The sequence below is a fragment of the Bubalus bubalis genome, chromosome 22 (genome assembly GCF_019923935.1).
Source record: "Bubalus bubalis isolate 160015118507 breed Murrah chromosome 22, NDDB_SH_1, whole genome shotgun sequence".
Lineage (NCBI taxonomy): Eukaryota > Metazoa > Chordata > Mammalia > Artiodactyla > Bovidae > Bubalus > Bubalus bubalis.
In genome coordinates this window covers 34,356,687-34,428,775 of record NC_059178.1, presented here as the reverse complement: position 1 = coordinate 34,428,775, position 72,089 = coordinate 34,356,687, and positions in this window count along the sequence as shown.

The window sequence follows — 72,089 nt, the reverse complement described above, 5'->3', positions numbered from 1 at the left end:
TGTAGGTCAAGAAGCAACAGTTAGAACTGGACATGGAACAGCAGACTGGTTCTAAATTGGGAAAGGAGTACATCAAAGCTATATATTGTCACCCTGCTTATTTAACTTCTATGCAGAGTACATCATGAGAAATGCCGGTCTGGATGAAACACATGCTGAAATCAAGATTGCTGGGAGAAATATCAATAACCTCAGATACGCAGATGATAGCACCCTCATGGCACAAAGTGAAGAGGAACTCAAAAGCCTCTTGATGAAAGTGAAAGAGGAGAGTAAAAAGTTGGCTTACAGCTCAACATTCAGAAAACTAAGATCGTAGCATCCAGTCACATCACTTCATGGCAAATAGACTGGGAAACAATGGAAACAGTGAGAGAATTTATTTTCTTGGTCTCCAAAATCACTGCAGATGGTTGCTGAAGCCATGAAATTAAAAGACACTTGCTCCTTGGAAGAAAAGCTATGACCTACCTAGACAGCACTAAAAAGCAGACATAACTTTGTGGACAAAAGTCTGTCTAGTCAAAGCTATGGTTTTTCCAGTAGTCATGTATGGATGTGAGAGTTGGACTATAAAGAAAGCTGAGTGCTGAAGAATCGATGCTTTTGAACTGTGTTGTTGGAGAAGACTCTTGAGAGTCTCTTGGACTACAAGGAGATCAAGCCAGTTCATCCTAAAGGAAATCAGTCCTGAATATTCATTGGAAGGACTGATGCTGGAGCTGAAATGCCAATACTTTGGCCTCCTGATGGGAAGAATTGACTCATTGGAAAAGACCATGATGCTGGGCAATATTGAAGGCAGGAGAAGAAGGGGACGACAGAGGATGAGATGGTTGGATGGCATCACTGGCTCAATGGACATGAGTTTGAGCAAGCTCCAGGAACTGGTGATGGACAGGGAAGCCTGGTGTGCTGCAGTCCATGGGGTTACAGAGAGTCAATCACAACTGAGTGACTGAACTGAACTTAACTGAATGTTCTCTTTCTGGATCTAGTGGTATTTACTTGGGTTTCTCTTTTGTCATAAATCATTGAGTTCTATATTTATGTTTTATGTACTTGTGTGTATGTGTGTGTGATATTTCTTTTTGGAAAATGGGGAAGGTTACAATGATATGATATACTCTAGAGTAAAAAAAGATTTACTTTTTCCATTAATTCATTGCAAAATAATGCATATTTTGACAGGTGCAGTTTCATCACAGTTCACCAGAAGTGATTATTTTACTTCTCACTCTCAAAAATATATAAACATCTAACACTGAACCAACTGAGTAAATAATGCTGCAAATAACTTGCAAATAATTATTAATATAATTATAATAATGACAGAATGGCTTTTACTATCCATAGAATAGATACTCATACCAATGAAGTTACCTATTGAATCATTTTAACTTAAAAAGCAGTGATAGTTCACTTGAATTAGCACTTGTTCTATACATCTTAAGATGGTTAAGAGGTAAACTCAACTTCTTATCTGTTAAAGAAGGAGGAGACATCTTCCTTTTACAGAATCTCAAATGAATTATTAATAAGTAGGTAGATACATTAAAAGCTGTAAAAGAGAAGCAAGAACAAGGACTACTTCTGCCTAAAGAAAATACTCCTAAATACAAAAATAAGTAGAAAAAAACATAATGGACACAATTCCAATGGTAGTGAACTACTTTAGTGTTGATATCAAACAATGACTTCTAGAACATGTTTGCCTTGGCAATCAGGCACATGTCCTTTAAGAAGAAAGACGGGAGCCATCTAAAAACAAGTCTATTGAATTTCAAGTAATGTGTTTGGCAGAATAACAGGGATTCAAGAACTCCCAAGGAATTAAACAAGCAAACAATGCAGGAAAGGCCTGGTCAAACCAACCCACTCTTCATAAATGGAGGAAATGGATATATTTAGCAATAAGCAGGATGTAGAAAACAAGTGAATTATTTAATTGGTACTTTGAAGAGATAGAGCTATACTTACAGAAGGAGAGCCAAATACCAGAGGGTCCAGTTGGAGCTAATAAAAGGGAATCAAAGCAATTTCTACAAGGAGATCCACAGGAAATAATGTCATGTGAGACAGGTAGTAAAAACATGTAGGACAAAGTGGGAAATACCAGGCACAGTTCAGAGATATTGTTATCAAAATAGAAATATAATGGGATATAACTTGCACTATCATTTACAGAAACGAAAATTCTAGTTTGCTGCCTGATAGCCTTGTGTGAATATTATTTTTAGAGTCCCCTTATTTTCCCTGAGAGAAAAATAAGTACAAACGGTGTGAATTTTCACTATAACCTTCAATCTATGGTCAGAACAAACAGTCACACATAGAGATCATACGTGACAGCTGGGCAGCAACATAATGAAGCTTCTCAATAAGCATGAGGTTATTTTTCTTATGACCCTTTAGAGTACCCACATAAGTGTATCATTTATTTGATATTGTAAAATCAAATTAACATAATTTGAATTTTGTGAATATTAATTTGAAGAGAAACTAAAAAGCCTCTTGATGAAAGTGAAGGAGGAGAGTGAAAAAGTTGGCTTAAAGCTCAACATTCAGAAAACTAAGATAATGGCATCCGGTCCTATCACTTCACGGGAAATAGATGGGGAAACAGTGGAAACAGTGTCAGACTTTATTTTTTGGGCTCCAAAATAACTGCAGATGGTGACTGCAGCCATGAAATTAAAAGACACTTACTCCTTGGAAGGAAAGTTACGACCAACCTAGATAGCATATTTAAAAGCAGATTCATTCATTTTGATATTTGGCAAAACTAATACAGTTATGTAAAGTTTAAAAATAAAATAAAATAAAAAAAAATAAATAAAAGCAGAGACATTACTTTGCCAACAAAGGTCCGTCTAGTCAAGGCTATGTTTTTTCCAGTGGTCATGTATGGATGTGAGAGTTGGACTGTGAAGAAAGCTGAGCACCGAAGAATTGATGCTTTTGAACTGTGGTGTTGGAGAAGACTCTTGACAGTCCCTTGGACTGCAAGGAGATCCAACCAGTCCATCCTAAAGGAGATCAGTCCAGGGTGTTCACTGGAAGGACTGATGTTGAAGCTGAAACTCCAATACTTTGGCTACCTCATGAGAAGAGTTGACTCATTGGAAAAGACCCTAATGCTGGGAGGGATTTGGGGCAGGAGGGGAAGGGGACGACAGAGGATGAGATGGCTGGATGGCATCACCAACTCGATGGACATGGATTTGGGTAGACTCCTTGAGTTGGTGATGGACAGGGAGGCTTGGCGTGCTGCGATTCATGGGATCGCAAAGAGTCGGACATGACTTAACAACTGAACTGAGCGACTGAACTGAGTATTAATTTGCCACTCTTCCTAGAATTTCAATGTTGTAGTCCAAAAACAAGCACAAAATAGGAGAATTAGAGTAGGGGAATGGAAATGATTCTCGGAATGTGTAATATGTATAAAGAACAAGGCTTATGTTAGATTGAATTAGAAAAAGTCATGTCAGTTCTTCCTTCCTGCCTAAAAGTCCAGTTTCTTCCCTCTGAGTCACACAGCACTTTATTTCTGACACTTCTGGTTACCAGATGTGTGGAGAAGGTTCCCCCCCACAACAGGCAATTCTCAATGATGCTAGCTCAATGTCCTTCAGTTTAGCTCAATCCTGACTCTGTCTCCTGGAGACAGTTTTACATCACACAGGTGAAGGGCTCACACCACAGAACTGCCCTTTCCACTTCAGATGCCAGTCATAAGACCCCTCATTACCTGTGCTTCAGACCAGCGCCCAATGACTTCATGATGATTAGAAGTTAAAAGAGTGGATGCAGTGACAGATTGTATTTTCATGGGCTCCAAAATCACTGCAGACATTGACTGCAGCCATAAAATTAAGACTTTTGCTCTTTGGAAGGAAAGCTATGACAAACCTAGACAATGTATTAAAAAGCAGAGACATCACTTTGTAGATAATTGTCTGTATAGTCAAAGCTGTGGTTTTTCCAGTAGTCCTGTATGGATGTGAGAGCTGGACAGTAAAGAAGGCTGAGCACCAAAGAATTGATGCTTTCTAACTGTGGTGCTGGAGAAGACTCAAGAGGGTCCCTTGGACTTCTAGAAAATCAAACCAGTCAATCCTAAAGGAAATCAACTCTGAATATTCACTGGAAGGACTGAAGCTTAAGCTGAAGCTCCAGGACTTTGGCCACCTGATGTACAGAGCTGATCCATTGAAAAAGACCCTGATGCTGGGAAAAGATTGAGTGCAAAATGAGAAGAGGGTGGCAGACGATGAGATGGTTAGATAGCATCACTGACTCAGTAGACGTGGATTTGAGTAAATGCTGGGAGATAGTGAAGGACAGAGAAGTGTGGTGTATTAACAGTCCATGAGGTTGCAAAGAGTCAGGCAGGACTTAGTGATTGAACAATGACAACAATAACCTTGACCTTGGGCTCTATTAACTTGCTATAGCGGCTTCCAGAGCTGAAGTAAACACTTAGTTATTGCCCATGCATTAAAGGCTATGCTGAAGCTTACTCAGGAGCAGCCAGATAAAGAGATACATAGGCCAAGGTCTGGATGGGGGGGGTCCTAAGTGCAGAAGCTCTGTTTCATCACCCTCCTAGTATGGGTGTGTTTTTCAATTTGGAAGCTTCCTGAACCCCTATTACTGGGATTTTATGGAGGTTTCCTGATATAAGCATGATTAGTTCTTAACTCCACTTTCCGCTTTTCTCCCCTCTCTGGAGGATAAGGGTGGGACTGAAACTTCCAAGCTTCTAATCAGGCTTCGGCTTTCTGGTGGCCAGCCCCCGTCTGGAAGCCCACCCATAGTTGCCTCAATAGAACAAAGGATAGATACTCAGTGCTCTTAGCCCTCTGGAATTTAGCCCTGCGTCAGGATGGGGTCAAAGACCGATATTAGAGTAAGAAAGGCCCCTAGTGTTCTTATATACACATTCCTATTATTTCAAATATGTATAAGATTTATTTCCTATGAGTGCTTAGTATTTTACCTACAGTTTACATGCTTTCAGACTACGACCCACAAAGACTAGGTAAATTGCTAGAAGTCAGTTAATGTTAAGTGCTGAGTAAAAAGTTGAAAACATACGTGCCTGAGAGATATCTTTTACCTTCGACTACTTGGTAGCACTTCCTTTGAACCCGAGGAATGAGCGAGCCTGCTAGGCTTCTCATGGTTGACCTTATTGTAAGGGTCAAGAAGGCAGTCGCTTATGAAACACAAAATATTCTTTCAATGGCTCTGACATTTTCTGACATTCCTACTCTTCTCATCTGTATTTAGAATTGAGAGCTTCAGTTACAGTGCAAATATTTTCAAATGAGATAGCCATCACAGTAATCCCTCAGGAACTGAGTGCCTTAGAAACCCAGGTAACCTGAGGGAATAGCTAGACCTGAGGGCTGTTTCATCTGTTTCCACTGATTCTTGGAGGAAGTTGTTCAGTTGCTACAGCTATAGCTTTTATAAAGTGTAAACATTATCATGTGCATATGCTTCTTGCTATGCTATGCTATGCTATGCTAAGTCATTTCAGTCGTGTCTGACTCTGTGTGACCCCATAGACAGCAGCCCACCAGGCTCCCCCGTCCCTGGGATTCTCCAGGCAAGAACACTGGAGTGGATTGCCATTTCCTTCTCCGATGCATGAAAGTGAAAAGTGAAAGTGAAGTCGCCTAGTCTTGTCTGACTCTTAGCGACTGCAGCCCACCAGGTTCCTCTGTCCATGGGATTTTCCAGGCAAGAGTACTGGAGTGGGGTGCCATTGCCTTCTCCGGCATATGCTTCTTAGTGGCTCTAAAAAAAAAAAAAAGACAAAATGTTTTTGAGAAATTTCATGATTTGCTACATTAAATCATCAGTTCAAGCCACTATCAATTATGGGTAATTTCAACTTGTTACTATGTATATTAGTTTATTCAACAAATATTCATTCATTAAGGTCCTACTCTATATCAGGCATTTTGGCATGTTCTGGGGCCACACAAATGAAAATAATTTTGTCTCTGGAGCCTGAACTTAAAAATCTTAAGTCAGCTGAGGATATATACTATTTTTATACTCCCTTCCTGCCCTTTTATCCCTTAGGCAGCCACTCCTTAAAGCCATACTCCCTCACGAACAGCATGTGCTTGTCTCCCTACTCCCACTTCCTCTCCCACAAGTAATATCTTGAAATTGTATCTAAAATATCACTTTCTAAGAGAAGCCTTTCTTTATTTTCTGGTCTAGGTCATATTGCTATTTAGTTGCTAAGCGATGTTCCACTCAGTGATCCATGGATCCTCTCTCCATGAGGTTTCCCAGGCAAGAACACTGTAGTGGGTTGCTATTTCCTACCCCAGAGGATCTTCCCACCCTAGAGATTGAACCCTTATCTCCTGCATTGAGAGGCAGGTTCCTTACCACTGAGCCACTTGGGAAGACCTTTAGGAAGGAAAAAATGTTTGCTAATTACTTGAGTGATTAATTGAAATAACAAACAAAGATGAGGAGAATTGAAAATGTTTTGACAAAGAAAAGACTTTAGAATGGGAACTCTCATTACATTCATTGGGATCTGCATATCTCCGATGTACACATGAAAGCTCTTTGTTTTGCGAGTTTATCTAAGCAACAGGTAGAATAATGTTAGTGACTTCTAACCTCATACCTCACAGTCATCATCTTTGAATCTTTTATCAAAATACAAATGTTTAAGCCTCGCCATCAGAAATAGTGATTCTAAAACTCACTTCCTGTGTCATCTCTTTATGAAGACTTCCTTGACCTCGCCAATCCCTGTCATTGAAAATATATCTCATGACCTCAGAAATCTACAGATTCCGAGATATGGTGAATCCTGATGCACTTAAATCATTTATAAGCATAATATTTTCCTAATATTAATCACAATTTTTATTAGTAAGTATGATTCTACAATTGTGGACAATTAAAATACTATTAAAACTGCAAAAACAAAAGCAAAACCAAAAAAAAAAAAAATCACATAATGGATGTTAACTATATTTCAAGAGAAAAATATTATTAAAAAATCTATTTTGAGATTAACAAATACACCAGAAAATATATAAAACATTTTCTAAATATAAACAAACAGTTGAAGTTTCTAAGACTAAATCTTCCCCTTGGCCTTTTATTTTTGCAAAGTAACTCAATCCAGAAGAGGTTATTTGGTAGTATCTATTATAACTTAACTTTGACACTCAGAATTTCCACTCCTGAGCTTATGCTTAGGAGATATTCATTCCCATGTTCCCTGAAAGACATTTTTTGTACTAGAATGGTAAGATGAGCACTATTCCTAAGAGCCTAAAACTTAAAACCATCCCCATATCCATCGATTGAAGAATGGATTACAGTTCGAGATATAGTTAAACAATGGAAAACCATTAAGACAATGAGAATAAACAAGCTACAACAACCCACATGAATGAATCTTAAAAACATTTATTGAGTGAAAGAAGCCAGGCAAAACAGAGTACATATTGAATGATTCCATTTATATAACATTTACATATTGGTAAAGGTGATCTATCACAAGGGAGGCTGGTGACTGGAATAATGTACAAGAAGTTTCCAGGCTACTGACTGGCAACATTCGTTATCTTCATCTGGGTGCTATTTACTGTGTGTTCACTTTGTGAAGACTGATTAAGCTGTACACTTACAGTCTATTTTTGTGTATGTAACACTTTAAAAGTTTCCATTAAAATGGTATGTCTTGAAAACTATGAAAAAGATAATTATGTTGGCAAGTCTGTCAGGAAGGATTCCAGTTCCAACCTAAATATTATCTGCCTCTTTGCTACACTGCGACCAAAACTTCACCATCAGGGTGGGGTGGGAGGAGTAAATTCCACAATAATCAATTCACCATTTGTATGCCTAATTTCAGGGGATTTTCTAAATCGGTGTATGTGTATAACCACAGTCAATGTCTATTAATACAGATACTTAGGAAGAGGCAAGTTTAGGTATTTTGATGAACAGATTGTGAATCCAGATGAGACTCATTGAATATTTATTCACAGTTCCCCAGAAGCAGATGAAAACAAAGTTTTTTTGAAGTTCTCAGGATAAGATAGACTTAATTTTATTTACTCTTCCATTTTTCTCAGCACAGCATTGTTCTAATAGACATCAAGTTTAAATTTACCAAGTTAAATTTTGTATGAGTTATCTTCTGCTAGAGGACTAGAATAACATTTCACTTAGGGGGAAAAAAAGGACCATAAAATTATGCCTGTAGTAAATAAAATAGTATCATGTTTTAAAAAATGTGACAGCAAACTATAAACTGAAAAACCAACAGGCTTGCCTGGTAGGAGGTGCCATATGGAAAGAATGAGTCAGTCAATGTGTCAACAAATATTTGTTGAGCATCTACTTGGAGCCATTCTAGCCTTGAGAATGTAGTAGCAAACGAAACAAATGTGACACCTGCCCCCATGCGGCTGGCAGTAGAAGGACCATGGTCAGCTAATAAAAAATAATGGCTGAAATGAAGAATCGTTAAAGCAATACAGACAAGAATCTAAGCTTTTAAAAAAAATTATGCTTTATACATATTAAAGAAAAACATAGTTTAACAACTCATGCATGGAACATTAAAATCTTTGATTATATATCCTTATATCAGAATTCTGCTTTTTATCATTATTTTTTCATGAACTACAACCATAAGCTCATTCTATGAGAGCCAGGTTCATTTTCTTTAAGTAGAACAAGAACTCTACACTTGCAAAGTAGTCTTCATACAAAAGCCCCCTAGCTTTTGCTCATTTTTTTTTCTCAGTCTTCAGTTGTTTTAACTATATCTAATTCAAAAGAAAAATGTTAGTGTCTTTCCTTTATGAATCTTTTTCAAAGTATTTAGCCTAATTTTCATAGAAACAACTCTATTTCTTTTCACATAAATATTTCATTGATTTATAAATGAATAAATAATTATTAGAGTGAAATATATAACCTAAATAAACAGGTCTGCGAAAAACACAGTGAATTCTTCATAAAGATTTAATCTAATTGGTGGAAGCAGGTGTTCACAAAGGTCTAAGAACATTGCCTCCATGTGCCAGCAATCAGAATCCTATAAGCACATTTTAGTTAATGAAAAAGAACAGAAAATAGTGGTTCATCAAGTAGGTTGTTTAAATTCATATATGTTAGAGAACACCTAATACTGTGCTATCCAATAAAGGAACCACCACCAGTGTCTGGCCGTTGAACTTTTGAAACATGGCTTGTCCCAGCTGAGATGTGCAGTAAATGTAAAATATACAATAGGGTTGGTTTTTTTTTTAGTTTTGTACATGAAAATATAAAATACTTTGTTTTATGCTTTTATACAGAAACCATATTGAGATACTATTTTTAATATATTGGGTTGAGTAGACATATTTTTAAATTTTTTTTATTGTTTGGTTGCTCGGTCGTGTCTGACTCTTTGCAACCCCATGGACTTCAACATGTCAGGCTTCCCTGTCCTTTGCTATCTTCCGGAGTTTGCTCAAACTTATGTCTATTGAGTTGATGATGTCATTCAGCCATCTCATCCTCTGTCGCCCCCTTCTCCTTTTGCCCTCAATCTCTCCCAGCATGAAGGTCTTTTCCAATGAGTTGTCAGTTCATATCAAGTGGCCAAAGTATCGGAGCTTCAGCTTTAGTATCAGTCCTTCCAATGAATATTCAGGGTCAATTTCGTTTAGGATTGACTGGTGTGATCTCCTTGCAGTCCAAGGGACTCCCAGGAGTCTTCTCCAGCCCATTTCTTTTATTCTTTTTGAAGTGATTGCTTAAAGTATTAAAGTACACATAACTCATGTTTATAGATGTCAGTGTATTTTATTTCTATTGTTCAGTGCTACTCTAAAGCATCTGTGTGTATAAAAGTACATACACATATACATATATGTATATATATTTTACTTCTGAATAAAAAAAGCCTGAAGAACAAATGTATTTTAAAAATGTGCTCAATGTCACACACAGCAGGAAGCGGAGAGCCATGCCAGAAATGAGGCTGCTGTTCTCAGCATCACCCATGCTGCCTCCAATTAACACATTCTTGACATTAGTAAAACAGTTTTTTATATGTTCCTCCAATAAAATGACAATTCTGCAGAGACATGTTCAAATGGATCCCTTGAACAGACATAAACAAACGACAGAGCTTAAGAAAGTAAGGAAAAATGTTAATACACTTAGATTAGCCACATCAGGGAGCCGAACTCCCCCTAGTGTGGAAAGGGCAGAATAGTTTCCAGAACCCAGAGACGTTACCCAGAAGGCTGAGGCTGCTTTCATGTGTGTGCTCAGTCTCTCGGCCCTGTCCTGCTCTCTGCAGCCCCATGGACTATAGCCCGCCAGGCTCCTCTGCCTATGGAATTTTCCAGGCCAGAATACTGGAGTGGGTTGCCATGCCCTCCTTTAGGGGATCTTCTGGACCCCGGTCAAATCTGCTTCTCTTGTGTCTCCTGCATTGGCAGGCATATTCTTTACCACTAGTGCTACCTTGGCTTCCCTGGTGGCTAAGCTGGTAAAGAGTGGGTCTGCAATACGGGAGACCTGGGTTTGATGCCTGGGCTGGGTTCCCTTCTCCTTCACCTACCCACTCCAGTATTCTGGCCTGGAGAATTCCATGGACTACAATCCATGGAGCTGCAAAGAGTCAACATGACTAAGAGATTTTCACAATCAGAATCAGAGTGCTACCTGTGAAGCCCCAAGTTCCTTAGAAAAAAAGGGTTCCAGGAGAATATAAATTCAGGCTTCATTCTCCTCCTGTCCTCTGATGCACTGCCATCTTCCATTGATAAAACCACAACAGGAAGCCAGAGGACAAGGGCACCATTAAGCAAGCTGTGTAGACCAGTTCACAGACCACAGAGGAGAGTGAAAAGAGAGTGATCCATACACGATTTATGAACTTACTTCTAATCATAAACTCCTAGGTTAAATGGATGAACTTTCAATGCAGCAGAAGACAATCAGAAATAATATTGCACCTACATTTTGCACACACTCAAATGGAACCATTATTTTTAAAAGAAGAGGCAAGAAATATAATGTGACAAGAGTTTAAAGCATGAGGCTGAAAAATAATATATACATTTTGAACTCAGATCCATAGTTCAATAAAATATGTTTTGGCAAGTATTAAAGATTAATTTTATAAGGTAACAAAACTATTGCCCGAACTATATAACAGGATTGTAACCAAAATCAATGTTTTGCTACTCTAAAGGTATAAAACTAAGAAGTACAGTACAGTGTAAGACAAATATGATTTGGGGGTAGTAGTCCTTAAGATTAGAAAGAAAATAGCCTAGTGCTTGATCTCAACCCTGAAAATTACAAAGCTCTCCCTCAGGTTGCTGAAAATATACAGAGGGCTATATTCTCATAACCACATCCCTGCCCCATATCAAGATCCACTTTCTCTGTCTTATAATGTGAATGAAAATACATTTCTCTATTTTCATTAAAAAAATAAAATCCCACTGAAAAGAGATATGTGAGTGAAATAGTCTTGACTTTCAAATTGAGGAATAAATTTAGCCTAGCAACACAAGTGGGCTTCCCTGGTAGCTTGGCTGGTAAAGAATCTGCCTGGAATGCAAGAGACTCCAGTTTGATTTCTGGGTTGGGAAGATCCCCTGGAAAAGGGATAGGCTACCTACTCCAGTATTGTTGGACTTTCCTGGTGGCTTAGATGGTAAAGAATTCACCTTCAATGCAGGAGATGTGGGTTGGATCCCTTAGTTAGGAAGATCCCCTGGAGGACGGCAGGGCAACCCACTCCAATATTCTTGCCTGGAGAATCTCAATGGACAGAGGTGCCTGGCAGGCTACAGTCCATGGGGTTCCAAAGAGTTGGACATAACTGAGTGACTAAGTACAGCACAGCAACACAAATATGGTACATTGTTATTATACAATACTGTGTAACTTTAGGCATGTCATCAACATACTTTCAATGATTTCATCTATAAAAATGAGCTGGTGAAAAGATCATTATAATTTTTGAGAGTAGTCCCGAAAAAGGATAATATAATAATATAAAAGTAACAATGTAACAATATAAACATTAGTTTGGTCAAAAATATTCATTTCCTAGGGGTTATGTTAGTGTTATATAGTCACAGTTGTAAATTTGCTCAATAATGAAATTATTTTATGATTGTTAAAGAGGTAAATTGAGAATACTTCCAAACCATTTTCCATACTAAATCCAGGTTTTTCTTCTAGATCCCAAATAGGATCATGTTAGTAGTTTCCAACTATAAAATGCCTCAACAGCTCTTTCATGTTCAAAATAAAATTCAAACTCTCTTACGTGATACTTTTGCTTATGTTTTCAGCTCTGTCTAATACCTTCTGCCAACATCCTCGTTGTTCAGATTCTTGTCATATGAAACCTATTTGAGACATGTTTTTTCCCACAAACTCACATGACTCTACTTCTACTCTCATTATCAAGGCTGGATAGGAATTATTTGTCCATCACATGCTTTTCTATAGTCAGTGTAAAATAACTCTATAAAACTACTATCTATTTTCTTACCTTTCTCCTCATTAGACTTTATGACATTTTAAGACAGAAATTGTCTTAAACACCTTTATACCTTATATACTTGACAAATAAATGAAAGATGCTAACAGGAAAAATTAGGCATTGACAAGAAAAGTAAAATTGTTGGTAGTAAATATGAAAACTGGCCAGATAAAGTAAACAACCAAAGAAGAATGTCCAGGATAAAAGCTAAAGGAAAAGTTAAATAGAAGCCAAGCTAAGAGCTATTTCTTAGACACAGAGATGTGTTAGTACAATTCAAATTGTTTAAATTTAGGATGACATTTGAGAAGCAAATTATAATACATTCTGAATAAATGAACCTATGAATGAAAAATATAATCTAACTAAGTATAAATTAATATTTATGTCAAACTCTTCTCTTTTATTAGAGAAAATAATATGTATGCCCAAGTAGTCAATGACTGTTGTGTTTATGAGCATGCACATCAAATCAGTTATTACATATCAGTTTAAAATGGATTCTTTGTGCCCACTTATTTAAGCTACCCCAAGGGCTATCCATAAATTTCTAATTGTTCTCAGAGGAGGTCTTACACCTAATCCAAGAATCAATAGAGTTAAATTGTAGATTGCATTGTAAGATAATTCTTAAATATCTCTGTCAGAGAAAAATTGCAGTAGGGAGAGTTAAATAGCCAAGGAAAGCTTTATTCAGGACTATTACAATGAGGGGGAGAGAGATTAAATCCAACTCCCTGGAAACAAAAGACATGAGAGTTCCTAAACTAAGGTGAGCTGTTGGAAAATTAATGGAAGTCATTAGGGGAGGGGTTGGTACCTGTTATTAGACCATCTGTGTTTGCTAATTGGCACTTATCAAAGTTAAGCTTCTGTCCTCCTACAAAGATGGTAGATAGGGTTTCTATCTTTCTTGATTACATTTCAAAGGGATGGCTTCCTGGTCCTTGAGAAAGACATTGTTGTGTATTAAAACTGGCAGGAGGCTGAGAGATTTATATCTCAAAAGGGCAAAGGAAAAAAAATTACAATTGCAACTTTCCTAAAGTAATTAAACAAAGAGAGGTCAGGAGTCTATAGTCAAAAAGAAATCTGTCTAAAATGTAGTGAAGCTGAGAGAGTTTTTAGAGCTGTCTTGGTCACCTCAAGATTACGGTTTCTACTTGTGGGGATCTCTCCCAAGAGATGAAGTATTAATATATGAGCTACCTCACTCTGTCAGCCTCTTTGTCTAGTTCCTTTGTTGATGTTATTCAGTCGCCAAGTCATGTCCAATTCTGTGACCCCATGGACTGCAGCATAGCAGGCTTCCCTGTCCCTCACCATCTCCTGGAGTTTGCCCAAGTTCATGTCCATTGAATCAGTGATGCTGTTTAACCATCTCAACCTCTGTCGCCCTCTTCTCCTTCTTCACCTTCAATCTTTCCCAGGGTCTTTTCCAGTGAGTCAGCTGTTCACATCAGGTGGCCAAAGTACTGTATTTGCTCCATTATCTCTCCCATATCTTCTGGAGTAGATAATGGAGAAATATCACCAGATATGCATCTTCAATATCTCTATAGCTCAGTCAGTAAAGAATCTGCTGGCAATGCAAGAGACCTGGGTTTGATTCGTGGGACAGGAATATACCCTGGAGAAGGGATAGGCTACCCACTCCAGTATTCTTGGACTTCCCTTGTGGCTCAGCTGGTAAAAAATCTGCCTGCAATGAGGGAGACCTGGGTTAGATCCCTGGGTTGGGAAGATCCCCTGGAGAAGGGAAAGGCTTCCCACACCAGTATTCTGGCCTAGAGAATTCCATGGACTATATATTCCATGGGGTCACAAAGAGTTGGACATGACTGAGTGACTTTCACTTTCACTTTCAACCTCCTTTCAAATAGAGTATGGTTTCACCCAATTCACAGGTCAAATAGGTATTTGCTAGAAAACAATTTTCTCTCTCTTATCAAACATGTACACAAATAATCAGAATCACTGGAATAGGAAATGGCAATCCACTCTAGTATTCTTGCCTGGAGACTCCCAAAACAGAGGAGCCTGGAGGGTTCCAGTTCATGGGGTTACAAAGAGTTGGACACAACTGAGAGACTAAACAACAATCAGAGTAACATTTACTAAGTGCATCCCCCAATTTAGTCCTTTGCTTAGAATAATTCTAATTCTTAAAATATCCTGGAAATATATTATTATATCCACCTTACATTTGAGGACACTGAGTTTTAGAAAGTGCTCAGTCACAGTATATAATAGGTGCAGATGGTATCAATCACATTATACATTATCAGACACCCAATGCAGAAAGTGAAGAGGAACTAAAAAGCCTCTTGATGAAAGTGAAAGAGGAGAGTGAAAAAGTTGGCTTAAAGTTCAACATTCAGAAAACGAAGATCATGGCATCTGGTCCCATCACTTCATGGGAAATAGATGGGGAAACAGTGGAAACAGTGGCAGACTTTATTTTTTTGGGCTCCAAATCATTGCAGATGGTGATTGCAGCCATGAAATTGAAAGACGCTTACTCCTTGGAAGAAAAGTTGTGACCAACCTAGATAGCATATTCAAAAGCAGAGACATTACTTTGCCAACAAAGGACCATCTAGTTAAGGCTATGGTTTTTCCTGTGGTCATGTATAGATGTGAGAGTTGGACTGTGAAGAAAGCTGAGTGCTGAAGAATTGATGCTTTTGAACTGTGGTGTTGGAGGAGACTCTTGAGAGTCCCTTGGACTGCAAGGAGATCCAACCAGTCCATTCTAAAGGAGATCAGTCCTGGGTGTTCATTGGAAGAACTGATGCTAAAGCTGAAACTCCAATACTTTGGCCACCTCATGCGAAGAGTCGACACATTGTAAAAGACTCTGATGCTGGGAGGGATTAGGGGCAGGAGGGGAAGGGGACGACAGAGGATGAGATGGCTGGATGGCATCACTGACTCAATGGACGTGAGTCTGAGTGAACTCCAGGAGTTGGTGATGGACAGGGAGGCCTGGCATGCCTCAATTCATGGGGTCGCCTAGAGTCGGACATGACTGAGTGACTGAACTGAACTGAATGCATTATGATCTTTGAGGAAACTTGTTTTCTAAGTGCGGGCTTTCCTGATGGCTCAGTGGTAAAGAACCCATCTGCCAATGCAGAGGACATGGGTTCAATACTGAATTGGGAAGATCCCCTAGAAAAAGAATTGGCAACTGACTCCAGTTTTATGTCCTGGGAAATACCATGGACAGAGGAGCAGGATGGGCTACAGTCTCATAGGATCGCAAAAAAGTCAGACACTACTTAGCAACTGAACAACAGTGTTTTTTAAAAAGTAGAACTGTTCCTTTATTTTTTCCATACAGAGCCTAGTTTGGTACAAATATAGTTCTATTTACAAAAAGACTTAATTGGGGTTAAAAAAAAAGAATATAGTTAATTTCTTCATATGCTACTTGTAGGTAGATAATCATCATGTGTTTATTTAAAAGATGTATTTGAAATAGCAACAACAAAAAAGGATAAATACTTCAGAATAAGTTTAACAAAAAATGAGCATAATTTTTATAAAGAAAACTTTAAGATGCTCCTGAAAGATATAAAAGTAGATTTAAGTAAATAAAAGGGCATGGTTTGTGTTTGGTTGGGATAACTCAATATGGTTAAGATCTTAGCTCTCCCTAAGTTAATATATAATTGTGAAACTATTCCAGTTAATACACCAAGGAGCCTTTTTTTTAGGATGTGAAACAGTTGACCTACAATAATTGCTAAGAAAACAGTGGAAAAGAAAAGCTATATAGAGAGGTGGGAATTAGTTTGACAAGAAACAAAAACAAATTATAGACATGTTATAATTAATAGAGTGTGTACTGGCAGATGAAAAGAGAGATCAACCAATGAAACAGATTGGAAACTCCAGAATAGGCAAAACTATTCAAGAAATCAAATATATGAGAAGTGTGAAATCAAGAATTGTTTGAGCAAAGCTTTTTGTTTGTGTGTTTGTTTTTAATAGATAATGTTAGTTCAACATTTTGACTACTTTGAAAAAGATAACGAACCCTTACAATAAACTCAAAACAGATCAGATACCTAATATGTGTGTGTGTGTGTGTGTGTGTGTGTGTATAAAGAGAAATATGTATTTTTAATATGGGGCTTCCCAGGTGAATCAGTGATAAAGAATCTGCCTGCCACTGCAGGAGATGCAGGAGACACAGGTTCAATCCCTGTGTCCAGAAGATATCCTGGAGTAGGAAATGCCAACTCACTCCAATATTCTTGCCTGGAGAATTCCATGGACAGAGGAACCTGGCAGGCTACAGTTCGTGGGTTCACAAAAGAGTCATACATGACTTAAGAACTGAACAACACCACCAAGCAAAGGTGTATACACACAATGTCACACTATGCTGCTGTTAAAAAAAAAAAAAAAAGAAAGAAAGAAAAAGAAGGGAACAATCTCTATGCATTGATATGGAGTTATTTCTAGGTGATATTAACTGTCAAAAGCAAAGTACAAGGAAAATAATTCATGTTTTGCCTTTTATGTAGGAAGGAAAATATGTATCAACTTATGTTTATAAAAAGAAATTGCCAAAATATCAGTAAATAACAAAATCTGGTACTTCAATAGCTGGAGTGAGGGTGATGAAGTAGAAGGGATGTGAGAGGAAAGGATTTGTCTTTATTATTTTTTTCTATTGTTTTGACTTTGAGAAACATGTTAGCATTGTACCTACTCAAAAAAATAGAATTATGACCTTTTAAAAACTCAGTTAGAGTACTGGCAACACTTTTCAGCAACACCTGTTGGCTAAGTGGCAACACCTCTTGATAACACATTTTTATACTTGAGAGGTCAGTTCTGGGTCTTACTATGTCCTCCAAGTATCTCTAAATCAGTGACAAAAATGTCATGTTTATTTTTCCCATAGCCAAGATTTAAGGTCTGAAAAACAAGGGGTGGAAGTGAGTGTATCTTTTCTCACTACGTATCCACCGCAGAAAGTTTGGCTTCCCATTGGGTAACTTTAGGTTCTGTTCATCTTGAAGTCTTGATTCTTAAAAAAAAGATGCCTTGCTAGGGGACCCACCAATTGAGCCGTAAGACTGGAATCTGAGACTGCCACATGACCACTTTGAGGTCCATATGCTAGTGAAAAATCCCCTGTAGGAAGTACTGGCAAACCACTCCAGTACACAGAGAAGGGCTTGGGGTTGCAAAAAGACATGACTGAGTGACTAACAGTCTTTCCTGCTAGAAAAAGAACAGATCAAGAAGGAGATTGTGCATTCTTGCTAGAGGAGTTGAGCCTGAGTATTAAATGGAAACTGGATTAATTTTATCCCATGGGATAAGGAGGTATATATCTGGAATGCAGGTGACTCCTGCAGTCACTTACTATTTCTGTGTGCTATGATTAAAGTCAGTAGAAGAATAGAAAAGCCCCATATCAATAGGACTGTTAACACTTCCAATTTTTTAGGAATGAAGATTTGGCTAACCCTCAGCAATCAAAAACTGTGACCTGCAATGTAAGCTTGCTGAGTACAAAGAGAATATGGAATGGGTTGTGAAAAAAGATATAAATACCAGCTACCACTACCTGACCAGCTGCCTACAAGGACTGTAATAATTATGAGTATTTATTCCATACTTTGATACATTTGGGCATACATTAATTTCTTTTCTCTTCTCTCCTTTATCTACCATCTAACATTCTATGTATTAAAAGCAGTTCACCTAATATCTTTATTAAAGTCCCAGGATATGAAAGGAGAATGTGTCTCGTCTAAAAAGGAAATGAAAATAACTCAAAAATGGAGAAACCTTATTTTGTGGAGAGGACTAAAATAGTTTTGCTGTACAAAGGATAATAGCATAAGAAAAATTAGAGAGCAACGTTTTTTTTGGAAGATCAGTAAGGCTAAAATAGATAAATGTAGATGCCAACTCAAGGGATGGATTGTGGCGATTTATACTGTGTCAGTTTGCTCCTTGGAAGGAAAGCTATGACAAAGCTAGATAGCATATTAAAAAGCAGAGGCATCACTTTGCTAACAAAAGTCTTTATAGTCAAAGCTATGTTTTTTTTCCAGTAGCCATGCATGTATGGATGTGATAGTTGGACCATAAAGAAGGCTGAGCATTAAAGAATTAATGCAGTTGAATTTTGGTGCTGGAGAAGACTCTTGAAGTCCCTTGGACTGCAGTGAGATCAAACCAGTCAATCCTAAAGGAAATCAACCCTGAATATTCATTTTAAGAACTGATGCTGAAGCTCTAATACTTTAGCCACTGGATACAAAGAGCCAACTCATTGGAAAAGACCTTGATGCTGGGTAAGAGTGAAGGCAAAAAAGAGAAGAGGGAAACAGGATGAGATGGTTAGATAACATCACCAACTCAATGGACACAAATCTGAGCAAACTCTGGAAGATAGTGTAAAACAGAGGAGCCTGGTGTGCTGCACTGCAAGGGGTCACTAAGAGTCAGACACGATTTAGGGACTGAACAGCAGCAACAAATATTGCATCAGTTTAGCTAAGCTGGAACCACATTTCTCAGAATTCCCTTCCACAATTAAATCTGAATTAACATAGGTTGTAAGGGACTTTTCCCACCAGACTGGCAAGGCAGAAGTAAAGGTGTGGCCATGTTCTTTTCATGTTTAGGAGGTCCTGGGCTTCCCAGGTGGTGCTAGTGGTAAAGAACTTGCCTGCCAATGCAGAAGATGCAAGAGATGTGGGTTCAATCCCTAGGTTAGCAAGATCCTCTGCATAAGGGCATGGCAACCCACTCCAGAATTCTTGCCTGGGAAATCCCATGGACAGAAGACCCTGGCTGGCTGCAGTGCATGGAGTTGCAAAGGGTCAGACACGACTGAGCACACACATAGGTGCATATTGCACATCATGCATGTTGTCACTTAACTGCCTCTCTGGATTGACTTGGGAACCACAACTAGCCTAACAAAACTCTTACTTCCTGAAGCTCTTCTGCTGTAGCTTCTCCAACTTCTGATCCTGCCTGAGCTCAGCTCTGTGCTGAGGACAACAACACAAGGCACTCCCATAATTGAAGTCTGAGATTTGGAGGCAGTGGGAGAGATCATATGGGTTCTCTTTTACCCACGTGGATTCCACCCCAGCCTTATATATTTTATGTTTTCCTTGCTTCCTTGTTTTTGCCTTTATTACATCCCACCCTGTGGATGTCAATCTGGAGCGTTAGTCAGAAATAGGCTACTAGAGACTGCTTAACCAGATCTTAAAATTACATAAGCTCCAATCCCTAAAGAACACCAGCACTACTTATCTGATTAAATATACTGGCAGAGTTACATGGATGAGATTTCAGTGAATTGGGTGGAAAGGATTTAGAGGACTGACACATCTCACAGTGCATCATTTTGTACAGTTTTCTTATGGAAGCTTGTTGATATTACATGTATTTGAAAAATTAAATCAGTAAGACTGTGAAGAGAGGAAGTAAGACTAAAATTGAAAGCAACCTGAAGCAAAAATAGCCAATTGTATTTCAAATTAAAATTATAATTAAACTGACAGGGAAGAAAAGTAAAGCAATAATGAAAATGACTTATGAACACAGAATTTGTACATTCTCAGTCTTTGGTTGCATAGGAGAGAACTCTTTTAGTAAATTTGCTTTTGAAGAGGAAATGTGGACAAATCAATTATGAATATATTTTAGATGTTATATAGTATTTGACAAATGCTAGGTGTTGAAATTTTCACATGGAAGGAGAGACATAAAAATACAGAAAGGAGGAAGGCAAGAAAAAACTGTTGAAATATATTTAAGTTGAAGATATTGGGCATAAACTTGTGATTTATAAAGCATGTACTTGTGTGTATGTATATGCTCATATATATTAATGCTTAGGTATCTTTTTCTGGTGGCTCAGATGGTGAAGAATCCGCCTTCATTGCAGGAGACCTGGGTTCAATTCTTTGATCAGGAAAATACCCCTGGAGAAGGAAATGGCAACCCACTCCAGTATTCTTGCCTGGGAAATTCCATGGAGAGAGGAACCTGGTGGTCTACAGTCCATAGCATTGCAAAGACTGGGACATGACTAAAGTGACTTCATATGTTTATGTATGTCTTAGGTATACATGTGTGTGTACATGTATGTACATCTCTTAGGTTATATATGTATGTACATGTGTTAGACATACATAGTTACATGTATATATGTGTGTGTGTGTGTGTATGTGTGTGTTTATTTACAGGTATGTATGTATGTATGAATATATATTGGAGAAGGAAATGGCAACCCACTCCAGTGTTCTTGCCTGGAGAATCCCAGGGACGGGGGACCCTGGTGGGCTGTGGTCTACGGGGTCACACAGAGTCGGACATGACTGAAGCGACTTACCAGCAGCAGCATGAATATATATATGTGTGTGTTTGTGTGTGTGTGGCCATGTCTTGCTGCTGCTGCTGCTGTTAAGTTGCTTCAGTCATGTCTGACTCTGTGCGACCCCATAGACGGCAGCTCACCAGGCTCCACTGTTTCTGGGATTTTCCAGGCAAGAGTACTGGAGTGGGTTGCCATTGCCTTCTCTGGTGTCCATGTCTTAGGTATATATATATATATGTGTGTGTGTGTGTGTATACATACATATACATATATATATATATATATATACACATATATCAGTCAGTCAGTTCAGTCATTCAGTTGTGTCCGACTCTTTGTGATCCCATGAACTATAGCACGCCAGGCCTCCCTGTCCATCACCAACTCCCAGAGTTTACCCAAACTCATGTCCATTGAGTCGGTGATGCCATCCAACCATCTCATCCTCTGTTGTCCCCTTCTCCTATATATATATATAAATGTACGTGTCTGCTTGAAAGGCCTTGGGGGGAAAAAGTCTAAATGAACACACCTAGAGCCTAGATCTTAGTCTTCAGTACCATTGCTCACCAAATGAAATCAGTACCACTTAGATAAATAATTAGTTGATTCCAGTGCTGGGGAAGAACAGGTACAGAAAGAACCTGTAATATGTTGCTATGCCAGAAAACAAGCAAGGCATGTCACAAAGATTCAAGAGCCAACTTGTACAGTGATTTGAATACCAAAATAATTAAGTTTTATGATGCATTTTTAACCATGGGGGGGGGGGATAGCCACATGTCCATACTGATAATAAGTAGGCAAATAAATGGGAGAGAACAAAGAGTTTTTGCTTACAATTGAGTGTCAAGTGGTGAATGTTGTGCGAGTTTTGGAAGAGAGAAAAAACCAGCATTTTACGACCATCATAGTGGACTGATTCGAGCAAGAATCAATTGTTTATGCCTTTTGATGAGGAGTAGGATAATTGCGTTGCCTTAAAGTGTCAATATAAGACCATTTGCTAATTGCAAGAAAAAATAAATGTAACTCTTAGTGGAGAATTCAACAACCATTTGACAATATGATGCAAGTTACAATCACCATTGAGGGGCATACGAATATCTACTGTCTCTGGATGTGATCGTCTAAACAGGACACAATCCCATAGTATTGTGTCGGGGAATATGTAACCTGAATCAAAAATCAATATACAACAAACAGATTCAAAAGAAGCTTTTCATTTTTAAAAAAATATTCTTTAAAATGTCAATACCAAAAGACAAGGAAAGACTGACTGAAAATGTTCCAGATAAATAGAGACCCAGGAGACTAACTCTGACAACTAAATACAGCATTTGATCCTAGATGAGATCTTATACTGGAAGGTGGGGAGGAACAAGGGAGGGACTGCCGTTCGGGGCATTGGGTCAGTTGGCAAAATGGGACTAGGAGTAGTAGATTAGCTAAAAGTGCTATTTCAATTTTAAATCCAGAGAATTTTATAATTATAATTGCATATGAGAATATTTCTATTTAAAAAAATAAATAGTAGAAAGCGGCATGAGGAATGCAATGTCCTCTCTTAAGACATCACAAAAATATTATATGTGCGTTTGTGTATGTGGATACATAAACAGAGAAAGGGAGAAGTAGAACAAAGGAGGAAGCAGATGGCCAAAATGTTAACACTAATTAAACCTGGTACTATTTGTTACTCTTACAAATTTTTATAACTTTAAAGTTCAGTTCAGTTCAGTTCAGTCACTCAGTCGTGTCCAACTCTTTGAGACCCCATGAATCGCAGCACACCAGGCCTCCCTGTCCATCACCAACTCCCAGAGTTCACTCAAACTCATGGCCTCAAGTCAGTGATGCCATCCAGCATCTCATCCTCTGTTGTCCCCTTCTCCTCCTGCCCCCAATCCCTCCCAGCATCAGAGTCTTTTTCAATGAGTCAACTCTTCACATGAGGTGGCCAAAGTACTGGAGTTTCAGCTTTAGCATCATTCCTTCCAAAGAACACCCAGGACTGATCTCCTTCAGAATGGACTGGTTGGATCTCCTTGCAGTCCAAGGGACTCTCAAAAGTCTTTTCCAGCACCACAGTTCAAAAGCATCAATTCAGTGCTCAGCTTTCTTCACAGTCCAACTCTCACATCCACACATGACCACAGGAAAAATCATAGCCTTGACTAGACGGACCTTTGTTGGCAAAGTAATGTCTCTGCTTTTAAATATGCTATCTAGGTTGGTCATAACTTTCCTTCCAAGGAGTAAGTGTCTTTTAATTTTGTGGCTGCAATCACCATCTGCAGTGAATTTGGAGCCCCCAAAAATAAAGTCTGCCACTGTTTCCACTGTTTCCCCATCTATTTCCCATGAAGTGATGGGACCAGATGCCATGATCTTTGTTTTCTGAATGTTGACCTTTAAGCCAACTTTTTTACTCTCCTCTTTAAAGTTACTTCTAAATAAAAGCTTTTATTAAATGTACTTGAAATCATGCAATGGTAGCTGTCTAAAAATATGTCTAAACAAAATCTTAAATGTCCTTATTTCAATGACATGAATCTTATCCTACCACTTGAATATAAAAGCAGCATGCCTAACCTAACTAATAAGAAAAGGGGAACTGTGAGGTTTATACAGAATAGAAGCTACGTAAATGGTTTTCTGTACGTAATCATTGATGCTTTTATTGGAACAGTTTTCTTTTTCCATCTCTTCCTTCCTTCCTTCTTTTCCTTTCCTTCCTTTCTTTTTCTTAAGAACTTTTAGCTTGAAATACACAGGAGGAAATGAATAGTTTGTATAGAAATGTTGATTTATTTTTCACTTTTTTACTAGAATTCAGGCAAGTGCCAAGAATAGATTCCCATTCAATTTCTTGCAAAGAAGGTCTTCAAAGAGTCACTGCTGAGCCAGGGTCTATGATGATCTCAGTATTCTTTTTGCTGCATTCCTGATGCTAATACATTAAATCCTACTTGGAGTCATTTCCTAGTGTTCATAGTTGACTTTGAATCAAACTAAGTTGTCTGCAGATAAATGGGTGCTCAGTCAAGGCAATGAATTAATGCTGAAAATGGCTTGCCAACTGCTGATTCACATTGACTAAAATGAATTAAGAGTAAGATATTGCCAACATAAGTTGCATGTTTGATGGAAAACAGCTGAACTTTTCACTTTGCTGTGTTGGTATCTTTCTGAATGTGAGTTAAACTATGAGACATTTTCCCTAATATCCACAAAAGTGAAAAAGAAGTCTTACATGTTTTTTTGAAAGTCAATTTTTGATCAAAGACATTACTTTGCCAACAAATGTCTGTCTAGTCAAAGCTATGGTTTTTCCAGTAGTCATATATGGATGTGAGAGTTGGACTATAAAGAAAGCTGAGCACTGAAGAATTGATGCTTTTGAACTGTGGTGTCGGAGAAGACTCTTGAGAATCCGTTGGACTGCAAGGAGATCCAAACAGTCTATCCTAAAGGAAATCAGCCCTGAACATTCATTGGAAGGACTGATGCTGAAGCTGAAACTCCAATACTTTGGCCACCTGATGCAAAGAGCTGACTCATTTGAGAAGACCCTGATGCTGGGAAAGATAGATGTCAGGAGGAGAAGCGGACAACAGAGGATGAGATGGTTGGATGGAGTCAGCGACTCAATGGATGTGAGTCTGAGTAAACTCTGGAAGTTGGTGATGGACAGGGGTCCCGGCGTGCTGCAGTCCACGGGGTTGCAAAGAGTTGGACTCGAATGAGCGACTGAACTGAACTGATTTCACTTCAGCTGTGAAACTATGGTTTATAATCTAGCACATGCCTCTCTTGTTCTTTTCTTGGGCCAGTCCAGGAATCCTGATAAGAAACATGGGAAGGAAGCATTACTCTCCCCTTCTCAGTGACTCAGTGAATATGCAGGCCCCAAGACAAGCTCATCATTAAGCAATGGTACATGGCTCCTCCACAATAGATAAGTGGGTCTCTCTAGATAACCTGGAAGAACCATATTGTCTTGATAATAAAAATAGTGGTGTTCTATTGACAGGCAATGTTTTTTGTCCAAAAAACCTGTGAAAATCCAATTTTTATCTACAGCCTATCATTATTTTTTTACAATGTTCCCTAGGGATATGTACATATAAGCAAAATGTAACAGAAGAGCATTTTAAACTTTGCTTTGGACATAAACTCTGATGTGGAATTTCAAGAAGCTTAAGGTTAAAGCATATGAAAGATTCCTTTAAGTTAGCATGATATTTACAATCATAAAAGTATAAGATCTGTTTTCTGATCCCTAGAGCCAAATTTCAGTTTGTGAACTTACCCCTTTATGGGACAGATATTTGAGGGACTGCAACTCCCAAGTCCAAAAGTGAAACTGAAAGTGTTAGTCAGTCATGTCTGACTCTTTGTGACCATATGGACTGGAGCCTGCCAGCCCCTTTGTCCATGATAATCTCCAGGCATGAATACTGGAGTTGGTAGCCATTCTCTTCTCCAGTGGATCTTCCTGACCCAGGGATCAAATCTGGTCTCCTGCATTGTAGGCAGATTCTTCATAGTCTGAGCCACCAAGGAGTCAAAAAATGTGCTGCTGTATGTGTAGATATACTTACTTATACCATCTATAAAATATAATCTGAAAAGTTGCCTTAAATCTAACCAATGTAAGTTTTCCTTGTCTTTGGGCATGGAATAAAATGTGATTGGAAAGGACTTCCTTCTTCTGGAACTAAGCAAATGGCACAGGAAAAGATATTTGTTTCTGTACATGAATTTAGAGACATAGGAGTCTTCAGACTGGCACAAACCTATGTTCTAGAGCATTAGAGTCTGTTGGAACTCTAATAGCTTTGGGAAGAGGTCTAGATTCAAATTTTGGCTCTATTGGTTACTGCCTGAATAAATCTGAACAACTGTTCTAAACCTAATTCTCGTGACAAAAATAGGTGACCAATAATAGTATGTATTTCAAAAGCTCAAATTCCTAGTAGCAGACATGTATTACATACTAGGAACTATTCAAAGCATTGCAGATTCAGAGATAAATAAGATATAAGCCCTTTCATTGAGACATTGCTTGTAGGGGTAAACATTCATGTGAAATATAGATGATTTATACACAATGTGATAAGCATTATCATACTGATATTCATAGAGCAATGAGGGTATAGAAGAGAGACATTTAGCCCAGTTTTGATACTCAACAAACACCAATTAAAAAGAAGATGGTTATCCTTAACTTTACCAGATTTATAGGAACTATCCAGGAGGAGAAAGTGAAATATGCTTTCAGGGTATTAAGCAGAAAGACAGCATAATGTATTTAGACAACAATAGGAATTTTATATTTACTAGAACAAAAACTGAAGGGCAAAGAATTGGAAGTTAAAACTTAAGAAGTTTAAAAAAGAGTCAAATCATGAAAGATTATTACATAGGCTTAAGAAGCTTATAGACAATGGTAACTTTTCAAAACATACACACTCATGCATACACACAAATCAAATGAATACAAGAAAACTTTGAAAGCCTTAAACTCTCTTGTTATTTCAATGTTTGCCTATTCCAGGAAGCTTTTTGGAGAGGCCAAAATTTAATCACTCTGATTCGGTAGCAATGAGGTTCATGGTAGATTTGGCTGAAGAGAGAACTGGAATTATTATTTTATACACCGAACCAGCCTCAACATTGCTCTTTTGGTGCTCTCCCTGAGGAGTTGCACTTCCGGTGGCCAGCTACTGATGTATGCTAGACACTACGTAATATGCAGGAAGCATCAGAGACTTTGAGAGAGGTAGAATATTCACAATTTAATACATGGTATCAAATGCAAATAAACATGCAGTTTCTGACCTTTTTTATCTTAAGAGCTGGTGCCAAGTTATTTCTGTTGTCACAATATTATGTACAGTATGTCAAGTGACAGCTAAAGGCAGACTGGGGTCATGGTCACTACCAGTCAAAGAAGCTGTATGCTATACTGTACCTGCCATAGTATTTTAGAAACCTTGTTACCAAGAGCTGAAAGAAAAGTGAACATGTTAGTCACTCAGTCACATGGGACTCTTTGCAATGCCATGGCCTGTATCCCACCATGCTCCTCTGTCCATGGAACTCTTCAGGCAAGAATACTGGAGTAGGTTGCCATTCCCTTCTCCATGGGATCTTCCCAACCCATGGATTGAACTCACCTGGGTCTTCTGCATTGCAGACAGATTCTTTACCATCTAAGCCACTAGGGAGACCCTACCAAGGGCTGAACCATGCTGAAAAGCTAAAGCAAAGAGGAGTGAGACTCTAGTGACAGGTAGTTGAAACTGCTGAAACTCAGCAGTGGGGAGAAAATACTTGCAAGGGTGAAATCTCATAGTGAAAATAAATAGCTGCAAATGTATCTCTGCTGAACAGCTTTAATATAGAAGCAATTATACATTTCACTCGGAAAAGAACATAGAACTGTCATCATGGTCAAAAAGGTAAAGAAAGACAAAGGATGGTTATAGGCACTGCAATCAGGTGGGCTGGCTGAGGTCAGGTCAGGGAAAATCGAGATTAGAGAGATGGAGCTGTTCCCTTCTAGAAATCAAAGGGGATAACATCAGTCAAGATGGCAGCCTCCTGTGAATGTCTGTACACACATGTGCTCCCCATGCAGTATGGTCTGCTTGTTTCCAGAGAAAATCCTTGCGGACTCTAACAATATATATGATATTTAAATCTTTGTGAACCCAGTGTAACTTTTCTGTCCTCATGACGCCTGAAGATGAAGGGGATTGTGTTTTCTAGCATACGGGGATTAGATCTGTCTCTTTACCAAATCAGTCTTTACCAAATGTGTGTTGAGGATTTTACAACACATACCACCTGCCACAGTAGAAGCTTAATACAGGCTTATATCAATGACCCCCAGTCCAAGTTGCTTAGGATCTAGTGTAGAAGAGAAATAGAAACAGTGCATGCACACACACACACAAAAATGTAAATAACAAATGCAAATTACTTTATAAAAAATATAGTACTACTATTCATAATATCCTTTGTTGAAGAAATAATCTAAAACCATATTCCTTTTCTGTTCAAATTAAATTACTTATATTTTGTGAAATTTAGTACAAAGTCATTAAATATAGAACTAAGCTAAATATCAAGGTCTTCATGCTTGGTTTATTTCTAAGCAATAGGTTACAATTTTACACTAATATTTAAATATGGAGGAGATGGAGGAGTAGTTCAGGAAGACCCCAATATTTACAGTTACAAAATAACAATACAATTAGATGTTTAAAAAAAAACCTTTTTTGCTAGAAGTTCAGATTTTGACTGGATGGAAGTATCTTATTTCTACAGTGTCCAAACAAATAACAGACACAAAGTGCTTTTATAACCTGAAGGAAAAGTCATTCCAGCTGGTATATAGGTCATCAGTTGTTTTCAGCTTCTGTTTTTTTCCAAACAAATACTTCTTTTCACTCATCATTGGCCATTAAAGCCCACTACCATCCTTGAAGCGTTATTTCTTAAATTGTTTTCCATCAGTGAAATCTTAAAAATCGTGCAATACAGAGTTTAAAGTGGGCTTCAGCTGAATAAAGACAACTCTAATGGCAAGTACGAGGGGTTTGACAGAAGGGAGGGTGGCGTAGGGGTGACATGGTGTCACAACTGCTCACCAGCACAGATGGAGGAGGCAGCTCTATTCCACAGTCTCTAAGCTCTTTCTGTCATTAACATTTCCTGCCTTAATCTGTTTTGAGTCCTTCTTCCCCACTTACTTGGCCTGAACATTTTTATTTTTAGATTCTTAGTGATTAAGAAAATACAGGCAGAATAATCTCTTTATATGACAGCTTGGTGCAGCAGTAAGAACAAAAATAATTTCTGCAATAAAGCTACTCTTTGAAGCTTGACTCAATTCCTAAAATTTAACCTCTCTGTACCTCATTTTCCCAAAATGAAAAGAGGGAGAGAGAGAAAGAGAAAGGGACAGAGATTATTCTTTACTTCTAAGTTAAAGGATTGCTTTGAGGATCAAATATAATCAATACTAAACACTGATATGGTTTACAAGCCTAATAACTTTGCATGAAAATTAAGCCACTTTAAAAATACATATTTCATCTGATAGAAAAGTATGGGGCCCTCTAGCCTTATTCTGCTCTACAAGTTATTCGTTCAACTTTGTCACCATCTCAAAGAAGGAAGTTTCAAGACAAGTAAATCTATGACTACAAACCAGGAAAGGCGTTTTCATACCCCACCCCTGGGGCTATGAGTAGCCAGTAGACTGGCTGATGGGAAGGATAAGAGCCCACTTCCTTTGCTTCCAGGTCAGTAAGCTTGGAGTTGAAATTTACATTCTAGAGCTCTTTGTGGGAACTACAGGTGTGCAGACTTCACCTGAAATCCCATCCTTGCTTGGCTCCTTCCTGTCCTGCTCTACCCCCTGGAACCCCTTTAGTACTTTCCATGAGACTATGTCCTTAAGAAATCACTGCACCTCAATCCTTGGCTTAGGGTCTGCTTCTGAACGAAGCCAATGTAAGAACCTAAGAAATCAGTTTTTCATTAATTCAACAAACATTTATTTAACATCTGCTAACTGCCTAACATTAGGCAGAGGTGAACAAAACAAACTTCTTCTCTCTGAAACTTATATTTTATTAGAAATAGTATGAAAATAAATAAGTGAACAGGTTATTAATACAATTTGGCTTAAAATCGTGGTAAAAGCGCTATGACAAAAATAACCAGAGTAATTTAGGTAGGGAATAGTGAAGGACAGAAAGTACTGTATTAGATAAACAGGTCAGATAAAGCTTGTCTAAAAAATGACTACTGAATATGAACAAAAAGAGTCCTTCCCCCAAGTATTATCTGTTCTTATAGTTCAATATTGAGAATCAGATTAGTTTAAGCCTCTGTAAGAACTTAGCGTGTTTGGGGTACTAAAACACTTTAGTGGGAAGACACTTACAGAAGAATAAGAGAAACACAAGAGTGCATGGGGGCTGAGGTTGGGTTTAGACATCCTGTGGCAGGGAGGGGGTGGGGGGGTGGTTGGGGGGGTTTCCTTGGTAGCACAGTGGTAAAGAATTCTGCAGTGCAGGAGACACAGGTTCCATCTCTAGGTCAGGGAGATACCTTGGAGGAGGAAATAACAACTTTCCCCAGTATTCTTGCCTGGGAAGTCCCATGGACAGAGAAGCCTGGTGGGCTGCAGTCCATGGAGTCACAAAAGAGTCAGACATGACTAAGTGACGAAACAACAAATATCAAAGGGTGTGTGGGAGGCGATATATCCATTTTCTGCCTTAGCATCCTTGCATCACAGGACAGAGACGGGAGAAAAGGCAGAGATGCCAAGGTTGTTTTGAAGGTTACACAAAGGGATTTCAGACCTCTTAGAACCTAAGAGAAGAGTTTATTCTATTGCTTCTTGCTCTTCTTTTAGGGAAAAAAAGTATTCTTATCTCTATATGCTCCATAGTGGTGCTTTTCTGTACACAATAGGTATTCCTTAAATGTCAGTTAATTAGAAGTGTGTGTGTGTGTGTGTGTATGCGTGCATAAGCCTTAATCATTATTTTCCACATGGAGGAGTTAGCGGGATTCCTTCTCTTTAAAGTAATGATTAGATATTTCCAAATCATTATTTCAACTGAGTAGTGTGAATGTAGGCATAGAAATATACTATTAAAATACACATACCTACATGGAAAATATTGTATGTAATTACTCCAGGTCCACTTTTGTGTATATGAATTTGTCTTTTCTTATAACTCTTATTCTACCAGTTTAATCTTTTTTCTCCAAAGCATTTGACTCTTCCAGAGATTACAATAAGAGCATGCTAAAACAGAGCTAATATATAATGTATCCTAGTCTCCTATCTTTTTCAATCCCTGGAGACAAATCAAAACTGAAACATAACCCATGATTCATTCTGTAAAATTCAAGTTTCCCGTAATCTTAATAAAATCTCCTCAAACTAAGCATCCGAAAAGGGCTATTCAATAATCAAGTAGGCTGGCTTTGTTTCCTGGGAGGAAAGGCCAAATGGAATATTTTAAGCAAATCATAAATGCAAATGTGAAACTTTGCTTCAAGAATTTCTGTGCCTGATTTCAAGAACAGCAGTACACTGGGCTGCACCAGGATCTAGTCTAAGATGAATGAACCCTTTGGACTTAAAGTTGATCTGGATGGCAGCGGTTCACCACAAGTTATTTCCATCCTGTGAGATTGCATTCCTCTTTTTCTTTTCTGCAAAGCAAGAGAAAATAAATAGGCTTAGCAATGCAATTCCTTATTATATTGATCAGAATTTTGGCATTAAAAATGTCTGCCCTTTAACCTTTTCCCTTTCAGAAATCTTTCAATGACTCCAATGTGCATGACATCAATATGTACCCCAGGAGACATTATAAGCAATATTTTTTTTTTCGATTACTGACAGTGTAAAAAATGTATGCTACCAACTACTTAAAAACACAAGACATGATTGATCACCAGATGGAGCAGTAAAAATGAAAACTGGGAGATAAAGATGGAATACAAATATTTAATCATAAATGGAAAAACAATGAAAATCTGAGGATAACTGTATTCTGTTTGCAGATAATAGCCTTTCATGGGAGAATGAGTCACTTACGGTGTCAGGCATAGGACCATAAATCCAGTTGTAATATAAATACAAAATTTTTGCTTGCAACACTCTTGCTTATGACTGAAACATTTTGTTTAAGCTATTCTAATGTAGAAAAGTCTGATATGTTAGAATTTTTACATGACATAAGTCAAGAAAAATTACTTTTCTTACCAAGTAAAAAAGTCATTTTCTTCTGTAACTTAAAATATGACAGTGTTTTAAAGCATATTGAAAGCTTTCTGACAAAAGATTTTGATCCATAATAGTAGATGCCTTATGTAAGACTTTTGTGAGATGGAGATTTTACTTCAGCTCTGGTATGTTCCAGAATGTTGATAAAATGGAAATTTATTTAAAAATATTTTGCAGATGGTATTGCATTTTTGCCTTATGTGATTGAAGTATTTAAAAATCACTAGATACAAATATGATATGTTAGACCATAACTTGAATCATTTTATCAAAAATTAATGACCAGGCTTCCCTTGTGGCTGAGTGGTAAATAATCTGCCTGCCAAAGCAGGAGATATAGGTTCATCCCTGGTCTGGGAAAATCCCATTTGCCACATAGCAACTAAGCCCATGAACCCACGTGCTGCAGCTCCTGAAGTCCCACATGCCCTAGAACATGCCCGTGCTCTGCAACAAGAAAAGCTACTACAATGAGAAGCCTGAGCACCACAGCTAGAGAGTAGCCTCCAATCTCCACAATTAGAGAAAACTCACTAAGCAATGAAGACCCAGCACAGCCAAAAATAAATTAAAAAATAATTTAAAAAAATTAATGACCTACATCACCCTTTGTTTTAAACTTAATATTAAGACACTAACATTGAAATTCATTACACGGCGATAAATGGGTAAGTGTAGGAATTTTCTGTCGCCATGTAAATTACAACCAAAAACCCCACTAAACTATAAAAGACAAGTTACATTATAAATTTTCTGGCACTTAACACAAGCACTAAAATGTAGTATTGACTAAAGAAAATATATGTTAAATTTGTGACATCACAGCATCTTGTGTCAGCTACCTGCTTTCACTAACTTCTCCCCTCTTGTGGTATCCAGTAGAGAGCTCTACCTACTATACACATCCATTCACTAACTTCTCCCCTCTTGTGGTACCCAATACAGAACTCTACCCACTATCACATTCATTCACCATCTCAACTCCATATTGTGAAAAGCCAAGCCTTTCGAAGTTTATAATTTGGCATCTGTCCACATATACTTAGTAAATCAAAACATCCATAAGATGTATGGCAGCTTAGGGATATCTTATAGCATTGTATCAAATATGACTTTTATATTTGTTTCTACACTTCTTGATTGCAGGTTGTCATTGAAGTTTCACATTTTTTTTTTCATTTGTTTTGGATGGTTTTAACTTTTTTTAATTTAATTTTTAATTGGAGGATACCTGCTTCAAAATGTTGTGTTGGTTTCTGCCATACAACAATGCTAATCAATCATAATCATAATACTCTCCATCTTAAACCTCCCTCCTACCCCGCATCCCCCATATAGCCCAGAACCAGGCTGCGCTACCTGTGTTATATAGCAGTTTTCCACTAGCTATCTATTTTACATACTGTAGTTTATATATGTCAATGCTTCTCTCTCGAGTCGTTCCACCCTCTGACCTAATTTTTGAAGTCTACAATATTATGTATTTAGTTCACACTTCTCTTTTATTGGCAGTGAAGAGGCAGGGAAGACATAGGAGCAACTTCTTCTATGGCACCCAGTCCAGGAGGACACAATTTTCTTTCATAAGCATTAGTATTTGAGGCACAAAAGGCTTGAATTTCAAGAGTACGTGCATGTGTCTGCGAGTGCACGCTCAATCGTGTCCAGCTGTTTGCAACCCCATGGACTGTAGCCCTCCAGGCTCCTCTGTCCATGAGATTTTCCTGGCAAGAATACCGGAGGGGGTTGCCATGTCCTTTTTCACAGGACCTTCTGAACCCAGGGATTGAACCCACGTCTCTTGTGTCTCCTGCATTGGCAAGAGAGTTCTTTACTAGCTGAGGTACCAGGGGAGCCCTGAATTTAAATGTAAAGGAAGCTAATACTGGTCTTACTTTCTACTTTCCCATGGCCTGTCCAAGAACTGGCCAGGCAAACACATTAATGAGAATTCAACTGACAAAAGTAAAATAAGGCATTTTCTCCCATTTTTGCCTTCTTAAATAGGGAGCTGACCTAAGACAGTTAAAAACCCTTTGGCCTTATTCAATATATGTTATTCTATTCAAAAGAATTTCCAGGTCAATGTAAAACGTTTTCTCCAACATCATCTGTTTGTGACTTTGCCTGGTACTTTCATTCTTTTAGTTTTGAATTGTCTCGTTGTCTAATATTGATCGCATTATCTACCAGTGCGCTGTATTTACTGTATATGTGTGTTTAGTCGTTCAGTCGTGTCTGACTCTTTGCTACCCCATGGACTGTAGCCTGCCAGCCTTCTCTGTCCATTGAATTTTCCAAGCAAGAATACTGGAGTGGGTTGCCATTCCCTTCTCCAGAGGATCTTCCCATCCCAAGGATTGGACTCAGGTCTCCTGCATTGCAGGCAGATTCTTTACCGTCTGAGCCATCAGGAAAGCCCTTACTATATAAGGGTAAGGTAATAAATAACTTTAAAGGACCACAGCAATTTCACCTGTTGTGCTTTATTTTTTTATTATGTGCAAATCAAGGCCAATTCAGCTCTGTTGAGGCCTTAGCACAAGATGCACAGACCTTTCTTTTTGTTTGTTTTTGTTTCTCATTTTCTAGCTAGTGATTTCATATGCACCTGCCAGTATTCCACTGTTTTTGGAACATCTAAATTGTAGCTCAGAGCTTTGGAATTCAGACTGTTCAGTAAGGGCCCTAGTAGTTCACTCAAGAATGAAGTTCATTCACAGAGAGTAGTTAGCAAATTATATAGTAACCCATAGCAATCTTCCCTAGGATTCTTACCTGTTACTCTGGGGTAATATCAATGTGAGTAAATAATACTTGCCTAGAGGGGACTATTTACTGTATTCAATTTCTTGTGCACACGTGTTAAGCCCCTTCAGTCATGTCTGACTCTTTGTGACCCTATGGGCTGTAGCCCACCAGGTTGTTCTGTCCATGGGATTCTCCAAGCAAGAATACTGGAGTGGGTTGCCATGCCCTCCTCCAGAGGATCTTCCTGACCCAAAGATCAAACTCATGTCTCTTATGTCTCCTGCATTGGCAGGTGGGTTCTTTACCACTAATGCCACCTGGGAAGCCCTGCTCCTAATACCCTGTGATATCTTGCTAGGACTATTGGCCTTCTGGGAAAAAGTAAGTGAGCATCAGCTGTGTCAAATCCAACTGACTGCCACCTAGATGATGACTCAATAGGAAATCCAGTGTCTGCCCTGTTCATTACTATTCTCCTGAAATGAGTACAACATGCTGGGGACATAAGTGGTAGCTGAATTAATAAAATGATACCATTTGATTAGGAAAGAAAACATGGATTACATCTTTAATAGATACAATAGTCAATATTAAGAAGCTTAAAATCAGTTTGTTTATCTAGTTTCCTGGGTGTCTATGTAGTTCTTTAAAGGTTTGCACCCTAGAGAAAGAATTTTGCTCTCAGATAAAAATAGAGTCTAATTGCAAAATGGTTTGATAATACCTATTAAAGTTATGAATATTAAATGGAATAATACATGCAAGGGGCTGAGACATGATGTCTAATACAATTAGAAGTGTTCAACAAATGTTCATTTTCATTATTATGATTACTCATTGAGGTGAGTTTGCTCATAATGCTTCCAAGGATAAAAATCAAAATATTCTGTTCCGTTTGCAATCGCAGTAGTTAGAGTCGGTCCTGAAGAAAATAAAAACGGAAGAGAAATCGCATATCCTTGCTAATTCTAGATAATAGCATAAAGTAGGTGTTAGACATTACTACCTTTATCTTAGAAAATTGGCCCCCCAAATTGAAAAATTGTGTTGAAATTTGTGCTGACATCCAGAATCATCATGTGGCAGCCTGGCTACCCAAAACCCTGAACTACGACCCCCACCTGAATATGTGTCTCCTCTCTCTCGTTGTACTTTGCATGTTTCAGTTCTTCCATCTCAAGTTTTTAGTTCTAGGTGTTAGAGTTTTGACAGGAGTTTTTGTATCAAGATTATCTGATGTTATCTAAGAGGAAGTGCTGATGAATAAAAAGTTATTGCTGACTTAGTCTTAAGAGAGAACACATTTGCATTCTACTAACATGTTGGCTTGAGGCACTGGAGGGCATGACTCAAGATCCGGGATTCTCCATTCCCACCCTGGCTTCTCTGGCTTATTTTTTCCCAAAATGAGTGAAATTTGATGATGCGTGAAATTGTGTTCTAGGTGCCACTTCTCCTGGGCTTCTTAGTCACTGTTTACCCACTCTATCGTAAGGTCATCTTATAGGCACACTATACGGCTTCCTAGGTGGCACAACTGATAAAATATCCACCTGCTAATGCAGGAGATGCAAGAGAAGTGGGTTTGATCCCCAGGTTAGGAAGATCCCCTGAAGTAGGATATGGCAACCCACTCTAGGATTCTTGCTTGGAAAATTCCATGGACATAGGACCCTGGCAAGCTACAGTCCATTGGATCACAAAGAGTCCTACACAACTGAGCATGCATCACACAATACAAAAAGAAAAAAAAAAAGGAAAGCTATATACTATAGGAGTCAGCAATGAGGTTCCAGATAAAAGAAAGATAATTGGGATTGAGAATCGGAACAGAGTAGAAGTCTGGTTCCAGTTTAAGGCTAAGCTGTATGTTCCAATCCACTGTTTATCAGCTTTTACAAATGAATATTTTTGGTTCTCTGATGCCTGTGCTTACTTCTCAATTACTTCTGGACATGAAAAAGGAAAAGATAAGATTATCACCCCAATGGTTGGTATTGATTTCCTAAGCAATCTATTTATTTCATTTTATAATAGACCATTCTGTGGTTCTCTGGGCACAAGATCATCTAGGAAAGAAAACAAAAATGAAACAAAAACTTAAATGTTGAAAGATGACTATATCATGATAGAAGAGTTGATGACAATTCAAACATAGAAAAAGTATATCTGATAAAAATGATAAATCAGAAGTTGGGCATCCACCATCCTTCCAATAATATCTGCTGAGTTTCTGACTCTCAGGGTGAAAATCAGCCAGAGATGGTAGGGTTTTATTTCACCAATAATTTCAGCTTTGAAGGTTGCTACTTTTTTTCTTCTATTCACCGTTGCCAACGCTGTTTCTGACAAGAGTTTGAGCTGAAGATATCTATGTGGGAGATTAATATTTATAACACTGAGGTTTTTTTGCCCTTAGCCTTCAATCGTCCAAATTTTGTTTAGTTTTTCCAGTGCTGCTTCTTAATGAAGATCAAGTCATTGGAATAATTGTTTCATGAATACCCGTTCAATGAATTGAAATGCAAAGTCAAATTCTATTTTTGAAAAAGAAGTCTCACACATAGTTAAAATTGCATAGTATTCTTAAGCGTGGAGAAACCAATTTTTTTCTATAGCAGAAAGCATTTTATTTGATTCACAATGAATAGTTTTGTTTTGTTTTTTTTTGCCTGAAAGCTACACATGCTGGGCCTAACAACATTACCATAGGTGTTCACAGAGAGAAAGAAAAATGCATGTTGTAATACTACAAGGTGTTAGTTGGTATTATTATTGGTATTATTTTAGTATTTAGTATATGGTATTATTTTAATATTTCCTAAAATTACAAAATGGTTAACAACATATATCAACCTTAAGGTAGTCTTGATTTCCTGAACAATTCTGTATGCCCACTAATGTTTTTTTCCTCCCTTTCTTATTCATGGTTCATGGGAAAATGATGCCATTGAATTTCATTTGGTGAATAAAGTGGTTAAAATATTTGATAAGGCTCTTCTGTGGCTTACAATAAGAAGCTATTCTGTCATTGCTTTACTTGAAAAGATTTTTTTAAATTAGGATACATTTTGAAGTTTGTTATTTATCAATGACAGTAACAAAAAAGTTACTATTTTTTGCTGTTACAAATTCTGCATGAATGCTCTTGCATATCAGTTCAGTTCAGTTCAGTCACTCAGTCATGTTTGACTCTTTGCAACCCCATGGACTACAGCACGCCAGGCTTGCCTGTCCATCACCAACTTCCAGAGTTTGCTCAAACTCATGTCCATCCAGTCAGTGATGCCATCCAACCATCTTATCCTCTGTTGCCCCCTTCTCCTCCTGCCTTCAATCTTTCCCAGCATCAGGGTCTTTTCCAATGAGTCAGTTCTTTGCATCCAAAGTATCAGAGTTTTATACTTGACTACTGGGAAAACCATGGCTTTGACTAGATGGACCTTTGTTGGCAAAGTAATGTCTCTGCTTTTGAATATGCTGTCTAGGTTGGTCATAACTTTTCTACCAAGGAGCAAGCATCTTTTAAGTTCATGGCTGCAGTCACCATCTGCAGTGATTTTGGAGCCCAAGAAAATAGTCTCTCACTGTTTCCATTGTTTCCCTGTCTATTTGCCATGAAGTAATGGGGCCAGATGACATGATCTTCGTTTTCTGAATGTTGAGTTTTAAGTCAACTTTTTCACTCTCCTCTTTCACTTTCATCAAGAGGCTCTTTAGTTCTTTGCTTTCTGCCGTAAGAATGGTGTCATCTGCATATCTGAGGTAACTGATATTTCCCCCGGCAATCTTGATTCCAGCTGGTACTTCATCCAGCCTGGCATTTCATGATGTACTCTGCATAAAAGTTAAATAAGCAGGGTGACCATATACAGTCTTGACGTACTCCTTTCCCAATTTGGAACCAGTCTGTCTTTCCATGTCTGGTTCTAACTGTTGCTTCTTGACCTGCATACAGGTTTCTCAGGAGGCAGGTAAGGTAGTCAGGTATTCTCATCTCTTTAAGAATTTTGCACAGTTTGTTATGATCCACACAGTCAAACTCTTTCACATAGAGCATTTCAAATGGGAAAGTACATCTGTTTGATAAAGGCCCAGAAGGAGAATCACTGGATTGAAGAATGCATTTGTAATATTTTGCTAAATTCCATCCATAGGTATGGGATGTACTTACACCCTCACCCCAACTTCTGCCACTTAGAGAGTAAGGAAACTTGAATTTTTGTCAAATAGGAAGCTAAAAGAATGGTATATCGGTTGACTTTTAGTTTGTGTTTATCTATGAATTTTAGTTTGTGTTTATCATTATGAATGAACTTGAGCATTTTGTTAATGTTTAAGAACCTTTTTTAATTTTCTATTCTGTTCTATTCTCCCTCTCCCACTCCTTGCCTGTCCTCCTCATTGTTTGCTCATTTCTATATTTAAATCTAGTATTTTTAATTTATTTGTGGAAGCTCTTTATGTATTAACCATTTGTCTGCCATATGAATAGTAGATGTCTTCATGGATTATTATTTTGACTTTGCTGTATAGAATTTTCTTGTTTTTATGGAATCAAATTTAACAATTTTAATATATACTGGAACTTGAACTAGAAGAAAAGTCCTCTCTAATCAAAGATGAAAACAATTTTTCCACATTTTTTTCATATATATTTATGTTTTTATTTTATATATTTGAATGCTGTAGCTACTTGCAATGTATTCTGGTATGCAATGTGATGTATATATTCTAGTTAATATTCTTATCAGACTATTATCTACTTGTTCCCATGTGATTTATTGCCTAATCCTCCCCCTCTCTTGTATCAGTTCAGTTCAGTAACTCAGTTGTGTCTGACTCTTTGTGACCCCATGAATCACAGCACACCAGTCCTCCCTGTCCATCACCAACTCCCGGAGTTCACTCAAACTCATGTCCATCAAGTCGGTGATGCCATCCAGCCATCTCATCCTTTGTCATCCCCTTCTCCTCCTGCCCCCAGTCCCTCCCAGCATCAGGGTCTTTTCCAATGAGTCAACTCTTCACATGAGGTGGCCAAAGTATTGGCATTTTAGCTTCAACATCAGTCCTTCCAATGAACACCCAGGACTGATCTCCTTTAGAATGGACTGGTTGGATCTCGTTGCAGTCCAAGGGACTCTCAAGAGTCTTCTCCAACACCACAGTTCAAAAGCATCGATTCTTCAGTGCTCAGCTTTCTTCACAGTCCAACTCTCATATCCATACATGACCACTGGAAAAACCATAGCCTTGACTAGATGGACCTTTGATGACAAAGTAATGTCTCTGCTTTTGAATATGCTGTCTAGGTTGGACATAACTTTCCTTTCAAGGAGTATAAGCGTCTTTTAATTTCATGGTTGCAGTCACCATCTGCAGTGATTTTGGAGCCCCCAAAAATAAAGTCTGACACTGCTTCTACTGTTTCCCCATCTATTTCCCATGAAGTGATAGGACCAGATGCAATGATGTTAGTTTTCTGAATGTTGAGCTTAAGTCAACTTTTTCACTCTCCTCTTTCACTTTCATCAAGAGGCTTTTTAGTTCCTCTTCACTTTCTGCCATAAGGGCCTATTCCTGGGTTTTCTATTATGTCCCATTAGACTATCTTTTCTTCATGAGTCAGTAACATTATTTTAATTATTGACAGATGTTAGTAACTTGAAGATCAGGATTGGATTTTCTCCTGTGCTTTTCTTTTAATTGTTGTTGTTGTTCTTTGTTGACCCAGTTTGTTCATTACCCTCTCCTCAAAAAGAGACCTCATTGCATTTGATTCCTATTTAATATTCATCTAAATCAATTTAGAAAAAATTCACCTCAGGCAATAGAGTCAGAGTTTGAAACCTGGCTAATTCCAACCATTGCATCTCTGTTTTTTAACCCATAGATGTGACCCATTCTTTATGTATTATATCACATATAGTAAATATAGCCAAAAGGCTGCCTTGATCATGGCCTTTCACCTGTTCAATAGTCATCAATGGACACATTAAACTTATCACAGTACTTCTTCAGTCAATAAATGTTCTGTTAAATGCTGCCCTAAAAAAAATAATAATATTATTTGTACCCATTTTGTACCTGGTCAAATGTCTACCCCAATTACTGATTCACATCCCTTTTAAAGATCAAGTCACATCTGCTCCATGACACCTTCCCCAACCACCTCAAACAGCAGAGTTTATTCCTTGCTTTGAAATCTACTTACACTTTTTGCGTCAATCATTTGCCTCCAGTCTTTGAATTTAAGGCTAATTTTGTGTGTAGTATCTCCTTAATTAGATAAATTGGTTAAATAAAGGAAATAATTCTAAAAAATTTTTTTATTTCTTACAGACAAGAATGTGTGTGGCTGTGTGTATTCCTACTTCTTTACCTACTGCTTTCTCAGGATTATTCTTCTCCTTCCAAGTGCTTGTCCTCAGTAATTCAACACAATCAGCTCACCCTCTCCTATTCTAAATAATGAATTAAATACGTGACTCTGTTCCAATAAGCAGGTGGCTCTTTCCTTACAGCAGCAAGACATCATTCAGAATCTTGCCTTTTTATCCTGTCTCCAGTTTTTAATCACTGACAGAACTTTCCCTCTTCTCCCTCTGTCGTGAAGAATTTATAGATTCCTGGGAATCAACCTGCAACAAGAAATGGATTTGTCTGGGGGTGGCATCTATCCCTGTGGTCTTTGGTAAAGCTGGACCTTAGATTGGACAGATGGCAAGAGAGCTTCTTGTGTGTTCTCTAAATGCAGACACAGATTCTCACTGTCAGGTGATACTCAGGATAAAAATATCTCTCTTAAGAGGCATTGAAAATCTAAACTGAGTACATCTGGCAACCTTCCTTTATTTACTCTTTGTGAAGCCTCATAAAGTATCCTTTCAAGGCAGAGGGGAGATGATTTACATTTGCAAAGCCCAGGCTGATTTATTCCTAACGAATTTTGCTCACCCAGATGATTTGTGTCCCACCTTTCCAGATCTTTTAAACTAGTTTTCCAGGTGCAGAGGTGAGAGTTGCCAGTGTTCAATTTGTGGATTACCCTTAACTCCATTCTGCAAGATGTTCAGCACTTTGGCTCCCCTCCAATCTCTAGCTATAGTCACTGCTTGAAAGGATAAATTACATATTTTTGTAATTATATAGAAATAAAAACACATTTTACCAGTGAGGACGCAAAAGCTGCCAACAATCCTAAAACATCTTTATTCTCATGCTCTCGAATCTAAAAATAAACCCCATTTCATATTGGATCTCTTTTGCGGGGTTTTACCAGCTTATAATGAATCAGAACAAACAAAGGCCCTACATTTAAAACACATAGAATCAGATAATATAATTAATAATCATTTAAAAACAGACATAGCAGAGTACTCGTTTTAGGTGCCAGACCCAGAATAAGCCCTGGAAGAAGCAATTATATGCAAATGGTTCTATAGGGGTGCTTCCCTGGTGGCCCAGATGGTAAAGAAACTGCCTGCAAGGCAGGAGACCCAGGTTTGATCCCTGGGTCAGGAAGGTCCCCTGGAGAGAAAGGCTACCCACTCCAATATTCTTGCCTGGAGAATTCCATGGATATAGTAGTCTGAAGGGCTACAGTTCATAGGGTCACAGAGTCAGACATGACTGAGCAACTAACTCTATTATTCTATAGGAACATCTCCATTTTTAAAATTTAGCTTACCATGACACAGAAATAAAGCTCACACCTGTGATTCTCAGGACTTGCCATGTGTCACTAGTGGTAAAGAACCTGCCTGCAATGCAGGAGACATAAGAGATCCTAGTTCAGGAAGATCCCCTGGAGGAGGGTATGGCAACCCACTCCAGGATTCTTGCCTGGAGAATCCCATGGACAGAGGAGCCCTGAAGAGGGGTTACATTCTATAGGGTCAAAAAGAGTCAGACACTACTAAAGTGACTTAGATGCACGCACATGATTCTCAACTTAACCAGTTATAAAATACATAATTCCTAAAAGTTACTAGTGCTTACAACATCAATAGAAGGTCGCTATTACACATATAGAAACACAAAGTATTTAAGAGAAGGATTGCCAAGCTGTGACTAAGCATTGCTACATTTGGTGGTCAGAGAAAGAATAGTTGAGATCTTGTTGGCAGATCCTCTATAAAAAGCACTCCTGCAGAGCTTAATCACTCTACATCAGTGCATTAGTATACTTGAACAGTAAAATAGTAGAACACGATCTTAGAAATATTTGGGCAGACCATGGGCCAGCATATTTGAAATGTCTTCCAGGGTCAGAGCTTTGTGTTAAAATCTGATTATCTTTCTGTGTAAAATCATTGCGTGTGTGTTAAGTCACTTCAGTCATGTCTGACTCTGTGTGACCCTATGGACTGCAGGCTGCTGGTCTCTTCTGTTCATGAGATTCAGAATACTGGAGTGGGTTGTCATGCCCTCTTCCAGGGGATCTTCCCTACGCAAGGATCAAACCCACATCTCCTGAGTCTCTTGCATTGGCAGACAGATTCTTTACCACGAGCACACCTGGTTAAATCATTGAGAGTAATCAAAGTAATCAAACTGAAGAAAATTTTTATGGGAAGTAAAATTAAAGCCAATAAGAAATTAAAATCAAGTAAGAGTTAGTCAATGATAGGTAATTGATAATATGTGTTAGTCACTCAGTCATGTTTGACTTTTTGTGACCCCATGAATTCTCCAGGCAAGAATACTGGACTGGGTTGCCATTTCCTTCTGCAGGGGATTTTCCCAGTCCAGGGACTGAACCTGCATTGAAGGCAGCCTTCACTGACTGAGCCACCAGGGAAGACCAGATAATCAATAATAGTTAATCAATTATAGAACAGAGATAGAGATAGTCCCACTAGGAGAGTAAATGAATGTAGAGCCTTAATAACTTCCATCAATCAATATGTAAATGTATACCTAGACATAATGCATTTGAGCAAGTGCATTAGCCTCCCTCAACCTAAAAACTCCAATCCGTGACCATGCATTTTAAATGGTTTATTAAAATGGATACAGAGGAGAGTAACTGGAATTAACCATTATTCTTTCCATGTGTTCATATAGATTTCTATAGATATCAATATTCTAGTACTTTTCCTATTGCAATTGCATCTTTTAATGTATTTTATCGAATTACTACAAAAAAGTTTGAAAAACCAGATACTACCAAAAAGTGGACAGTAAAATCAACCTTAATATGGCCTCAGTATCCCTCATACCACTACCCAGAAGCAAATACTTAAAAGCATTTCTGGAATTAGTTAGTCTGAAAATACCCTCAGATCTATAAACAGTTTTCTAAAAAAGTATAAAATTTGCTTATTTATCAGATAGTTATTCCATAATTCTCAGTTTCTTCCTCCATTAATGTCATCTGCAAATTCAAATAACTATTTTCTATCAGTCTTAATTATCTTGTCTTGGCACCCACTTTCTAAAATGAGGAAACAGGTGCTCTCCTTCCTTCCCTCCAACTCATCTCTATTCACTCACTATGTGTTTGTTTTTATATTCTTCTCTTAAAGCTAAAATAAGTCTATCATAATTTGTCAGTGTTGTTGATGTTCAGTCACCAAGTCGTGTCTGACTCTTTGTGACCCCATGAACTGCAGCACTCCAGGCCTCCCTGTCTCTCACCATCTCCCAGAACTGTTCAGTATGACCTGTCCATCTAGGGTGGCCCTGCACAGCATGGCTCATAGCTTCATAGAGTTATGCAAGCCCTTTTGCCATGACAAGGCAGTGGTAGGTGAAGGGGGTTAATAGGTCAATAGGTTAATTTAAAAAGAGCAACGCAAATATAAATTGGAGTTAAAAGTAGGACCACATACTGTTTAACTATATTCTCTCCTGTCTGGTTCCCCTGTGATGGTTACTGGTTATATAAAGAGAATAGATATGAATATTTGGATGTTGTGTTAAGTCCCTTCAGTCATGTCCAACTCTTTGTGACCCCATGGAGTGTAGCCCGCCAGGCTCCTCTGTCCATGGGATTTTCCAGGCAAGAATACTGGAGTGGGTTGCCATTTCCTACTCCAGGTGATCTTCATGACCCAGGGATTGAACCTGTGTCTCCTGCATTGCAGGCAGATTCTTTACTAAATGGGCCATAGGGGAAGCCCATTTGGATACTTCCTTCTGGTCTAAACTAGACTTTAGGCTACTACAATGTTAAAATTGGAAATTTCCTACTTTGTCTTCTTATTATTTCATGAATTCCTTCAGGTTTTAGAATATTTTATTTACTCCTCATATTACAGTGAAAGTTTGCTGAGTATATAAATCTACATAGAAAACCATTTCCCCTAAGAACTATGAAAGTGCTTCTCCATTTTCATCTAGGATGCTAAGTTAATGATAGTCTGACTATCTGTCATTTATAGGTAATTTCAGGATCTTTAATCCTTGTTTTTTCTTATATTTCACAGTAATATGCCTAGATATTTTAAGGTTCAGTGCTTGGAAAATCTCTTTTAATTAGAATTAAATTTGTTTCTCCCATTAGCTTTGAAGGATTTTTTGGCACTTTATCTTTGATCACTTTACCACTGTTTTCTTCATCCTCTTCACCAAAAAATCCTATTAGTCAAATGTTAGGCATCATAAACTGATCATTTCTTTTCTCTTGTATATCTCTTTGTTTGTGTTATGTTAAATGAGAAATTACTTGATACTTATTCTTCCAACGTTCCTATTGAACATGTTATTCCAACAATGACTTAATTTCCAAGACTTTTTCTTCCTTCTCATTATTGTTATTTTTCTTTTTTAGCATTTGGTTAGTTTGTACATGAAGAACTTTCTCAAATTCACCTCTGATATTCATGAAATTTGTAAAACTCATTTCGGTTCTCTAAATTAATCATATCACTGTTAGTATTTACTTAGTGTATCTCCATCATTCTTTTTCATGTTGGAGTGTTTTCATAAACTTCTGAGAATATTGAACTGGGAGACTTTGAATTCAGTAGGAAATGCTTTTGAGTGAGAAGTCATGGAAGTGACTTCTGTACTGGGGGACTTGTATATGACCAGATAAGAAAGATTTCACTCTGGGTCTCTATTGTTTTAACTAATTACTATTATTTTCCCCAGACAGCTTTTTTTAAAATTTGTATTCATGCCTGGAGTAAAGCATCCAGCATAAGGAGTTGCAGGAAGAGGTGTGGGCAGTTCACTTCAGCCATGTACGTCCTCCATTAATCATCTTGTTCTTAGATCTGTTTCTTCCTCCCACCCATCAAAGCATCTGCCATCACTCAGTCTTCAGTCCCTTTGGAGTTTCTGTCAGAAAAGTCTGTTTTTCATTAGCTACAACTCCCTCTGCCAGTGTTCTAGATTCTGTCTTTCTGTTCTTTGATTAATCACTCAGCCATCCGTCTCCTTTGTGTCTACCAGAAATTTGTTGAAACCCATCTTTTTGCTGCTGTCTACCTGTGCCCTTAGTTATGAAATTATTTCTTCTTTACCTTCGTTTAATGGCATGTTGAGACTTGCAAAGAGGAAAGGTGAGTGCAAAGGCTCTGTCCACCGTCTTGCCCCTGGCAGACCTTTGCCCCAGGGTAAACAATGAGTCCCTGAAGTGTAGTGATTGGGCCTTTGTGTCTGTGTATTTCTATAGCCTATCCCAGTGCCTTGGATGTATTAGGTATTCAAAAAGTAGGTGATAAAACAAGACAAAGTAAACTCTATCCTTGGCTAAGTGTGGCATCTGTATGCTGCTGTATTTCTGCTGTACAATTCTTCTAGAAGGAAAGGCTATGCTGTATAAAACAAAATATCCCAGGGACTTGTACCACAATTTTAAATCCTTCTTATGAAAATTTCTGGGTTAACATGTCATAATAATGAGGAAACGGTAAATTTCCTTAATGAGGAAAATGGTAAAACCATGAGCCTGTTAAATTAATAAGAGTTTTATAAATGAAATATATTTGCAATGGAAAGCTCATCCAAGGGAAATAATTTACATGAGATCCTTGCACAGAATGGCAGTGATAAATAAATTTGGATTTAATGGCATGTACTCATCAAATACTCATGTTGGTGCATCATATAAAACATTTATATACAATTATGTTTGTCACTAGCACAGGCTGTTGATAGCTCAGTAGCTCATTCTACATTATTGCTTCAGAACAATGATCTTTAAATATCACCCACATGGTAGCTCTTGAAAGGTTTTAAATGGATAACATTATTATAACTTCTGGAGTATTTATGGAGAACATACAATTTAGTTTAACATCACAGTGAAGTGCTGTCTTTTTTTTTTTTTTTTTTAAGACAAAGCACTAGATAAACAGTTTGTTTTCTTTTTCAAACTTAGGGAACATTTTTCAAAATGCCACTTCATATCTTACTTTAAAAGTAAGTAAAAAAGTAAAAAAAGTAAAAAAAAGATAAATTCCTACCTAAAAGTCAACTGACACTCTGATGCTATACAATCAACTCATTATATGAATTTTTCTGATGAGGAAATAAGAATCTTAAGGATAGTTTAGTGTGTGCCTAATACTACAAAGCTATTTCCATTGTTAAAGCTCAAATCAGGGCACCTGAATTCTAGTTCAGTCTATTTTGCTTCACATTACATACTTTATAGGACATATGCCCATATATGAGGGGAAAGTGAGGAAGCATGAATCAATTTGAAAGATATTAGCTTTTAGGTTTGTGTGTTCAGTCGATGAGTCATGTCTGACTTTTTGTGACCTCATGGACTGCAGCCCACCAGGCTCATCTGTCCATGGAATTTCCTGGTAAGAATACTGGAGTGATTTGACATTTCCTTCTCCAAATCTTCCTGGATGAGGGATCAAACCTGTGTCTTCAGTATTGGCAGGCTATTTACCACTGAGCCACCAAGGAAGCCCATAGACTTAGGTAGACCGATGCATTGAAAGATTGGACTCCAGATCCTAGAAGCATCAATGTCTAATTTTCCACAATTTCTGCAAATAATTCCAGGGAACAAAGTACATTGTATCAACTTGGGCCTTACAAAAGAAGTTTGATGATTTCACATCTAGGGTTACTGAAAACATTGAATGTGGGTCATTCTTGGGTAGGGTGTGTGTCATCTTGCTCAACAACACATCCATGTTGCATCCACACGCACCTAACACTCCTACTGACCCATGTCTAGATGAAAAACACTTTAAGAACTGTACCTTCCTGGGTCAGAAGATGAAAGACTTGGGAGCACAGATGGTGCTGTCAGCACACTGTCTTTCAAAGAGTTAGAACCTGAGAAAGAAAGACCTAAGATGTGAACAATGGACTGTACAGATGGAATCAATAAGCAGGACCTTGATTCCTGGATAATGGGATTATATGTCAAAAACATTAGCTCATAACCAGAGGCAGAGCTCATCTCAAGAGAATAGGAAAAATTATTTTTACTAGAGCCTAGAAGACCTACTCAAGAGGGCTTTGGACTAAATATAGAAAAGTGAGGGAGAAAAATGTAATAAATGTCAGGCAATGACTAGCAAATGAGTAAAGCACAAAGAAAGGGAAGCTGTATGATTTAGATGATGTCACATATCATCACAGAACATCTGGTGAGTGTTACCTGGTTGCCCCTCTGGCTCCTTGCCCAGGAATGTGCCTTGACAACCACATATTCATTTTGCTCTGAGGCTTCAGTGGCCTTATAAAAACATTTGAAACAGTAGTCTGAAAATTGTGACATGATTAATAAAAGATATAGTGCTATTGGTTTCCATATGTGATACTTTTAGGCAGAAGACTCATCTGATTCAACAGGAGAATTCTACTCAGACACTATAAAGCATTTTCTGAGACTCAATCAACAACAGATTGTACAGTCCTAAAACATAAAAGCTAATATTTTCCTAAATATTAGCTTTAAGTGGCACATCATCAGTAGATATAGGACAGAATGGAGGACTAGGATTCACTGGATAACCTCTCCAAGTGCTTTCCAGGGCAATATCTCGTTTCAGATTGTGACATACGTTAGTGATACAAATAGCAAGGACTGACATCTATTTTATTTTACAGAGGACCTATCCTTTGGAATACTGTAACATGCAACTATTTTAAGCCTTATATCCTGTTTCCCGAGTTTTTACCTCTGCCTACAGTTGTCTCTACTTGGAAGACTAATAATTATCTCTGTAATGCAGTGATATTCACATACATAATCATTACTTTACATTCTTAGAGCTCTAAAATTTTTGTCTTCTACTTTATAAGTATTACATTGGAAAAAGAAATACATTTCATTTGGAGAGAACATATACAAACACATAGAGGAATGTACATAAAAATTACCTTAAAGAACCTGGAAGCAGGGGCAAAAGATGCCTGTCATTCAATAGAAGTCAACACACACACATACATGCACACATACCCTATTGATTCCATTTCTCTAACACGAGGGTCCTCAACCTCATGGCTGCAAGCTGGCACCTCCTGTCAGATCAGGGGCAGTACCATATTAGAAATAAAATGCACAATAAATGGAAGTTGCTTCATTTATTTATTTAAAAAATAAATTCAAATTGAATAAATTTGAATCATCCCCAAATCATCCCTCCAGCCACCCTCCCCAGTCCTTGGAAAACTTGTCTTCCATGAAATAGGTCCCTGGTGCCAAAAAGGCTGAGGACTTCTGCTAACACATTTCAGCAGTAACTACTCTTGAATTCTAGAGTTTTAGTCCTTTTGCTTATATAAGTCTTGACATTAAAAAAAAAAGTTTCATCAACTATTTCAGACACTAAGCTAACCAGACTTTCTTATGTGAGAGAAAATACAGGCCATATGTTTCTGATTCACTTATTGCTACCCATAAAGTTTATGTCCAAGATGGTTTAAAAATGTATGTACATTTTTATTGGAAATGTTTTTTAAAATGTAATGTTTTCTAACAGATCTATATGCAGACCTTAAAATCCAGTTCTTAGTTCTGATCCCCTAAGGTGTCCTTAGTTTCCAAAATTGACAAGACTCCTTAGTATTGAAAAAACAAACTGCCACCAAAATGTGCTTGCACCGATATAACACAATACTGAATCTGATTTAGTTGGGGGTGGGGAGGAATCTATTGTTAAAAAGCTGTACATGTGTGTATGCTATATATGCTCATTCACTCGGTCGTATCCAACTCTTTGTGGCCCCATGGACCATAGCCCACCAGGCTCCTCCATCTATGGAATTTTCCAGACAAGAATACTAGAGTGCATGGCCATTTCCTTCTCCATGTCACCTTCCCTACCCAGGGACTGAACCCACGTCTCTTGCATTACTTGCGTTGGCAAGCAGATTCTTTACTACTAGCACCATCTGGGAAGCATATATATGTATGCGTATGCTGCTGTGTCACTTCAGTCGTGTCCGACTCTGTGTGACCCCAGAGACGGCAGCCCACCAGGCTCCCCCGTCCCTGCGATTCTCCAGGCAAGAACACTGGAGTGGGTTGCCATTTCCTTCTCCAATTTACATATATGTATGAGTATATATATATGTAAATTGATATGAGTGCACAACTTTAGAAAGTTTATATTTCAAAATGTTAACTTGTCACGGATAAATTAAATCTGAGACCAAGCCATACTCTTTTCCACAGTGAACTTATTTTTTAAAAGAATAGCTTTTTATTCTTTCCTAGCCATTGAAGCAATAGACCGAATGCAGGCCTCAAAGTATTAATAGAAAAGTGCCTTTTTGCAGAATGCCCTGTACAAGGTGTCAAGTAGTGAAAGGTTACCACATAACATTAGGGAAAAAGAATAATATTCTAAGAGAAAAATGTGGCAATTTAGTCTTATTCTATATTTCATGAGATTATTTCAGTAGAGTGCTATCTGAAAAGGTAACGGCAAGCAAATATCCAGGAAATTATTGATGATTTAAAACCTTTCTTGATCTCCTCTAGACTAAAAACATTTTAAAGAAAAATAAATGCTGATTTTTTCTTATTGTCTTCCAAAGAGCAGATTGGAAATCTCTGAGTAAGTCTTACTGTTAAGTGTCCGCTGCTTTCTTTACTATCATTTATAAGATGTCACCACAACATCATATAAAACATGACATGCTGTAAATGGGGGAGAAAATAGTATTTGTACAAAATATTTGCAAAGAGAAGTTTCAGTTAGCCAGCTTCGCCTTTTGTCCTGTGTTAGTATCTCTTGAAAGCCTGATAAATATGGGCTGACTTCTTCAGCAGAACATATCACCAAAGTCCACTCTTGGGATGTTTATTAAAGTATTTAACATTTACATTTATTTATTTCAAGGACCTGGTATGCTGTGTTTCATGAAAAGATCAAGGGGTGGCTACTTTTTATCTGGAACTTCCCTGGTGACTCAGGGGTAAAGAATCTGCCTGCAATGCATGTTCAATGTGGGTTCGATCTCTAAGTTGGGAAGATCCCCTGAAGAAAGAAATGGCACCCCCTCCAGTACTCTTACTGGGAAATCCCATGGACAGAAGAGCCTTGTGGGTTACAAACCATGAGGTTGTAAAAGATTAGGACAGGACTTAGCAACTAAACAGCAACAACCTCTTCTCTCTTCTGCTGTAATTATTTTTGACCCTGAAGATTGTCAAAGAGTCTGCATGTCTGTTATTTCGAATGATAACTATTGCTAGTGCTTGTAATCTACTTCTCAATTCTAAAGGAAAGCAAAATGAAATGTCTCCATGAGACATTTGTCAGGAAGATATTTCTCTTCCAATTTCTATATGGATGCATCTGCCAGGAAATCTCTGGAGTATCCTAGCTGCAAGGGAGCCTGGGATATGTAATTTTTAGCATTCTGGATAAGTACTTGGGCTCAGCCAGAGCATTGTCTGTTGTTGATGTTTAGCTGCTGCTGCTGCTGCTAAGTCACTTCAGTTGTGTCCGACTCTGTGAAACCCCATAGACGGCAGCCCACCAGGCTCCCCTGGTCCCCAGGATTCTCCAGGCAAGATCACTGAGCCATGTCCAACTCTTTCAACTCCATGGACTGTAACCCCACCAGGCTCCTTTGTCCACGGGATTTCCCAGGCAAGAATACTGGAGTGGGTTGCCATTTCCTCCTACAGAGGATCTTCAACACCTAGAGATGGGCTCAGTTCAGTTCAGTTCAGTTGCTCAGTCGTGTCCGACTGTTTGCGACCCCATGAATCGCAGCACGCCAGGCCTCCTTGTCCATCACCAACTCCTGGAGTCTACCCAAACCCATGTCCATCAAGTCAGTGATGCCATCCAGCCATCTCATCCTCTGTCGTCCCCTTCTCCTCCTGCCCCCAATCCCTCCCAGCATCAGAGTCTTTTCCAATGAGTCAACTCTTAGCATGAGGTGGCCAAAGTATTGGAGTTTCAGCTTTAGCATCAGTCCTTCCAATGAACACCCAGGACTGATATCCTTTAGGATGGACTGGTTGGACCTCCTTGCAGTCCAAGGGACTCTCAAGAGTCTTCTCCAACACCACAGTTCAAAAGCATCAATTCTTCGGCGCTCAGCTTTCTTCACAGTCCAACTGTTACCAACATCCAAAAGATAAATCAAGATAAAATGGTCACTAATTGCTGGAAGGAGACTAAGGAGTTGTTGGGAGAGATATGAGAGGAATTACAGCCATATTTTGTCTGAATGTGTCCAACAGTTTGACTGTCTCTCACAGATCACATAGATGAACTGTATTACTCTCAGACCAACAATTATGTATTATACATTGCATTATAATAGCTATCCTTTTACTATTCAAAGTAATTTTCTTAAGAATGTGATACAGAAAAAACTGCAAAACACCCAGATTAATATTTTATTTGATTGTGTTGGAGATTTCTTCTACTCAATTGGTAAAACTGCTAAATCCTGAGTCTTTATATCAGATGACTTTTTAAAATTACTTTTCATGTAAAAAATGACAGTATTTCCATGCTAGGTAACATAAAGTCATTTATAGTCAATTTAGCTCATGGCATTTATAATCATACGAACAAGTGCATGTTCACATCCAGCATTATTTATCACAGGAACTAAGCAACATAATCTACAACCTATTGTGAGGTACCTGTCATAAACTTTAAACTTTATAACATGTAAGGATACATGTGAGAGCAAACTAGTTTGATTTATAAGCATTTTTAAAATAAAATAAATTGTGAGATACTTGTGTATGAAGAATTTCATGGTCCCACAATCATCTGAGTTGTTCGTATTTTCCTGAAGCTTACCCCCATTTTGCCATCCAGATATCATTGCTCCTTCCACATATCAATCATCCTCCATGCCATTTAGCTAGCATTAAGACCAGGATATAGATACCCTTTCACCTTACTTTCCAATCCCAACTTATTGTTGTAATTGATGAACATTATGACATCATTATGACATATGATGATGACATATGACATATGATGATGATATATGAACATTATGACAACATTATGAAAATGTTGCTTCTGGAACTGATCAAATGTCATGATTTGCATTGGCTTGCTGTCTATGGCGTCACACAGAGTCAGACACAACTGAAGCAACTTAGCAGCAGCATGGAAAGAAAAACTCTACGTACAAAACTGAGGGATGGAACACAATAGCATTTTTTTCAGAACTGTAATTATCTTGAGCCTTATATGTATTTCCATCTCATTTGTGTACATACTCTGTCATGCTTCGGCATTTGTAATCTGTGTCTGAAAATTACAAGCACAATTATAGAGACTTTTCCTTTCTCCTCTCTAAAATGAATAAGCCAGAAAACTAAAAGAAAAAAGGCATATTTATGCTTCTTAAATTCATAGTTTAAAAGATATACTTGTTTTATCTGACACCAGATTTAAATGAATAGTCTAACTTCTAAACAGGGTCTGTTCCTGAATTGATTCCATAAACAATTTTGCTTGCTAGGGATTTCCTCCTGGTATTTGGAGAAATGGAGACTGGACATATTTGATATTAACTAACTTTTTTTTTTATCTTTTGAAAATCCTCACATAATGTTGTGCTTCACAGTGTACTGAAATGTAAAACAGCTTCCTTTTGCCCCGGAGTGTAGCTGTTTCTGGTTAACACTTCATCAGTGAATTTCACAGGCAGATGTTTTGCTTCCTTTCTGCACACTAAAACCTAGTGTTTTCAGGACTAAAGATCTTGGTCCTGTCACGTTAAACTACAACAGGCCCTGAGCCATCCAGCTGATATCAAGGCTCAAACGGCTTTATTTACTTCCGAATATACTGGAGGGATGAGGGGGTAGGGGAAACCCATGAACATTTTAATTTGAGCCAGCTGTGACGCTTCCAGACCAGCCCTCTGCACCCAGTGCTGCACTAAGATTAAACCAGGCAAAATGCCTGAAGAGATACTGAATAGGTTTGATACAAATTACATTGTCCTGCCCGTTTGAGAGTGCACATTACTGGCGTCATTAACCGTAATCATCCTCAATTACAAGCACTGGATGCCTGCGTGCAGCAGCCCTGCAAATGCAGCCATTGTTTGCTCACGATGTCCATTCATCTTTAAAGCCGTTGCCTCCCCTCAATGGACTCGAAGCCCCGTCCTCTCTCTTGTCGCATGATCCCAATTTCTCATTTATCTCCAAAATAGTGAAATTCATTAAAGTGCTTTCTTTGTCTTCTGACAATTCAATACTTAAAAAAAAATCATTTTATTTATTTATTCTTGGCTGTGCTGAGTCTTCATTGCTGTCAGAGCTTTTCTCTAGTTACAGCGATCAGGGACTACTCTCTTATTGTGGTGCGTAGGCTTTTCACTGCTGTGGCTTCTCTTGCTGCAGAGCACGGGCTCTAGGGCTCGTAGCTGCGGCACGTGGGCGCAATAGTTGTGGCACATGGGCTCTGCTCACAGGGGATCATCCTGGACCAGGGATCAAACCTGTGTCCCCTTACCACTGAGCCACCAAGGAAGCTCCCCTGAAGATACTGTTTTTCCTTACTCCAAGCTTTGGAGTGTGTATCAGTTATTACAAGTTTCAGATTAGCACTAGTGTATACTATCAGTTCGGTCAATTTTTTAAAAATAATAATTGTCTAATGATGATGCAATGGGATTCATAAAGCTTTGTGTTACAATGCAATAGAAAAAGGGGAAAACAGATAGGAAATGTGCTTTACAATGATTATATTGCAACCTTTCATTATCAGAATCTGTATGCTTCCAGTTTAAGGCTGAACTCATCAAGAGTTTAGGGATATATGTTTTTAACATTTCTATTGAAATTACGACCACTGTAATAAAAAGTAGAAAGAAGCATAGAACTATGAGAAGAATTCTCATGTACTTCTTTCGTGCACATCCATGAATGTTACCATGTTTTCACATGTGTTTCATCATTCTCTTTCAATCTTTCTTTTTCTTTATCTGTGTGTCTATTTATCTATGTGTGTGCATATTTTTTTTACATTTTTGCAAGACTCAAATTCTACATTTAAATACTCTTTTACCTCTAAATACTTCAATGAGTTTATAAATTCATTGTATTTATTAAAATAGAACATTCCTTTATGTAGGCAGAATGCAATTATCAAAAAGGGAAGGAAAATAACGATAATGTTGTATTATCTAATCTATGGACCTTATTCAGATTTTGCCAATTATGCCACTAATGTCCATTTCTATTCCAGAATTCAATCTCAGATGACACATTACTGTTCATATTTCATATCTGTCAGACTTAACATTGGAAAGTTCAGGCCAGTTATCTTTGAGAATGTCTCAAATTTGAATTGGCCTAATTAGTCCAGATCGGAGAAGGCAATGGCACCCCACTCCAGTACTCTTGCCTGGAAAATCCCATGGACAGAGGAGCCTGGTGGGCTGCAGTCCATGGGATCACTGAGGGTCGGACACGGCTGAGCGATTTCACTTTCACCTTTCACTTTCATACATTGGAGAACGAAATGGCAACCCACTCCAGTGTTCTTGCCTGGAGAATCTCAGGGATAGGGGAGCCTGGTGGGCTGCTGTCTATGGGGTCGCACAGAGTCGGACAGGACTGGAGAGACTTAGCAGCAGCAATTAGTCCAGATTATTGAATGCAGGTTATATAGTTTTTGTAAGAATCCAGCAAGTATAGTTTGTCCTTAGTACATCATATCAATAGGTACTTCGTGTTGGCTTGTCCCATTACTGATGACATGTGTGTCCAGCCATAGTTTAGGCTGTGTGTGCTCTAGCTCACAGCTAAGGCTGGAAAATGGAGATCATCTACTAGGATTTGGTAGGTTTTTTTTTTTTTTTTTCTAAGAAGATAATTTGTAATTTTGGAAGTTTCTTGGGTTTTGAGCACATTTTTTTTGTATGATTTACTTTGGTTACCTTGTCTTTCTTCACTGTTTTTGGAGTAACTATGGAACAACATAGATTTAAGTGACTGCCATTTTCTATGTTATGTGAAAGTATGAATGGGTCTGATAGGAAAGTATTTAAGTATGATTTTCTATGCTTTACTGGTTTATATATTTTGCACTTGGAAATTTTTTTTAATACTAGGCACTATGAATAATGCCTGAGATACTAGCTGTTTGAGGGAAATAGTTATACTCTTTATTTTATTTACATTTTTATTGAAGAATCATGGGCTTACAATATTATATTAGTTTCAGGTAGACAAGATAGTGATTTGATCATACAAAATTATGAATATTTTATTAACTATATTTTATGTGCTGTGTAGTACATTTTTGTGACTTATTATTATATAACAGTATTAACAGTTTGTTTTTTTTGTTTTTTGTTTTTTTTTGAAGATTTTAAATTTTATTTTATTTTTAAACTTTACATAATCTGCCACAGGTATACATGTGTTCCCCATCCTGAACCCTCCTCCCTCCTGTACCTTGTATTCCCTTCACCTAATTTGAATCTTCTATTGCCTTTCTCCTCTTCACCCTAGTAAACATTAATTTGTTCTCTATATCCTTGAGTTTCTTTCTGTTTTGCTATATTTGTTCTTTGTTTTATATTTTAGATTCTACACATAAATGAAAACATACAGTATCTGTTTTTTTTTTTTGTCTGATTTCACATAGTGTAATATCCTTTCAGTCCATCCATGTTGTCCAAGTGGCAAGATTTCATTTTTTTATGGCTGATATTCTATTGATTTCCTTTCAGCAGTGAAATCCTGCCACTTGGATGGCATGGGTGGACCTAAATGACATTATGCTGTATGAGACAAATCACAGTTTCTTTTTTATCCATTTATCTATCAACAGACACTTAGGTTGTTTCCATATCTTAGATACTGTAAATAATGCTATAATGAATATTTGAGTGCATATATCTTTTTGAAATAGTGTTTTTGTTTTCTGCTAATAAATGCACAGAAATGGAATTGCTGGGTTATATGTTAGTTTTTAATTTTTTGAGGAACCTCATTATCATTTTTCACAGTGGGTGTACCAATTTATATTCCCACCAAGAGTGTACATGGGTTGATTTTTCTCCACATCCTCACCAATATTTGTTATTTCTTGTCTTTTTGATGATAGGCATTCTGTCAGATATGAAGTGTCATGCACTCTGACTTCAAACTATGTTACAAAGCTATTGTAAGGAAAACAGATACTCACACAAAAACACATAGACCAATGGCACAGAATAGAGAGCCCAGAAATAAACCCATGTACATATGATCAGTTAATCTATGATAAAAGAGGCAAGAACATAAACTGCAAGAAAAACAGTCTCTTCAATAAGTTTTTCTGGGAAAACTGGACAATTACATGTAAAAAAATGAAAGCTAAACCATTTCGTCACGCCATGCAAATTCAATAAGTTAAAAATGGAATGACTTAAATGTAAGAACTGAAGCCGTAAAACTCCTAGAAGGAAACACATGCAGTATGCTCTTTGACATCAATCTTAGCAACATCTTTTTGGATCTGTCTCCTCAGGAAAGGTCAACAAAACAAAAATAGACAAATGAGACTACATCAAACTAAGAAACTTTTGCACCGCTAAGGGAACTGTTAACAAAACAAAAAGGCAACCTACTGAATGGAAAAAGATATTTGCTAATGATATATACAATAAAATAATAATATCTAAAACATAAAAATGGATACAGTATATATATATATATATATATATATATATATATATAATTCAATTAAAAAATGATAGAGAACCTGAATAGGAATTTTTCCAGAGAAGACCTACAAATGGTTAACTAGCACATTAAAAGTTGCTCAGTGGCCAAAACTTCCAAAACTATGTTGAATAGTAATGGTGAAAGTGGGCACCCTTGTCTTGTTCCTGACTTTAGAGGAAATGCTTTCAATTTTTCACCATTGAGGATAATGTTTGCTATGGGTTTGTCATCTGGGACGACCCAGAGGGATGGAATGGGGAGGGAGGAGGGAGGAGGGTTCAGGATGGGGAACACATGTATACCTGTGGCGGATTCATTTTGATATTTGGCAAATCTAATACAGTTATGTTAAGTTTAAAAATAAAATAAAATTTAAAAAAAAATAAAAAAAAAAAAAAGTTGCTCAGCATCCCTAAATGTCAGGGAAAGGCAAATCAAATCTATATTTCTTATTTCTAAGGAAAGATAAGTAGAATGTAGGACAAGCAAAAAACTGGTATCAGCAATATACAAGAATCATGTACAACAAAGCTAGTTATTATTATGTTTTTGTTCTTCAGTCACTTTTGTGGGTTTTGTTTGGAACTCTGCAGTAAATCTCACTGCGTTTCCTGTCCTGTTTCAATCTTTGCAGAGGACAAGGTGCAGACTGTATGGAAGTTCTCTCAAACTCAAGTGGGTTCAGTTTTGTATGTATAGTTGTTGCTGACCTATCCACCAAATCTTTCAGGCAAACAAAACCAAACTAAAAGTGGGAGATTGTCTTGTGTGTTTTTAATAAAACTCCTTTCAAGCAATGAAATATCAACAGGGCTTTTTTTTTTTTTTTTGCTGGAAAGATACAAGTCCTTAAAATTCATTTAATTATCATGCCAAAAATTTTATATTCTTTTAAATATCACTGTAAATCTAGAAATTAAAATTTATGTATTGCTCACTAAAAATAATTTTATCCTGAAATTTAGCTAATAAAAAAACCATTAACATGAATTTTATCTAAAGCTTATGTTTGTTTTTATGTTATTTAGACTTTTTTAATTTTTGTATTTTTCTATTAGAAAGAGAAATGATATTTAAAAATATTTCTCTTAGATATGGTACACAGAATCTATTACTGAGATTTCATACTTTATCTGTCATTTAATATGTATGAGTAGGTGTGAAAGTAAGTCTCTCTGAAGCATCCTAGAATTCAAAGACAATTGTCAGATAGATAGAAATAATGAAGGGGAAAAGGAAAAAAAAATCAGTCTGATAACTTAATGTTATGAAAATCAAGTTTATACCTCCTCCCTCTCACAGAACATGGTCTGAAATCCAGAAGCAGACCCTCACCTGAACCAGACCATGCTGACACCCTGATCTCAGACTTCCAGCCTCCAGAAAACATGAAAAATAAATTTGTTATAAGCCACCCTGTCTCTGATACTTAGACAGCCTATACTAAGACATTTGACTAAATAATTCATCTTATTATTTAGAATAATTTATCTAAGCTACTACTGTTTCAGGGAATTCTATCAAAAAGAAAAAAAAAGAAGAATCTTCCTATCTTCCTTCAGGAAAACTAAAGCTAAATATCTGAGCATATTTCTGAAATGTCCAGCAATAATCTTAAGCAATATTTGTCATATTCTGCAATAGACAGAATATTCTTCACCATTTTCTTCACAGATGCTTCTTGGAATTCCCCATTCCAAGTGATCCTAATAATAATATCTGCAGTTAGCTATTTACCATATGAGTTTAGCACATTCCAAGCTCTGTACTAATTGCTTTATATAAACATATTATCACCCTTACAATGCCCTATAATTTAGGTTCTAATATCTTACCAGTTTTAAAGATGAGGAAACTGAAGCAAAGAGTTTAGGTAACTTGTCTGAGGTTTTCCAGTGAGTGAGTGGACAAAAAAATGTCATTATGTTAACAAAGCAGGCAGTTAGAGCAGAGAAGTCTGAAACACATTTGACTTCAGTGTTCATGCTTTTTGACCAACAACACAGAAAACTATGGTGCATAATTTGGAATTTGGTATATTCACATCTGACATATACACTTAAAGTGCTAGGGGGAAAAAAGGCGTTAGAAAAAAAAGAGGGTCCTCTGTCCATGGAATTCTCCAGGCAAAAATACTGTAGTGGGTGTTCATTCCCATGTCTAGAGGATCTTCCTGACCCAGGGATTGAATTCAGGTCTCCTGCATTGCAGGTAGATTCTTTACCATCTGAGCCACCAGTAAACCTAAGACCAGGGAAACATCCCTTAAAAAGCATGTAAACATCCCTTAAAGAGCGTGCTGCTAAGTCGCTTCAGTCGTGTCCAACTCTGTGCGACCCCTGAGACGGCAGCCCATCAGGCTCCCCCGTCCCTGGGATTCTCCAGGCAAGAACAGTGGAGTGGGTTGCCATTTCCTTCTCCAGTGCATGCAAGTGAAAAGTCAAAGTGAAGTCGCTCAGTCGTGTCCGACTCTTAGCGACCCCATGGACTACAGCCCACCAGGATCCTCCGTCCATGGGATTTTCCAGGCAAGAGTACTGGAGTGGGGTGCCATTATATAAAACAGCAAATTAAAAAATCTCCATTGCACATTTTCACATTTTACATTTTAGCTTGCAGTATTTGATTGATAAAACTCACACTTTAGAGAAAAAAATGCTACAAGTATACAATATGCATTAAATATAAGATTTCCTACCAGATCATATGTATGGTAGAGCAGATGGCCTTTTTCAAACCTGCACCTCCTCCATTGCAGGCAGATTCTTTACTCTCTGATTCTTTCAATTCATAAGTTCTTTCAAAAATCTCCCCCACCTTCGATTTCTGAATGCTCTTAATCAGGTCTTTTTCACCCCTGGATCATTTAATAAGGTCTACTATTGTACAGGCCATTTGCACTTGAGTGAAATACAAGCAACGATCCTTTGAAGACCTTTGAGCTTAAAATTTGATATTTTAAAATTGTGTGAAACCCTAAAATCTTAACAGAGTGACACAGATAATTAGATGCTTAAAAAATTACTCAAATGTCAGGCAGTGAGTCTGTTCTACATTGAAGGTCTAGGAACCTGGGATGAGGAATTCCAAGCAGTGATCTCTCAGCAATGGTAGCTACATCAAACTGCTAGAGAGGCAAAGTGACTTTGTAAGCCAGTCTTAGGACCTTCAGACCTTAGGGAAGAAGCGAATAACATCTGATGCAGGAAAATGTTTGACAAAATTATTTTTACAATTCCAAATAGGTTTAAGAAATATTTCAAAAATGTTTGAAAAAATTATTTTTACAATTAAAAGGAATGTATGGACAAGTTAAAGGAAAACTCATATAATTAGAATGAACCATAGGAGTTCTGTGCACATTGGTAAACTCTCTTGTGGAGCTATTTCCCTCTTCTCACATTTTTTTTAAACTGTATGAAATAAAAATTATAAATGTTTTCAAAGCTTACATTGTTACAAAAATGTAATCCACATGATTCTTGCATCGAATTATTTTGAGATTTTATTAGAAATGCAACTTTTTAGATTCAATCCCAGACCTGGCTGAATAAGAATCAAAAGCGATTGTGTCTGGACAGGGGCCGATTTAAACATCACAGGTGAATTTTGTGCTTCTGAAGATTTAAGAGCTGCTGGAATAGAGACTACATATGGACCAGAGAACATTAAAATAACATTATACCAGTTCATAAATATATATGTGTGTGGTCAGTTGTGTATTGTATATATACATACGTATATGTATATGTGCACATATATGCGTGCTCAATTGCTCAGTCATGTCCGACTCTTTGTGACCCCATGCTAGGCTCCTCTGTCCATGAAATTTTTCAGTCAAGAATACTGGAGTGGGTTGCCATTTTCTACTCCAATAGACATATACGCATGTACACACACACACATATATGTATAGACATATATATGTTTCAAATTTAAACTGTTGAAATTGCAACAGTAAATTATGAAGTGATAAAAATTACAATAATACAGAAGATGTAGCATACTATTTTTTTCAGATCACTTGCCTGGAAAAGGATAAATGAAAGAATATATTAATTATATATAAAGCACAGTCACATATACTTCTTGATATATATGGTGATAAAGCCAAATGTTTCTAAGTTCAGCTTTCTCATTCCCACTGGCTCTATCATTAACACCCAAGCCCCAGTATTCACACCCACTCCATCCTCCTCTTTAAAAGTAACCACCAGAAACTACATGGGACTCACCACATCTCGTTGCTGAATGTGGTGAGCAACATTCAGCTCAATTTTGAACCTAAAAAGTCTGGGAAGCCCGCTTTATTTATGTCCTCTGGGGCCTCACCAAGAAAGTGTTGCTATTGCTGCTGCTAAGTCGCTTCTGTCGTGTCCGACTCTGTGCGACCCCATAGACGGCAGCCCACCAGGCTTCCCCGTCCCTGAGATTCTCCAGGCAAGAACACTGGAGTGGGTTGCCATTTCCTTCTCCAATGCATGAAACTGAAAAGTGAAAGTGAAGTTGCTCAGTCGTGTCTGACTCTTAGCAACCCCATGGACTACAGCCTACCAGGCTCCTCCGTCCATGGGATTTTCCAGACAAGAGTACTGGGGTGGGGAGCCATTGCCTTGGGCCTGCTCTTTCACCCTGATTGCAGTCAATGGCCATCCTCACACCATCATCATTCCTGCCATTGCAGTTTATCTCTTGATTTCCTTGAGTCCTAATACTCAAGTTCAACCATAAGTTTTCCATCCTGATTCAAAGCCTTTGATGCAAATAAAGATATACTAAACCACTGAATATCCATGGGGAAAAATTAGGGAAGAAATACAAAGTATACATTCTAAACCAAATTAAGTTGACATTCAGTGCAGCCTCATTCATACCGTGTGCGTGCTAATTTGCCTCAGTCATGTCCAAATCTTTGTGACCCTATGGACTGTAGCCTGCCAGACTCCTCTGTCCATGGAATTCTCTAGGCAAGAATACTGGAGTGGGTTGCCATACCCTCCTCCAGGGGATCTTCCTAATCAACCCAGGGATAGAACCAGTGTCTCCTGCAGCTCCTACAGTGCAGGCAGATTCTTTACCACTGAGCTACGGGGGTAGGGGGGAGGCGGGCAAAGAACCATTCATACCCTATAAAAAAGCAAATGCCATACTGTTTTTTCATAATCTGTTTGGTGGGGAAAGTTTTTTTTTAATAATAATAATGATGACAGCTTGTATTTATATAGTGTTTGACAGTTTTTAAAATGTTTTTGAATATAGATATATTTAAAATATATATTTGATCTAAAATAAAACCAAGTTAGGAAATGTATTATCACCATTTCTAAAATAAGGAGACCGAATAGGATATTTGTCTTAGTTCACACAGGTATTAAGAGTAATCAAGCCTTATTCAAAATCAGATTTCAAATCCAGAAAATTTCCTTGGAATTTATATTTTAAGTAGGGACTCTTAGGACAAAAAAAAAAAAAAAGGTAGTAGTCGAGATAACCATAGTTGAATGTAATGAGATTGGGCAAATGCATTCTACTTGTTCATTCTGATGTCGTGTGGTGTCACCTGGATTAATTTTTTGCCAACCTTGAAAAGCAGTTGTCAACAACTTTGTCTTTTCCAGAGTATGATAGCCATGAAGTCTAAGATGAGAAGAAATGGGTGAGATATATTTAAAGATAATATTAAATGCCTTCTAGGACTTCTTTAAACAGAGAATTTACTGAATAGATTTTTATCCTTATATAATGCTTTGTGTTTATTTGATATTTATTGGAAACATAGAACCAATAACTAGTGCTATATTAAGAGGTCAACATTTTGACGCGCAGAAGACATGATAAAGTGCTTCAAGATTTACCTATACCATCACCAGGAGAACAATGTAAGCTATTTTAGACATAAGAGTTTACCAATATATAGAGTTCAAGGGTTAATCTAGAAAAAATAAGGAGACTGTTCCAATTTAAAAATATTTTTATGCAGCTAAATGTATACACTTAGAAAGCAATGACTTTAAATTAGAGTATAATTCAAGTGCAGTAGGAAGTTGAGATTTACAAAACGTTTCAAACATACAAATCATTCTTTATACTGCTACCTCATTGCTAAAAGAGAATATAAAATCAAATTATATGAAAACTACAGAAAACTAGATCAAGGAATCTTTTTTTAGAATGACATGTCTTCAGCAACATGACTGTAATACTTACAAACTCAGCAAACCTCTAAGCTTTCCACTTTTTCATTGTTGTTTGTTTGATTTAGTATGAGTGTATCCTTTTATTGATGGAACACTACACCACTGAAATATTTTATAGTAGAGTCTATTTCAGAATCCCTGGAGGTTTAAATAACTTAAAGTCACTCTTTGAAGAATAGCAATTGACCTCCGAATGGGTCTTACTTGAATGTTCTTTACTTCCAAAAGAAATCAGAGCACCAGGAAGATTTAGAAAGTCAATTTTTACAGAAAAATGAAACAGTAATTTGTCCAATAGTTTATGTCAATAGACAAAAGTAGAATATGACTTATGCCAAATTTCAACTGAACTAGAATTAAATATAGGATTCTCAGCTTACATGAAGACTAACCTGAATCATACATAATCACATTGAAATAATACAGAGATCCATGGGCTTAGATATAAATTATGGAAATAGAATCACTATGCAAATCACATGAACATTTTCATGGAGTGAAAATAATGTTGTGTCTCTGAGAATTCATCTCTGAGAAATTCCCTCTTGCAAATCCACATAATCCATTTCTTATCATATGTGACATTTATGATAGGATTTGGGGATGTAGAGTAAGGGGAGTCGAATTGGTATTTGGCAAGTGACATTTCAAAGTAGGAAATTAAATTACAAAGAGGCTAAATGTTGCACCACAGAACCAAGGGGTTCTGTAGCAGAGGCTCCAAAGTCATTTTCAGTCTGCTCTCTAAAGGATCATTTCATAGTTTATGCAGAAAGCCCAACATTTCAGTGGTAATTAACAGAAGTTAATCCAGATGACTGTCTGTGGAATAGTCGTCATGAACTTACAGGAGGTGAATTAACTGTCTATTGTGAAGAGAAAAAGACTATTGTGGAAGTAGATTCATCACACAGACAAGAGATATAGAATAGTCTATTTCACACTGATCAGATGCAAAGTCATCTCACTTCAGCAAATGTCCGACCAAATGACACAGAATGTTTATATTACAAGTTATGCAGCCAACTTACATCTTACTTCTGTAATATCCATCATTGTCAACATCAAGTCCTCTATAATTTAGACCTTGCAGGAGTGCTGCTATGTTTTCTAAATTAATTAAAGAGACAAATTTTGGGCCCATTGAAATCTGATAATATCAAACACTGGTATGAAAAAACCTTGCTTGTACAGGTCTACAGGTAACTTTTCATGGGTATCTGCTTCCAGAATGCATGACTCTTTGTTTAGAGCTTCAAATATTAAATTTGGTTTTATTAAATATTTATATCAGCATATACTTTATATTATAAATATCACAGGATTTGTGATTTATAGCATCATAATGGTATCAATTACAACACTGACAACTTTCCAAAATCTGAAACTAAATAAGTTTCAAAATTTGATTTTATTCATTATTAAGAAAGTTTTATAATAGTCAAGATAATTAAAAGCTGTAGTACAAGAAATCTAGAAGTGTCCTTGGAAATTATCTAAGCAAGTCCTCTTGTTTTATAGCTGAGAAAACCAAGACACAAATTATTCAGGTGAAATGCCCAAGTTTGGACAGTTATTTGGTAGCAGAATCATATAATTTAAAGAAGATTTTAGATTAAAATAAACTTACTAACATGTTCTTAACATAGATTTAAGAAGAAAGTAGGGGCTTATAATACATCAAGAGCATGATGAGCAGACATTTTACATATAAAAAATATGCTCCATGGGAAATATCTCCTCATCACGTTCCTGATGTATCATAAAAGATAGCCATGCCTTATGACCCAGCAATCCCACTGCTGGGCATACACACTGAGAAAACCAGAAGGGAAAGAGACACGAGTACCCCAATGTTCATCGCAGCACTGTTTATAATAGCCAGGACATGGAAGCAACCTAGATGTCCATCAGCAGATGAATGGATAAGAAAGCTGTGGTACATATACACAATGGAGTATTATTCAGCCATTAAAAAGAATACATTTGAATCAGTTCTAATGAGGTGGATGAAACTGGAGCCTATTATACAGAGTGAAGTAAGCCAGAAAGAAAAACACCAATACAGTATACTAACGCATATATATGGAATTTAGAAAGATGGTAACAATAACCCTGTGTACGAGACAGCAAAAGAGACACTGATGTATAGAACAGTCTTATGGACTCTGTGGGAGAGGGAGAGGGTGGGAAGATTTGGGAGAATGGCATTGAAACATGTAAATATCATGTATGAAATGAGTTGCCAGTCCAGGTTCGATGCACGATACTGGATGCTTGGGGCTGGTGCACTGGGACGACCCAGAGGGATGGAATGGGGAGGGAGGAGGGAGGAGGGTTCAGGATGGGGAACACATGTATACCGGTGGCGGATTCATTTTGATATTTGGCAAATCTAATACAGTTATGTAAAGTTTAAAAATAAAATAAAATTAAAAAAAAAAAAAAAAAAAAAAAAAAAGATAGCCAGACTCATTTTTATTCTCCCTAACACTGATTGGCATCATATAACTCTTTTCTTGTATCCATTGGTACCACCCATCTAGGCCTCCATATCAGAAAATTCACTCTTGCAATATTTTCATCATCCTTGTGAAAGTGAAGTTGCTCAGTCATGTCCAACTCTTTGCGACCCCATGGACTGTACCCTACTAGGCTCCTCTGTCCATGGGATTTTCCAGGCAAGAATGCTGGAGTGGGGTGCCATATCCTTCTCCAGGTGATCTTCCCGACCCAGGGACTGAACCCGGGTCTCCCACATTGTAGGCAGACGCTTTATCATCTGAGCCACCAGGGAAGTCATTATCCTTAAAGTGACCCAAATCTAGTCAATATTCTCTTACTCTTCCCTAGTGACTCAGTGGTAAAAAATTGGCCTGCCAACACAAGAGATGCGGATTTGATCCCTGGGTGGGGAAGATCTCCTGAAAAAGGAATATAGCAACCCATTCCAGTATTCTTGCTTGGAGGATCCCATAGAAAGAGGAGCCTGAAGGGTTACAGTCCATGGGGTTACAAAAGAGCAGGACAGGACTTTGTGACTAAAACAACAAACAACAGCTACATTTGCAAGTTTGCCACCCTGAACGATCCCAATAGAGCAGCCTAACAGCTTTCCTTATTCCTTCTTCTAATTTATTCTCTTTTTAATTAATTTTTAGTTGGAGTATAATTGCTTTACAATGTTGTGTTAATTTCTGCTATACAACAACGTGAGTCAGCTATAAGTATACACATATCCCCTATCTCTTGAGCCTGCCTTACCCACCCCCATTCATCCTAACCCTCTAGGTCATCACAGAGCACGAGCTGAGCTCCCTGTGTTATATAGCAGCCTCCCATTAGCTATATATTTTGCAATGATAATGTGTATATATATATATATATATATATATATATATCAATGTCTAAATTATTCTTTACTTAGTTACCAAAATGTTGTTCTCATAAATACCCTGTTGATGGTTTCCTAGGTTAGAAATCTTACATTATTACAGCATACCAATCCATTACTATCCCTCCTTTCCTCAACCTTTATATCAAATCTGGTGACACAAATAAGCAAATCTAAGAAACCTGGCCTAAAGATGCATTTTGTTTGATGTTTGCAAAGTAAATACAAATACACATATTTGTATTTACTTAAGATGGACATGAATCTTCTGTTTCACCAGAGGCCCAGCACTCCCTATTCTCTTGTTTTCATCTTCTTTATGTTTAACAGGTGAAAAAGACAATTGATTGTTTGAACCTAGTTACTTAAAGGTTTCCAGACAATGGTCAATGTCATTACACAGAATATTTCCACTACTTTAATGCACTCATCCTATTTACCCACCCCTAAAGCTTCCACTGGGTTTTTCCTGATGTGTCAGTGGTAAAGAATCTGCCTGCCAATGAAGGAAATGCCAGGATAAGTCCTTGGGTCAGGAAGATCCTCTGGAGGAGGAAATGGCAACCCACTCTAGTATTCTTGCCTGGCAAATCTCATGGACCGAGAAGTCTGGCAGGATACCATCCATGGGGTTGCAGAATCAGACACAACTTCATGACTAAACAACAAGAAAGAAGCTTCCATTTTATTTTCAAAACTTAGCTCAGACACTGAATTTCTAGGAATGCTGTCCTGATACCTTCTCTATCTCAGAGCTTTGTCAATCCCTTAATGCATGGAGTATCTCTGTAACTTGTACATACTTAATTTCTTTTCAAATTGAGTTATAAATTTTTACATTTCAAGAAATCTGTATCAATAAAAGGTAAAAAGGCTTTTCTTAATTATATCAGTGAGTATATATTGGCACATGGTAGCTATTCAATGAAAGAATAGAATCAAAATATTTCTCTAGACTCAGTTATATCAATCTTAAGGTAGTCTTGATTGCCTGAACAATTCTATATGCCCACTAATGTTTTTTTCCTCCCTTTCTTATTCATAGTTCATGAGAAAATGATGTCATTGAATTTCATTTGGTGAATAAATTGGTTAAAATATTTGATAAGGCTCTTCTGTGACTCACAATAAGAAGTTATTGTGTCATTGCTTTGCTTGAAAAGATTTTTTAATATTAGAATACATTTTGAAGTTTGTCATTTATCAATGCCAGTAACAGAAAAGTTACTATATTTTTGCTATTACAAATTCTACATGACTACTCTTGCACATCAGTTCAGTCTCTCAATGGTGTTTGACTCTTTGCAACCCCATGGCCTACAGCACGCCAGGCTTTCCTGTCCATCAACAACTCCTGGAGCTTGCTCAAACTCACGTGCATCCATTCGGTTATGCCATTCAACCATCTTATCCTCTGTCGCCCCCTTCTCCTTCTGCCCCCAATCTTCCCAGCATCAGGGTCTTTTCAAATGAGTCAGTGCTTCGAATCAGGTGCCAGAGTATTGGACTTACAGCTTCAGCATCAGTCCTTCCAATGAATATTCAGGACTGACTTCCTTTAGGATTGACTTGTTGCATCTCCTTGCAGTCAAGGGACTCTCAAGAGTCTTATCCAACACCACAGTTCAAAAGCATCAATTCTTCAGTGCTCAGCTTTCTTTATAGTCCAACTCTCACATCCATACATGACTACTGGAAAAACCATAGCTTTGACTAGACAGACTTTTGTTGGTAAAGTAATGTGTCGGCTTTTTAATATGCCATCTAGGTTGGTCATAGCTTTTCTTCCAAGTAACAAATGTCTTTTAATTTCATGGCTGCAGTCAAAATCTGCAGTGATTTTGGAGCCCAAGAAAATAAACTTTGTCAGTGTTTCCGTTGTTTCCCCATCTATTTGCCATGAAGTGATGGGACCAGATGCCATGATCTTTAGTTTTTTGAATGTTGAGTTTTAAGACAGCTTATTCACTCTCCGTTTTTCACTTTCATTAAGAGGCTCTTTAGTTCTTCACTTTCTGCCATAAGGGTGGGGTCATCTGCCTATCTGAGGTTATTGATATTTCTCCCGACAATCTTGATTCTAGCTTGCCCTTCATCTAGCCTGGCATTTCGCCTGATGTACTCTGCAAATAAGTTTAATAAGCCGGGTGACAGTATACAGCCTTGACATACAGTTTAACAAATAGATTTTTACCTTGAAACATGTTCAAATACAAACTATTTATAAAATATTAGTAGGAAGTATGCTGTGCATTTAAATGAACAAAATTAGAGCAAGATAATCACTGAGAAATGGAAATTTTCAAAGTTTGATGCATATTTAAATTGTGATAAGTATTTAATACATTTGATGATATACTTAATATAAAATTAACATTATTACACCTAATATTGACTAGTAATTATTGAGTGGCATCTTACTTCTCTGTTTACAATCCTCCAGTGATTTTCTTCCTCACACAGAAAAAGACATCCAAAGTTCTTATCATCTTTAAACCTCCCACACTCCAAAGACCTTTGGCTTCACTTTTATTTCTCTCCTCTCCTCTCCAGCCATACCAGCCCGCTTGACCTTCCTGCAATTTTCCAGGGACACTAACACCTCTTGGGTTTAAAATTTTTTTCCTCTTAGATTTGCTAATAACCCTCTGTCCCTAGATACCCCATGCTTCCCTCACTCTGCAATGCATCTCTGCTCAGATAACCTCTTATCTAAGAGGCCTTCCTGAATATCCTGTATGAACGACAGACCTTCACATTGTGCACTCTTGTCCTAGGCTGCCTTGGTCGCCTTGCTAGCACTTCTCATAATCTGACATGTCAAGTACATGCTCAGTCCTTTGTGTGAGACCTGAATCTCTCAATGGAACATAAGTTCTGCAAGGACTAGTACTTTGCTTTGTTCCCTCCATGTACATCACAGACATTGAAAATAAATTGTAATTGACTACATTAAGATTTTGCATAAACAATACTTCATGGAACTTGCTATAAACATTTTTCTAAAGCATAATTTAAAATTTCAACTTAATCTTATTTGGTCATATTTCCACTAAACAAAAAGTTCCCATCCTGACTAAATAGTTACACTTAACATGTATGCAATGATATTTGAAATAAGAAAAAAATGTAAATGTATATAAAAAACATAAGTAAATTTTGAAAATGTTTGATGTTCGGCTAAATCTCTTAACCATACCCATATTTATTTGCATGTAAGTGTTATCTAACTATTCTCCAAAAGAAAAGAATCTTAATTGTTTAGGGTGTAATTTAGCAATATTTTAAAATGTATAAATGCTTTATTTCAAACTTAGTATTACTAACAAGTCCTGCCACAAGCAGATTCTGCTTCCAGTGGATATATTCTGAAATCTCTTTTAGACTTATATGCTTTTATTAGAATAAAACTTCTGAGCATTTAACTATTTTTGAATATTCAGTCTTTTCATCATAAATTACTATCTCAAAAGAGTTTAATTGGAATAGGTTTTAACTATGCGATGTCATAGAATGGAATAATAATTTAGGGGCTCATTTGTACCCTCAACTACATTTCAACTCATTATGTCCTCTATTTGATATTGCATTAAGCTACAGAAAAGGTGAATCAGACATGCCATTAAGATTGGCAAGGCTTAAAATCAGTAGAGTGGATAAAAAAGGTATTACTCAAATGTGTCAAAATGGAACCCAACCATGCCTGATCTTAATAAGTCCATTATAAGCTGTATTGATAAAAAAAAGTTTGCCAATCATCACAAGACATATCACAGGGATGGTTAATATGCTGGAATATTTTAAGATATGATCATTGAAATAAGCTGTCAGCATATGTTTAAGTGACAATCAATCAACTACTGTTTATTTCATAAAAGCACTGAATTAAGAATCACTAGAAATATAAAGATGAATGGAAATAGTAGTTGCCTTAAAGGAAGTCAGCACTAAAGATGGAGTAGAGGATATGCACATTTGTATAAATTATCTGTTAGTCCTAATTTTCTTTATTTGTAAATAAAAAGGTTAGTTGAGTTAATTTATGAGCTCTTCTTTTTGCCTTTTAACATATATATATTTTTAAATTTCCCTTTTGTATTTACATGCTTGAACAACAACAACAATAAAAATATAATATATTGAGAACTCCCCTAAAATTTATCTCTTTAGATAACACCAATTATTAGTTTCTTATGTATGTTTCCATGTAATTCTTCTATGTAAAGCAAGCAAATATGAATATACATTCCTCATACTTTTAAATTACAAGGTATCATATAATATGTAAGTAACCTTGAATTTTCCAAGTGAAATAAATTCTATAATACTTTACCATTCTTATCTACAGCTGCATAGTATTTCAACATGTTTATTTAACCAATTCCTTAAAGTGGACACTTAGAGGGATTTTTTTTCTTGTTTTTTAAATTGTTTACTGTAACAAATAATATGGCAACACGTATTTGAGTCCTCATAATGGCCTCCCATGACCTTCCCTGGTGGCTCAGATGGTAAAGAATCTACTTGCAATACAGGAGACACAAGTTTGATCCCTCGGTCAGTAAGATCCCCTGGAAAAGGAAATGACAACCCACTCCAGTATTCTTGTTTGGAGAATCCCATGGACAGATGAGCCTGGCATGCTACCATCCATGGGGTCACAAAGAGTCAGATACAACTGAGGGACTAGTACTCAAAGGCCTCCCATGGCCACCAAGCCAAAAGGCAAATGCACTTCACTCCCCTCTAGAGGGTTGATATTACATTGCATTCCCACCAACAATTTATGAAGCTTAATTCCATTTTCTAAATTAAAATCCTACACATTTCTTCAAAACACAAAAATGAAGCCAAACCATAGTTACCATGG